General features: G+C 37.8%; 4 protein-coding genes across 4 annotated transcripts; 2 read left to right on the forward strand and 2 right to left on the reverse strand.

Annotated features, from left to right (window-relative positions):
- The first annotated feature begins 13861 nt into the window (after positions 1-13861).
- Positions 13862-18215, forward strand: LOC137723591 (uncharacterized). The gene is made up of 8 exons (XM_068462787.1): positions 13862-14109; positions 14759-15256; positions 15991-16156; positions 16338-16635; positions 16761-16833; positions 16903-16993; positions 17122-17201; positions 17377-18215. The coding sequence occupies exons 1-8, from the start codon at positions 14032-14034 to the stop codon at positions 17629-17631; spliced, it is 1539 nt and encodes a 512-aa protein (XP_068318888.1). The 5' UTR covers positions 13862-14031; the 3' UTR covers positions 17632-18215.
- Positions 17912-23046, reverse strand: LOC137722522 (probable catabolite repression protein creC). Its single transcript, XM_068461544.1, has 11 exons — positions 22587-23046; positions 21805-22119; positions 21606-21714; positions 21262-21355; positions 20413-20500; positions 20226-20309; positions 19580-19676; positions 19385-19472; positions 19109-19214; positions 18915-19007; positions 17912-18641 (listed from the first exon to the last, which is right to left on the reverse strand). Exons 1-11 carry the CDS (start codon positions 22752-22754, stop codon positions 18246-18248), a joined length of 1638 nt encoding a protein of 545 aa, XP_068317645.1. The 5' UTR covers positions 22755-23046; the 3' UTR covers positions 17912-18245.
- A 12198-nt stretch (positions 23047-35244) lies between these two features.
- Positions 35245-36110, forward strand: LOC137721760 (fasciclin-like arabinogalactan protein 11). The gene has a single exon (XM_068460781.1). It carries the CDS (start codon positions 35290-35292, stop codon positions 36013-36015), a length of 726 nt encoding a protein of 241 aa, XP_068316882.1. The 5' UTR covers positions 35245-35289; the 3' UTR covers positions 36016-36110.
- Positions 36111-37987: 1877 nt separating this feature from the next.
- LOC137723366 (dnaJ protein P58IPK homolog) lies at positions 37988-42329 on the reverse strand. Its single transcript, XM_068462548.1, has 9 exons — positions 41973-42329; positions 40991-41156; positions 40165-40366; positions 39829-39989; positions 39650-39743; positions 39253-39465; positions 39022-39102; positions 38680-38898; positions 37988-38570 (listed from the first exon to the last, which is right to left on the reverse strand). The coding sequence occupies exons 1-9, from the start codon at positions 42103-42105 to the stop codon at positions 38349-38351; spliced, it is 1491 nt and encodes a 496-aa protein (XP_068318649.1). The 5' UTR covers positions 42106-42329; the 3' UTR covers positions 37988-38348.
- Between the last annotated feature and the right edge of the window lie 29760 nt (positions 42330-72089).

The following is a 72089-nucleotide window of genomic DNA, read 5'->3' on the forward strand; positions in this document are numbered from 1 at the left end:
ACAACATATGCATATAACTGAAAATTTTGTCAAATTTCTGAATTGAAAACTTGAAACAGAAATTGGAACATACGTAGTATTCTAGCACGTCAAAAATAAAGTTCTTTCCACAATCCATAGGCCCCAATATGAAGCACAAACCCTAATTTAACTTTTATTAATTCATCTTACAAACAACTCATATATTCCATAAATCATTGATATAGAAACTTGGAATTAAACACCCTACCTTACTACCTTCCAAAACCGCATAAATGCTTGGGGTGCCAAAATATGCATGTTGAAACTTCAGTCGTTGAAAAAAATGGAACTTTTCCGGCCAAAACAGAAAATATGGTACAAACATCCTATATTTCAGATGGAAGAATTTGTTGTGTTTGGTTATGGAAGAACAACACACATAGCTTACAGGTGTGAGCCCAAACCCGAAAACTCTAACCTCACTCTTCTCACCTCTCTCTTGACACCCATGTGTTCGAAATCAGAGCTCTGAACTTAACCCAAAATCCATATCTCACTCTTCCCACCTCTCTCTTAACTTCCCTCTCTTTGAAATCAAAGCTCAGACATTTGAGTTCAACCCAAAAACCTACAGCTCACAGCCCTCTCTCTTGACATCCCCAACTTCGAAATCAGAAAATGAGTCCACATATATGAGTTTTTACAATTAATATGTGGGTATTTTTATCATTTTCTTTTGTGCATGGTGTGCATGGAGTGTGTGGTCAATTTGTTCCATTTGACCCCAAGAACAATAAAATGGCCCACTATTGTGTTCATTTCCAAATATTTTTTGCCCTTTTTTAGACCAGAAATGGACTCGAAGTTGGCACCATAAAGCCAGTCATTGGGCCTGAACTACATAGATTTCATATGCTTAGGAGGCTTGGACTCAAGAACAGTCTATAGAAACATGTTTCCCTGGCCCATCACAAAACATATGATTATTGGGAACAAATATTAGTAGGAGAGATTAGGTAGTTAATCCTGCAATCTAAAAACAACATTATGCTGCACACTCCTTTATAAAAGCAGAAAGTGTATATAGCACAAGAAGGAAATGATTTTGATTTTAGAGTGTCACTATCAGTTCCATAAAATTAAACAAAGAACAAGTGATTAATGAAAGGGATTTCTGAAGACTATCTAGTGATACCAAAACAAATAACACAAACATATGAAAATGATACGTTTATATTTAATGTTTACTTCACCTGCATATCACACTTTTTAGGGTAGTGTTATTCACCCACCCATTGTTACCTCCTACACAGCCTTATTAATTTTTGTCCATTGATCTTTTTTAATTCATCCAATCTGATAGTTGGAAATTGAGAAATGTTTGTGAGAGGTAAAAAATGGTGTGTGAATAGCATCACCCTAATAAGAGTGATATTCAGGTGAAGTAAAGATTAAATATAAACATATAATTTAGAGAAACCAAAACAAATAACACAAACATATGAAAATTATATGTTTATATTTAATCTTTACTTCACCTGCATATCACTCTTTTTAGGGTAGTTCTATTCACCCACCCATTGTTACCTCCCACACAGTCTTGTTAATTTTTGTCTATGAATATTTTTCAATTCATTCGATTTGACAGATGAAAATTGAGAGATGTGTGTGTGAGGTAAAAAGGGGTATGTGAATAGCAGTACCCTCTTTTTAATCGTTAAAATTTGAGACTTTTTTTTATGTACCTAGTATTATTCACAATAAACATTAACCACAAAAGCATTCTTAATTGCTGAAAATTAAGAGCGTGTACAGAGTTATAGTAGTTTCATTAGTGAAATCTCTTAGCATTCGCTGGCTAGGAAATTATCATATATGCTAGGGATTTGGAGTGAATCGGTTGTCACCATAAATTTAGTGAGAACTTAACAACTTAAATAAAAAGCCTTGCTTTCAAGGTAATGATGTTAAACTTAGATGGGGTGTGTTAGAAAGTAGGAAGAAATTTCCACGTCCATATTTGTGAGTTCCTTCGATGCACGTAGTCTTCACAATATAAGGTATTAAAAGTTGACAATACTCACCCAACCGTGGATGACCATCCTAGAATCATCCCAACTTCTTACACATACCTAGTTGATATACCTAGTTACTCATAATTCGGCACTCGCAAAGTGGCAGGTAAGCAGGTCAATTCCACTAAATAAAATATGGGACCAAAGCCAACCGAAACCAAGGGCATGTTGCCCTCAGCAAGCACAAAAACAAACATGGCAATTACTATCGAAACATTTTGACAAGGTTTTCCATATATTGCATTTCTGTAAGTGCCTATATAGCGACTCCTGGATTCTGATGACTTGGTAGCTGAACTGGGTGGCGTGATGACATGAGTAGGTTTTGAAGTCCCCTTCAAGCCAGATGGAAACATTTCTAGCAGAAGCAACAAATTATAATATTTTTTTAAAAACAGAGAGGTGGAGACTAAGCTTTCATTACATTCTGGTGGGAGTATACACACAGACATACACATATATGTGCATGAGGATGAGTCACATCTTTTAACACATATTTCTTAGCATCAACTTCATAATATGTATTTCAACGATTCAAATGTTTCCTTAAATATCGTTCTTATAAAAAAATTGAAACTATATAACAGATGGATTGAATGGTAGTCATTTTTAATGTTTCTTTGTAGAGCTGTATTCGTCCATTTTTTCACTACAATTGAATATCGTAATGATTTTGATTTGTCTAATTTTTTTTTTCTTTTTTATGAAGATAATATGTGAATGATGTATTGTAATATAAACTGTTCATATCCTTGAGATAAAATTTTAGAATAAGAACCACAAGAAAATGCATCAACATATGTGTAAAAAAAATGTGTCCTAATCATCTGACCATTATATATATATATATAACGAGTTTCATACCGGCCAATGTGCCACATTAAAAAATTGGAGGATAAACCTGAACCATTACTTGCAAGAACGATTTTTTGTACGTTGACTTGTACAAGAATAAAATAACAAAGAGTATATCTAATCCCTGGGCAACTGAGCTTTCAATCTATTTGTGTGCGTTTGATACTAAATAGTACTCTAATCCCAATTATTACAATGTATATAATTAGGGGGTTGAATATACCGGCATAAAGATGAAGGGCCAGCTTCTTTGTTGCTTCTTCTTTGCTTTATGTGCACTACCATTCTACCATATAATTAAGTGGAATAATATGTGGCAGCATAATGACCTTTTTCGCCAAATGATTAATATTTTTTAATTTGGTTTGATTAGTTTACTTTAAATTTGATCACGTGCTACGCACATGTTTTTTATTTGAATGAAAATTGCGTTGTCATTTTGTTGAAGTAACAAAACATTGGATATGAGAATTGAGATGACAGCTTTTTAGAAATAGACTATTGTAACTCTTCTTTACTGTTTGTTAAAAAAAAAAAAAAAAGAACATGTGGGGTAAGTAAGTAACCTATTCTTTCAAATTATTTACAACTTCGTCCCAACTCTACTCTCTCCCTTTCTCTATCGTTTTGCACCATTTTTTTTTTTTTTTTTTTTTGTATTTTGGTGTTGAGATTTAGGTTGTGGGTGGGGCTAGGTTTTAGAACTGGGAAATGGGTCGACAAATAGAGTTGCCCAAAAGCATGCTTGCAGACTTGAGTGTTCATAAGACCTGCAGTGTGCGATCGTTGTATGCAGGTTTGGAGACGGGATTAGTGATCCCATGGTTTTTGGGATGTTTAGCTAAGACTGGCTAGCCCCTACTTGGGCTAAAGCGAGTGAGAGTTAGTCTCATTAAATCTAGGCCCTACAGGGAACAAAAATGGGACTGGACTAACCCTGAGTCCAGCCTAGTAAACTTTAGTTGGGAAAACAAACAACCTCTAATTATGTTAAGTACCTACAATAACTATGAATTTGGTTGATTTTTAGTGGGCATGATTTCAAGTTTTTTTTTATTCTCCCGTGAAATCCTTATTTCCAATTTTTTTCAAAATGTTAAATAGTAGGTGCATTATTTGTGGGAGTTCCTTTTTTTTGGTGGTCAAACGATAAATTTTGTTATATTAGATGTTAGATTAGGGAGCCGACGAGGTTTGAACTCACGTCGTGGTATAAGGACAACACTCCTTTATACCACTGTGGAGGCCACCTACTATTTGTGGGAGTTAAAAATTGGAGATTCTTTCAAGAGTTGACTAATACAATTATAATTTATGATATCCACATTAATTGTTTATGTTCTTATGTAAAATATAGGTAAATTAATTTTGAATCAGATATGTCTATGTTTTTGTACTAATTAATTTTACCTCTATATAAATATATTTAGGATTAGCACATTATTCATTTCTATAGGTAAATTATATAGGATTAGCACATTTTTGCATAATCAGTTCAACCCATCCTTGATCATTTTTGCAGAATTAGTTCAACACATATTCGACCATTTTTACAAAATCAATTCAGCCCATCTTCGATGACACACCCCGACCGAGGTCAGGGCATGCTGGCCGTCACGTGGAAGTGACGTAACCATGTGCACAGTGCGGAAGCTAATAAAATAATAATGGAAAACAGTACAAATAAATAAAAACTGGTTTTACATAAAGTAATAACAACAAGTGCAGCGTAAGTGTGACGCTAAGTTCAGAGCATAAAGCCTAAAGCAGTCCAAAAGAAAACGACGCAACAAAAGTACACCCGAAGGTGGTCCTACGCTGGTGATCGTCTATCAGATATGCCGGGAAAATCCTCAGGGAAACCACCAAACGTGCTAGCCAACTAGAACCTGGAAGGGCGCAAAACAAAAGCGTGAGTGGGCAAAAACAAAGCTTTTCGAAAACCATTTAACAAATAAGTTCTAACCCCTCGCCGTAAAACCTGTATACTTCCCAGAAAATAGACATATATATATATATATATATATATATATATATATATATATATATATATATATATATATATATATATATATATACCAATCATGCTCAAGAATATGCCGTGCCAAAACCTCAGAATAAAATGCAAGTGCTCAGGTATAATCATATCACTATCATATAATCTGGCAGCCGGAGTCACCTAACATGACATGTACGGCTGAATCTAGAGCTCAAATCTCAATCTCAGTAACTAGACCTGCACACGAGTCGGAACCACCTAAAGTGGTCTGTACGACAGGCCTGGGTGTAATATATATATACGCTCAAGTGCTACGATCACGTGAAGGCTGAGCGAATAGTCGCGGGTCACCTACGAGTCGAAACCACCTAAAGTGGTCTGTACGACAGGACTGTGCACCTAACTTGGATCCAAGCTGAGCGTGTGGTGCGGGAGGTGAACATCACATGAAGGACTGTGCCCAACTCTGGGCGGGAGCACTAACACCGGGGGTGCAGGTTATGAGCTCTCTATGCATCTCAAATCGCTACTGAATGTAAACATGAATTACACTTACCTGGCACTTACTTGTGCGTTCGCAACACCAATACATACATACATACATATATATATATATATATATGCAACTAACAATGCATAACAAACGGCAATATAATATATGGCATAAAACTAATAAACGTTTAAATCGATTTCTGGGAAAATATAAGTATATAGGTATATACGGAAAACCAAAAGCCCACTCACTGGTATGTGGAAGGGTCGTAACCCCCCTGCCTCGAGTGACCACGCTCGTCCTCGGGATAGGATTCACCTATATGCGAAACAACTACAAAAACGTTAATTTTTAAAGCACATAACCAACCTTTAGAAATAACTTCTCATACAATGCTCAAATGGGGTGTATGAATACACCAACGTGATCTACTCAACCTCAGGAATATCCCCATATTTTTAAAATAATTTTTCACCGTCGCACGCGCCCCCACCCGCCGGCCACGCGCAGGCACGTGCATGGCACGCTGACGGCGTCAGTTGACGCCGTCAGGAATATTCCGTTATCCCTAACGGTAACCATCAACGGCGTTAGGAATATTCCTTCAGTTTTGACGAAATATTCCGTTGTCTTCTCCGGCGAGGCTCTGGCGCCGTCGCCGGCGCCGGAAAATCGTAAAAACTTCAAACCTTTGTAACTTCTTCGTTTTTCAACCAAAATTCATAAAACTGGTACCAAAATGAAGCTTACAACGAGAGGAACATAATCATACTACTTTCAAGTGCTAAAATCCACAAAATCTCACCTGGAAAATCACCCCAACTCCGGCCAACCTCAAAACTCGTGATCCCGACGTCCAAAACCTTCAAACGAACCACCCCGAACCTCCTAGGGACCTCACCAAGCTTCCTACAAGCTTGAAATTCCCAAAAACATGAGAAATTACGTGTGCATGAACAGTACCAAAATCGGGCATCCCGAGTTCGACGTGAAAACGAAGGTATTCTTACCTGAAATGGGTATGGTTGGACTCCTACGAGCCTCACGAGCATGGATATATGCTTGGTTTCTTCGATCTGTGGAGGTTTAGTGTGTTTGTGTGTGTGTCCGTACAATGGAGGAGGAATGGGGAAGGGAACTGGGCACGGGGTAGGGGGTACAGGGCAGGGAAAGTGTGTAGGTGTAGGTTAGTGTGTGTGTGGCCCAAAACATGCCAACAAAAACCCAAAACAACCACAACACGTAAAGGAAACGCACTAGGGGCAAAATCGTCTTTTCACGTGTACGTTTTAAAATTCCCGGGACGGGCTGTCACATTCGATCATTTTTGCAGAACCATTTCAATCAATCCTCGATTATTTTTGCAAAATCAGTTCAACCTGTCCTCAACCATTTCTTCACAATCAATTTAACCCGTCTTCGACCATTTTTGCAGAATCAGTTCAACCCATCGTTGACCTTTTTTGCAAAATCAATTTCAAATACATGTAAAATCACTTTTGTATACTTTTTTAGAAGAATTGGCTTGTGTGACATCCCATCCCGAACTTTTTGTACCATAGGTGCGAAAAGACTAAATTGCCCTTGGATGTTAGTTGGCGTTGCGGGGGTGTTTTTTAGTTGTTTTCTTTTGTTTTTGGTTGGTTGCCATCTGAACCACACACTCACACCCTCTTTTTCTCTCTCGTTGACCCTCTCTCTCTTTCCTCTCGGATTTCTTCTATTCCTTTGCAATTGTACGGACGAACTTCAAAACCAACCATTCATGCATGGATCGACGTCTAGAAGGTAAGATTCGAACTCCTTGCAAGTTTCTGAGTTCATATATACCATTTGTGAGACTTGAAACCTTCGAAAACCTCGATAACCCTAACCCTAGATTTCATGCACTGTCCATGCACTAATTATTGTGAGCTTTTTAGGAGTTTTTAAGGTCGTAGGGAGCTTTAGAACCTTCTCATGAAGCTCGGAAAGCAAGTTTGAAGGATTTTGGACGTCAGGATAGCAAGTTCTAAAGTTGGCCGGATTTTGTGAGATTTCTCCAGCGAGATTCCGGCATTTTTGGTGCTTCAAAGTGGCATAAACTTCTTTCCCTTGTCCTAAGCTTCATTTTGACATAAAATTCATGAATTTTGGTTGAGAAACGAGTTAGATATGAAGAATGGAAGTTTTTCCCAGTTTTCGGCGACGACAATGGAGTCCCGCGATTAGCCGGAGAAGAAAGGGGAATATTCCGTTAATCTTAACGGAATATTCATAACGGCAGTTAACGGCGTCATGTTAGTTTTAACGGAATATGCTTGTTTTTGGACGAAATATTCCCTAACGCCGTTAGGGTTCCCGTACGTGTGCCAGGCACGTGCCTGCGTGTGGCCGGCGCGTGGGTGGTCAAAAAATTATTTTAAAAAAATTGGGATGTTTGTGGTGTTGAGTAGATCACGTTAGTATATTCAAACACCCCATTTGAGCAATGTTTGAGAAGTTATTACCTAGTTTTGTTTATGTGCTTTAAATTAACGTTTATATAGTTGTTTCGTATATAGGTGAGACTTATCCTCAGGTTGAGCGTAGTCAATCGAGGTTTGAGGGCTACGACCCTTCCACATACCAGTAAGTGGGCTTTTGGTTTTCCGTATATAACTATATACTTGTGGTTTTTCCCAGAAAATGAAATAGAGTGTTTATATGTTTTAAATGCCATGCATAGCGTTTGCCTATTTATTTATGGATTAGTAGTTGCATATATGTATGTTTAGTAATGCGGACGCACAAGTAAGTGCTAGGTAAGTTTATGGTTTATGTTTGTGAATTAGTGGTTATGTGAGATGCATAGAGAGCTCATAACTTGCACCCTCGGTGTTAGTGCTCCCGCCCATAGTAGGGCACAGTCCTTCACGTGATGTTCACCTCCCGCACCACATGCTCATCTTGGATCCAAGTTAGGTGCACAGTTCTGTCGTATAAACCACTATAGGTGGTTCCGACTCGTAGGTGACCCACGATTATTCGCCCAGTCTTCACGTGATCGTAGCACTTGAGCGTATTTATTTACACCCAGTCCAGTCGTACAGACCACTTTAAGTGGTTCCGATTCGTGTGCAAGTATAGTTAGTGAGTTAGGGATTTTAGCTCTAGATTCAGCCGTACAAGTCACATTAGGTGATTCCGGATGGCATGTTACTTGCATTGATTGACATTACCTGGGTTACTTACATTTTATGTGGAGGCATTCGACATGGCATATTTCTGAACATGTTTTTGATATATGTGTATATTCTATTTTCTTGGAAACTATGCAGGTTTTATGGCGAGAGGTTAGAACTTTTGATAATGAAATGATTTTGAAAAGCTTTGTTTTTGCCCACTCACACTTTCTGTTTTGTGCCCCTTCAGGTTTTAGTTAGAAGCATCTTTGGTGGTTCTCGAGGACTTGACGGTGGTTCTGACAGAACATCACAAATGTAGGATCACCTTTGGGTGTTGTGTAATTAGTAGTCTTCTTCTGGACTGCACTTAGGCTTTCTGTGCTCTGAATATTGTTTATCACACTTAGTCTCGCATTAGTGTGTTACCTTAACTAGATTTTTAGTAGTTTGGTTTTTATTTGTTCGTACTTTTATTATTATCTTTTGCTTCCGCACTATGCACATGGCTATGTCACCCTCACTTGACTGCCAGCACGCCTTGATTTCGGTCGAGGTGTGTCAGTTTGTATATTTTTAGTAGTATCAGTGTATAACAACATAATACATACATGATTTGGAGAGGGAACAATATCAAGGGGAGGGTTCATTGCTTCCCATTGTGAACCTATCAAACCTATGGTATATTGGGGTAATTTTTCTTGAAGGTACTATAAACTTGACAACAATATACACTGTACTTTAAAAAACTCCATAGTTTATAAACATCTCAATGAGAGACAAAACATAAAAAACATAAAACCCAACCCAAAAACATGGAATCAATTAAATGTTTGTGTCAAAGCGTGCATGGATGTGTGTATGCGTATCCATAGAGAGAGACACAAGTGTATTTGCATATTTTATAACAGGTTCTCCAATTGTAATCATAATCATAATATAAAAAATGCATCCAACCATATTCTAACTTTTCTTTTAGGATTTTCTGGATCAAAGTCTTTGTAATCCTGCACTATACTGTACCTGCATCCAATAATTATGTCTATACCTAATTGTGTTTATTCAAAAACAGATTGTCATTAAACAAATCAACAATTGATCATATTACCAAATCGTTCATACTACACCGTTTTTCTGTATACATGATCAGCATTTTTGTTTTTTGTTTTTTGTTTTTTTTTTTTTTTTTTTGTATATATATGGGTATATCATTGCTTTGGCAATCAAACAATTACTCATAGAAGCTTCATAAAAAACAAGATCAAACGATTGACAGTCCGACAAATACTGTTTAGCCAGTAATCCGAAATCAATGGTAGGTTCAACTGGTTTTAGTTTTGGAAAGTGCAGCAGTGAAGAAATTGAGATGGATGATGGGCCATTGAGCAAGGAATCAGGCTTAAGAAACCTGCATTTGCAATTAGGGATCGAGAAAGTCATAGACCTTTTCCTGTAAATTAATCGCCGATCGTCCCTAGTTGAAAATCCAAGTTACTTGTGCGAGCCTAAATATTAACGAGTTTTGAGAAGTAAAGTTGGGATTACTGATTTCTCTAGTTGATTTTGCTATTTATAAAAGAAGTTGTCCATAAGTCGTCTACCAGCAAAGGATGCACCGTGCTAGGCAAACAAATGGAGTAGACGTCTAGCGAGGACTAGTACTTGGACTGGTGCCCTACCGCAGTAAGGAAAACACCCAAGGAACTCTGAAAAGTCATCTCAAACCTACTCAAGCCGCATGGGTAAAGAGTTGTGGAAGAGGGACAAGGATTGTCTGCCCTCCCACTTTCGGTGCCTTTCCGTGCTTTCCTGTTTATGTGGTCACGGTTAAACCACGTCAACATTTTATATTACTATTCATTTTTGTCTTATTATCTGTATAAAAAAAAACAATCTAAAATGTTGATGTGGTTTAACCGTGATCGTACAAAACAGGAGGGTACAGGAGGGCACCGAAAGTGGGAGGGCAGACAATCCTTGTCCGTAGAAGAAACGCTCGAAGGACACCATGACGTATACAATGGCACAAAGGGCCTCCTGGCTATGGGTACTTTGTGGCCATTTAGGCGAAGAAGGTGGTATGCTCACAACATCAAAGGTAAAACCGTCATATAAAGCTTGTAGTCCATGTGCGTATTATCATTGGTCAGTGGTTCAATTATATCTCCACAATAAATTATGTCATTAATGAATTAATTTCGTATGATAATTGAAGAAAGTTAAGATTTCACCAAAAAAAAATTAACGGGCGTAAACTAGTTTTTATAGATAATGAGTCAAGATGTAAGTGTTATGCTTGTTTTTCAAGATTCTAAATATAAAAATGCTAACGCCATTCTTATCACAACCTTCTCCACGGTACGTTGACTGCTGGCAGCTTCCTGGATTGTCTTCTTTTCTCATGCAAAAGAGACAACGCAAACTACACTACAAGTTTTAAATGAATTGAATCAAGGCAAGTCTCAATTTTACATACCACCAAACGGAAGTGTGTACATAAAGCAACACAAATTATATAAAATGTGACATTCAACTCATTCGAAATTCATTATTTCCTTTTATCAAAACTGATTTTGTATCATAATGACGACTTTTGCTAAGTTAAACTATTAATCATATCTTACGACAACCAACACAAACCGTGAATAGTTTTGCGAATTTGGCAAATAAATTTTAGGTTATTTTGTATTCGATTTTTATAATTTTCCTCGTGTAAGAGTTTATAGGTTTTGTTTTTTTATAAGCTTGAAATAAGATCTGTAGAGGATCAAAGGGAAAAAAATGACGTTTTTGCTAATACAAATTATACAAAAGAGGAAAAACAAACACAAAATCAATCTCTCATGCATAAATAATAAATATCTTGCAACTTGAGCTAATTTTTATTTTTTTTTAACAAATGATGTTATTTACATTAAAGGAATTAGAGAGTGGCTTACTAATAAAAAAGACTGTAATATTAAGTAACTGTTACTTAAGCTATTAGACGACTGATTATATCTTTTCTAGTCATCGTTAAGATGTACTCATTATTGGCACCTCTTGTACTTGGTTATTCTTGAACATGATTATTGTCGTAAATTCAATGGGTGCTCGATGAAATATTGCAATGAAATAAAGCCTAACCTACCGAGTTTACGATGTGCTTAGGAATTTTGAGTGAAAACACCTGAGAGTTCAGAACTTGCGGTGCTAGATGGCCTACTCTGATATCGACCTTTTCCCCCTATGACATTGATGGCTCGGCGGCTGCGCACTGTTTTCAGTAACCACACCGTTGTTTTATCTTGAAAGTTGTATTAAATTATTTATTATAAAAAAAAAAATGAAAAGATAAGATCTTTTATCAAAGCATATGTAAAACATGATACAAGTAACTGAACAATATGGTATTCAATGTTACCTCACAAACAATCTAAACCAATATATATCTTATTGATGATGAACTAATCTAATTTAAAAAGTTCTAAGTTTAAATTTCATAGACAATAATTACGAACAATAATTATTTAGAAAACAATTTGTCTTAGATCATAACGGTGTTGTAGGAGTCGTCCATTAGCATATCTATCGTTGGTCATATTATAGAAGATGCAAAAACTTTGTTGTTGGGGTCATTGAAGTTAATTATACTTATGTTCGTCATCAAGGCGATGTGTTGCCCACCACCTTACTCACTTTATAGTGTATATTGTCAATGTCGGTACTTTGACTTCAAGTATTTTCTCATTTAATTTCGGAGGCTTTATTTGAGAATGTAATTGTTAATTTGTTGGTTAAATATTGGAGGAGCATCGGGGGGCATTTTATCAAGAGTTTCGTTCCTTCCAAGCTTATAGGGCCGTTCAACTCGCCTAATCATACATTCCCTATATACTTTTCTTTTTTCTTTTTTTCATATCCACTACCATTTTTTTTTTTTTTTTTTTATGAAAGTTGACCAATCCAAAGCGTTTCTAAATTTAGATATAAATTTTTAGTTGTTAACTGTAACTCATTGTTGTTCCACAAAAAAAAACAGTAACTCATTGAATCGTTGAAAAAGAATTGCAATATCAATTGTTTTTAGAGTGATACTGTGAGTGGGTTAAATAGCTTTTGTTTGTTTTTTATTTTTTTTTGAGGGGTTGAACTCGTACCTACGTGCATACATTATTGCTTTTCGTAAAGCATCATAATAACATAATACATTATCATTTTACACAATGATCTGATAATATTCTTCTTCATTTATAAGTAAAAGGTCTTAAGTTTAATTATTTTAAAAGGAAAATTCGAACCAATTATTATGATTGACACAATTTAAAGCCCCCCACTAAAATAAAGGAAGGAAAGAGTGCATAATAATTTCTTAATTTTTACTTGAAGATCATCTTTACAAACATTTATTAAAATCAAACATCGTTTAGTCATTTATAATATAAAACAAAATAACAATATAAATATTAAGTAACATATTTAGGATAAACTTTCATTTATATGGATACTATTCGCAATGATGAGATATATATCTATTTGGAAAAATTAGGTTCCCATTCCTATTTTTCCTACTTCATTAATTAAAACCTTTTTCATTTTCAATTTTTTTTATCAAAGTCCTTAGATTTTAATAAATGCCATTAATTATTTCAATAATAAAATATTTTTTATTTCTAAATATATTCATTTAGTGTTAGAAACGTTACATTTGTTATATTTATATTCATGGCTAAATTTTTTATCATATATTTTTATTTTTTAGTTTGTATCCATTTTTAATTTGCAATCCTTTTTTTTAATTTGTACAAATTTTCTTTTCAATTTTAATTTGTACCCAAATATTAATTCCTTTTTGTGCCCATATTTTTTAAACTTTTATTTGTATTTGTATCTATATTTTTTAATTTATTTGTACCCATTTTTAATTTTGCTAAATGTACCCATGCTAATTATATGTATTTATTTTATCTTTTAAAATATTTCAACAGTTAACTTTTAAAATATGTTAGTAATTATGTGGGTACATTAAATATTACTCTAAATTTGATTTTTAAGTATTTATTATATTTAAAAATATTATTTGAATTTGTTTAAATTTCATAATTTGTGGGACCTTAAATGCATAAATGCATGAATTAAATATCTTAAATGAGGCTAAGAACCTCGATCAAAATATTTAAACAAATAAGATTTTAGTCTAACAATTAAGTTAATTAGGGATATGAATCAAAATGACCCATTCCATTTCCATAACGGGAATGCAAAGGAATGTCCAAATTTGTCACCGCAAACTTGCAAAGCCATAACATGCCAAAACGCTAAAACCCTTTTAATGCTTGACGACGCCGAACGAGCCTTCCTATCCCCCTCCCTTGCAGGAACTGCGGGCCCTTGAATTGCTTGAGACTCAGTCTGAGGAGAGAGACTCTCAGCTGCCTCTCTCTCTGCTTTTTTCAGCTCCTCTACCCCTTCCCTCCACTGGGTTTTAGTGTTTTTTGCAGAACCTGTAGCAGTAGCTTTTGAGCTATGGCGACTGAAGATGAAAGCATCGTTAAAAATGGTGGCAACATTTTCACCAACGAAGCTGAGCCTTCAGCCCACATGGTACCCCATTTTTTTTTTTGAAAATTCTTTGGTGGATTGTTCTTATATATTTGTTTCCTGCTTTCCGTTTTCCCCACTTGTTGCTTCAATCCGTTTAAGACTTTATCAGATATGTGTTTGTGAATTGTGAAATTTCTAAGTTCGTATTAGTTTTCTTCCTTAATTTCTTGTTCTTTTTTACTTAAACTGGGTTAATGCATGATTAAACTGCCGATTATTGTACTTTCAATCTTAAGTTGGTATCTGTATAACTATGAAATTCAAGTTGTAAGCATCCAAATCCTTTTAGAACTAGTCAGGGTTTACACTGTTATTGTTTTCGTGTTATATTTCTGTGTGTTTTTCTTAATTTTTTGGGTAAAAAGAACTTGCCTTTCTGTTTGTTTTCAAAATTCCGTGTTTTCATGATGTTCTTAACGAGGAACAATTCATATGATTTTGCTCTATTGTAATTTCTGACATCTATGCCAGAGAAGATATATTGACTCGTGCGAGTTCTTCGCTATTCATTTCTCATCTTGTTGTGCATCATAGACATGTTTGTCTGAGATTGTTGTATAACTAGTAGTTGATCCGGTAAAGACAGTGTGTTTGTAGAATGCATATTTTTCTGATCCTGAATAATCTTTCTTTTGTTATTCTCTCACAGGGTGGAGATTCCACTGAGATAATTGAAGAAGCTCCTCCTGACCATCCATGGAGACGACAGAACCTTGTGTTACAGATACCTCCAAGAACTCTTGAGGATGCCAAAGAAGATTTTGTAAGCATAAACATGCCCCCAACGCCGAGTCCCACTCCCAAAAGAGTAAACTTCTCCCCATTACCCAGCCCTATTGTAGCCAAAATCAGTGGTTCCCCAGGTCCCTCATCATCAAAAACTAAATCAACCACAAAAAGAAGCCTCCTTCCAAAACTAAGTTTCAAACATCGGAACACTACTTCGGAGATTCAGAAGGCCGCCGCTCTAGCACTAGGAGGCTTACCTGCAGGGACACGTGAGAAGCCTACAATTCCAAGGGCCTGGTCCTTAACAAAGCTTTTAACTCCCAGAACGAAAAATACATCATCCTTGCCTGTAACTCCAATTGCTCACTCAAATCCAGAGTCTATGCATGGCAGGAACACAACTGATCTGGTGAGTACTGTTTTGTTGAGAAGAATTCAAGTTGACCATAATTTACGGAAATTTTATAATAACAAAGAATCTTAAATAGAATTTGAAGTCTCATGCTTTTCATATGTATAAATTTATTGAATCTGTGTAAGTTTTCCTATATTTTGGCAATTCTGCTTGCTTGCTAATCTTCGACAGTTTTCTGTTAGAAGAAAACTAAGGTATGTTTATAGTCGGTTTCCTCAACATCGTATGTTCTAGTGGTGGTGCACCGCCCTTGTGATGGGTTCCCTGACTTTCCCCCTTAATTTCTTGTACTGCTTCCACTGAAAATATCAATGGGACCAAAAGACAACCTTTTCGCTTTCTCTTGATGACTTAGAGAATAAATGAAGTGGGTGTTAATCACAATCGATTAGCAGCTTAAGTTGTCCATCGGTGCACCACACAGAATTTTTTTTAGCGGAGGCTAAACATTGGTTGCTATTCTTTCCTCTATCAAGTTGAGTTCCTACAGTGGGTTGCAATGCCCTTTCATTTTATGATGTTCCAAAAGTTTGTTTCTTTTAAAATTACTTCCATAAGGTGCTTTTCTTAGAACTTTCATCAGATCAGCGCTTTAAGCCTTGAGCTCTGCATCCTGAGATGGCATCTGAGTGCGTCTACTTGTTGCACACATTTTATAAGGAACAAGTATTTCTAGCATGGTTATTTTGTCTCAATGAGCCCTCACAGATATGTTTACATGATTCTCTACTTTGCAGAAAGCAGAGGCCCAACGACCTATTCACCGTTCACTTTCAGTCCCTGCAATTAATAAAGATGGAAGTATATGTGTAGGCAGTGTCATTCGTGTAATTCCAACCACGCCACAAGTGGCTGAAGGGACTGTCACGACAACATCAAGCACATCGCCTGTAAATGACACTGGTAAGTCCTGCTTCTAATTGTCTCTGTCCATATCGACCAAAAACCATTCCTATTCCTTTACAAATTCACCTGAGTGCCATGATATACCAATTGTCCGTGTTTTCAGATTGTAGCTACCTTTGATCCTGCTTTTGTAACTTGTGATAACCAACGTATGCCTTATCTTAGTCTTGCGGTTCAGGTGGAAGCAATGATGGTGGTGAAGATATTGCTGAAGAAGAAGCTGTTTGTCGAATTTGCTTAGTTGAGCTGGGTGAAGACGCTGACACCCTCAAGATGGAATGCAGATGTAAAGGCGACCTTGCTCTTGCCCACCAAGAATGTGCTGTAAAATGGTTCAGCATTAAAGGTAATAAAAAATGTGATGTGTGCAGAGAAGAGGTTCAGAACCTACCGGTCACCCTTCTACGAATTCAAAATTCTCAGGCCGTTAATTTTCGACCAAGTAGAGCACAGCAGGCTGAGGCTATTCAATATAGGCAAGTGACAATTTTCAACTGTTGTAATGCTCGGGAGCGGAAATTTCTGCACTTGCTGTGTCTTTATGGTGTTCGATACCACCTCCTATGATGGTATAACTAATAATGCATGCAAATTTTGTCAGGGTTTGGCAGGATGTTCCCATCCTTGTCATAGTCAGCATGCTTGCTTACTTCTGTTTTCTTGAGCAGCTTCTGGTACGTCATTCAACTTCGTTATGCTTTTCTTTCTTAGCCTTTCAAATTCTAATTAAATCACATGGACAGGTGGGGAAAATGGGATCGGGTGCAATTGCTCTTTCTCTTCCTTTTTCCTGCATTTTGGGTCTTCTGGCATCCATGACATCGAGCACGATGGGTAAGCTAACTTTGAAATACTTTGTCATGCAATAGTTTGCGTTGCATGGATTCAGTGATTTTCCTTCCAGTATAAAAAATAGAATTCAATGATCCTTCTGTTTTACTGACTGAGAAATTTGTGCTCAGTGAGAAGAAGATATGTCTGGATTTATGCAACTATTCAGTTCGTACTGGTGGTTCTCGCGTCACATCTACTTTATTCATTGGTAAGAGTTACTCCTGTAATCAAGTAGCGGGTAGGGTTTTTCAAAATTTTGGCTACAAATGCTTAGAACAAAAAAACGCTGATCAAAATAGTGAGGGACGTGCGAATGCACTTCTTGAATATGGTTGTTCCCCTTGTTGGTAACAATGTCTTAAATTTTCTTGTTCGGTCCACAGATTCACATGCAGGCAGTTCTGGCTCTTCTCCTCGCCACCTTTGCAGGATTTGGAGTTACAATGTGTGGAAATTCTATTATTGTCAAGGCTTTGGGATGGAGGGAAAGATGGCGTTCTCAGGAGTCAAATCGACAGCGTGGTTCTCAGGAGGTGGCGCAGCCGAATCAATCACCCCAGAATACACGACATACACAGACGGATCCCCAACAGCGGGAAAATGAACTCGAACGAGCAGAAGTTACTCATGGCAGCTGACTTCTCTACCTTAGCATGCACGAATGCCACCGCGGCGTACTAAAGGAAAGTCTGGCTGTAAACTGATACGAAATATAGCACATGTTAAGCGTTGTACATAAACTGTTTGTACATATAGTTTGGCCTTGAGAGCCACATTGTTCGGCTCATCCTTCGTTATGATTTTGCGAAAAAATTATCAGAACGTCTTGCTCTGTTCTTCGTAGACTTTAAGAATGCATTACGTGCTGAAAAGTAGACTTTCGCTCCGTTGCACTGTTGAGATGAAACATATTTCAAGGGAGCAAACATCGTATCATTCGTGTAGGTTAGCAAATATATTCTAGCAAAAAGCCGTTTCGTAATTACAAATGGGGGTTTTCTCCCTCCCAACCTCTTACTGCCTTCAATGACATTTTTGTCTATACAATAGAAACAGTTGGTCGCATCGCAACGCCAATCAGATTATGCTCACGAAAGTGCTTTTTTGTCTGCAAAACCAACTGGACAACAAGAGAAAAATTGCTACACAGGCAAATAGGTAGAAACTGTAACTCGATGGGAAAAATTATCGAAAAAAGAAAAAAGAAAAAAAAAAAGAGAAACTTGTGTTGCCTTGTCTGACGACAGTCTGGTCATTGCTTGTAACCCGAACTGCCAACCTTGACTGAGGACAAAGGCTTTTCCTTCGAGCTGGTACTTAATTCGGAGGAGTTGTTTGATTGGGTTTCTGAAACCCCAGGTCTCACCCAAACTTTTATATGCCCGTCTCGGCAGACAGTAAGAACGGATTCTTGGGTAAACATCACGCCAGAGAGGGGTTCAGTGTGTACCCGGTGAGCAACCAGCGGTGATAATTTTGGAACATCTCGCAAGCTTGGAGCAGGCTGCAGAGTACCTACTGGAAGTGCATTGTCCCAATGAGATGACTGGCTTCCAGCACTATATGTGGGGGAGCCGCCAGGAGGACATCGCCGCAATGGCACCACAATCTCATCCATTTCCAGGTCCCACAGAAGCAACTGTGTGTCCTGTACTCAAACGAAAAGGGTAAGCTGAAAAACTAACAAGATTAATCAAAGATCATCAATTCTCACAAATTCATTTTCAGCTCAGACTATCTTTCTTTTCAAATAAACTTAAGCCTCGTATCTTGAGTTTTAGGACGATGAGAAAGGCAGTGACCAATAAAAGTTTACAGAAAAGGATTACAACTAAGCAAACTACGGCATTTTTTTTACATGAGATATTTGATTATGTAAATACACAAATTTTGACACATCCAACAATTATTTTTCTGATACCTGACCGACAGAGCCAAACCGGTACATGACAGTCTCCCCCATACCATCTGAATTTGGTGACGACCAATACGAATCAAACGCCACTCCACTAACCTGCCAACATCATCCAGTAAGAACTTAGTAAATAAGTCACAATCGGGTAATATAACAAGCGCAATGCTATTTAAAAAAAAAAAAAAAAAAAAAACACTAACCCAAGAGTTGTGCCCCTCTCCCCATGCTACAACTTTCCGATCTTCCATGCTCCAAACTTGAACTAGATCATCTTCACCTCCTGTCAGTATGTATTTTCCATCCATACTGTTCCAATTTCAATCAATCATACTATCCTCTCAAAAGTATAATAATATCTTTATGCAAAAAAGGCCAAATAAAAAAGAAGTTCAAAATTCACTGGTCATTTACAAGATCGGAACAATATTATAAAAACTAGCAGCAAGCTTCAATAGAAAACCAGTAAAGATGCACACCTCCAAGTGCAACATAAAAGGGCCCCATAGTAACTTTTGCCACCACATATAAGTTGCTGTTTTGAGTAGTCAAAAACACGTAGATAACCTGCATTCAGTAATTAAATTTAGCTCATATTTAACCTAATGCATAAAAGGATCCTTGAACCAGGGAAAAAAAAGAGCAATTGCACGGTGCAAACAATGACATTATACCATCTCTTCCAACAGTCGCTAAATAGGACCCATCGGTCGAGAAAGCAATACTATTTGCTGAACCTTGGCAGATATGCCATCTGGCAGTTGGGTTACTCTGCACACACATAACAGGAAGTCAGCAGGAAAATGGTAGTTGGAAAAGGAAATAGAAATTCCGCTTTTCAGATATACATTTCCCCCTTATAACTATCTGACGTTTATCAGTCATATGTTGATGCAATGCAGCCTTCGGTAAATAACCACAATGATATTCCAGTATAATGGACATGAACCTGTAAGATCTCAAACAGAACTTAATTAACCGATAGATTTTGTTTGGACAACTTAACATTTGAGAACATTGTAGGTTAAAATAGCCTAGCAAATGAAGACCGAGTTTCACAAGTCTCCAACAGTGCCTGTAGTAGACTAGGAATCTACACTGTCAATTAATAACCAAACTACAGCACCCAAAAAAATTTATATCTAAGAATATGATACAAACTTTGTTATCAAAAGGTCAACATGGTGTCTATTAACTGTCAGAAGTCTTAAATTCACCATATTGACATAGCAGCTGCATGTTGAGCCTTATCTAAATTATAGAAAAACTTTCACAGCCACTTTTAGAAGAAATAGGAACATGGGGAACACAACTCAATACCTTATTATAACGTGCATGCGAAACTGAAAATTGAGCTGGATCTTTGATAACAGGGAATGAGGAATCGCCTGCCCCATCTTTGCTCTAGAAAGTAATAAAGATAAATAAAAATCAAATCAAATTACCTAATATACATGGAAAAAAAAAAGTAAAGTTAGCGAAAAGTATTTTTCCGATAGAGGCTTGCCTTTTCATATACATACAGATTCCCATCGGCATAAGCGACAACAAAAGCACCGTCACCACCAGGAACCCATGCAATACTAGTACAACGGCTGTTGAAAACAGGTATTAATCAAGCTACTCCACAAAAGTGTCCCAAAAAAAAAAAAAATCAAAGAAATCAAGGAGTCACAATGCTCTCAAATGATACTCATTGAGGAAATGACACACAAGCAAAAAATCAGTACAAATGCATAATAGTCCAAGTTACAGGGACTAAATTCACCAGTTCAGTTAGACCCAAATCATAGGATACGGGGATGTTAGCTAATATTTTATAAACGAAAGATCCAAAATTTACAATAAGGCATCAAAACGGCCTCAGCCAAGCATCTACTAAAACATTCTTGAAACCAAAAGATCCAGACTCCACATTGGACTACTGAAAATGGCCAGTGTGAGAGAACAAGAATCAGTCCTTGCAAGAGTGATGAAACAAGACAGTACGCACCAACTTGCAGCCATGTGTAGAGAGAAAATTATACTGGTCAATGTGAAGCCTAAACCAGAAATAGACTAAGATCCACAGCCACTTAGAGTGTTCTATTTTCCTTTTTCGATCGTTAAGCTACCTTCTAAACTCTACAGAAGCCAACTTAAAAATTCAAATATACCAACCCATACTGCATCAATGAACAAATTGTAGAGTAGTTCTTCAGCTTATTCTAAGCCACTCAACATTACAGAAACAACCATTACTTTCGAACCTCCTATAAAGAAAGCATTTAATGATTTAATCTACTTCTAGTTTCAAGCTGTCTTTGAAAAATATAAGCTAAAAATGAGTAAAAATATGAGAGAATCCTATTCTTACCTGTTACTAACAGAGCCATCTTTGTTATAATGCTGAGCACCTACAAGCTTCTTTCCAACATCCTGCAATTGCTGTCTCAGTGACACTGAGTAGACTACAAAAATAAACATACAACCATTCAAAATATTTTAACTTCATACAAAATAAAATTAAAAGAGGGGTGTGCTACCCACACACCCCATTTTACTTCTCACACACCCCTTGATAATTTCTATCAGTTGATCTTCTTCAATTCAACCGATTTGACGGCTGAAAATTAAAAAGGTGTGTGAGAAGTAAAATGGGGTGTGTGGATATCACACCCCTTAAAGATTGTGATTTCAAATGCAAGCAAACATTTGTACCATCACCGCAACTCAACCCAATAATCAAATCATGACCATCCTTCACATCTTGATCAAATGCGTGGCAGACAGGGTTTGAATTACTGAAATGTATAGACTTTATTGGATCCTACATGCACAAGAAACCAATCATAAACCAATCCCAGCTCCTAATCTACAAAAGCAACTCCTAAACCTACAAAAGAAAATCCTAAAATACCTTGTCTTGAGAATTCAAATCACTGATGAAGATCGCATCCCCCACATTGAAGATCAAATAATTCCCTTTCCCATCAAAATTCGAAGTAGAAGTCGAAGTACTCGAACTGGAAGCCACCAAAGACCCAACTCTACTACTCGCACTGACACTCTTACCTCCTCCATTCCCTGCAACAAAGCTAAGCGCCCGGGTCCCATTACCACCACCCAACAACCTTGCTGCAGCTGAACGTACGCCACCTCCAGTGCTGAAGCTTGAAGATGGCGCGGTCGGGGTTGATGGAGCAGGTTTATCCTTAAGATTTGCCAATGTTGCCTGATAATCCACAACCCAGAAAGCTTTTAACTTACATATCACGAATCGGAAATGAAGAAAATACTTGCAGAGTAACTGAACTGAACTATAAACTATTTACAGGTATAAGTTAGTTGAATTCATCCAAAACTGCACTAAAAAAATTAAACTTTACGAAAATGTCAAAGTAGGATTAATTAGTTCGAATACTGGGTCTTGAAGCACCTCATATTTCCAGCATTAACATTTCTTTCAACAATTAACCTAAAAAATTACACACTCCAAACAAATCCCAGAAAATTAAATTCCAATCTTCAATTTTCTAGCACATGAGTATTAAATATTGATAAAACCCCTAAACAATCGCCGTTACCAAAAACAGAAAAGGCCACAGCTTTACAAAAAAAAACCCCAAAAATTGCTACTCGAAAAAGAAAAATTCCCAATAAGGGCAACGAAAGAAATTAATGGCGGAAAATTCAGTGCACCTGAGTGACGGTTTTGCCATGGGCGTAGTGAAGGAGCCCCGAAGGATGCGTCTTCTCGTACTGAAGCTTGTACTTTCCCTCAGGGGTTTTGAAATAGGTCTTGAGACCCGGCGACTGAGCGTTGTTAGACGACGCCGTTTGCATCATACCGTTGGCCGTACTGATCATGGTGTCGTCGTTGTCGATTAGAATATGCCTGGGAGCATACGATCATGACCCCTCCTAGGGTTTGGAATGCTTCAACTTTTTGGTTCTTCTGGGTTCGAAATCGATAGGAGAGACATGGGTTTTGCTCCGTTTTTGCGTTATCGTGCTCTCGCGGGGGCTTCAATGGCTTCCAGATCAAATGGCTTGGACCGTCTGGTTTGCGGCTTTTTTTTTTCCTCTTTGCGGCTTATGTGACAAGTGTTTGTTGGTAAGTTTTCAAGGATGGAGATTTAACATTGTGCTACCAGTCAATGGAGTGGACGGCTAGGATCCGAGTATTTTTTTGTTTTTTTTTTGGGAGGGTAAGTAACTTCGGATAGTGAGAGTTTTGACGAAGCAGCAAATAAAGGGAGGAGATTGGATTTGATGATTCAAACTGCGGGAAGAGGTTGGTTTTGTTTACATTTGGGGGCTTTCCTTGTTGAAAAAACAAAATTGTGACTTCAAACAATGTATTAAATTTGAAAGTGTTGTAAAATCGACGGTGTGTACAGTGAAATAAATAAAATAAGATACAAAATTTACAAGGTTCCTCTACAGCTGGTATGACTGAAGTATGTCCTCGGAGCAGCAGTGATGCCTTCATTATAATTTAGAATAATAGGAGTACAAAATAACTCTCTGCTATCTCCTCTCCTCTTCCTCTCTTTTCTCTCTTCCTCTTTTGTGAACTTATATTTTTTTATGTTGTGTGGAGTTTGTATTTATATAGAAAATAGGAGTCATATGAGGCAAGCTTCGGCAAACAGTGGAAGGGCCCATTATTTAATTCTTTGAGTTGACATCCCGTGTTCTACAACGCTCCCCCTTGAATGGCCATAAGTCTTTGATTGACTCGTTAAAATCTTGATCTGTTTTTGAATGCTCCCCCTGATTAGTAGTACCATATATGTTGCGCTTGTTGACTTTCCACATGCTTGTTCTTGAGTTCGGATGAAGGGTCTTCTGCTAGACTTTATCCAAAGGTCTAAATTTACTTCATTTATTTGGAGCTAAATTTGATTCAATGGTGTTGGACACTTGATCTTGAATCGGACTTGTGATTTCTTTAAGGGCCTTGGGACTTGTTCTCGAATGAAATGGGACCACGAGCAGCTCCACGTAACAAGTGATCTTCGGCTCCGTCGGGGATGAATCGACACATGTTTTGTTGTGCTTGTCTTCACATGCTTCAATGTATCATTTTCACTTGCCTTATCTGTTCCCATCGCAGAAGTGGTATTTTCCCTAGTTTTCCCATATGCAAGTGTGACATCTTCTCTTGCAGTATTTGTCCCCTAATGCAGGAGTGCAATGCAACCCTTGCATTTGAATGGTCCTTCAGAACATCACTTCTCATCAACTCATCATGCTTGGCAGCTTCAGTGTAAATAACCAACATCATATCAACAGTTGAAAATGAGTACTCGAGAGCAATGCAAGGTAAGCAACCATGCAAAGATTCTGGGCAATCAGTTCTAGATCGGGAGATTGATTCCATATGGCAACTGATTGCTCTCTTTCTCCTTATCCTGCAGGTGAGAACAAGGACAAAGGAAATGACAGGGAGATTGCATGATATGAGATACTTTTGCTTTCGCCCCTGATGATATGAGATACTCTTGTTATGGTGTGACTTGTTTGAAGAGGTATTCTCGGAGAGGAATAAAACTGAGTATTTCGAGATGCTTTGTTGAAGATACATTCTCGAAGATGAGGAAAAGTTAGGAATTCTTACAAGTCTGCCTTGTTATGTAGAACAGAGGTCGACATATATAGAGATTTCCTAATAGCAAGTAGTGGTGTTGTACCTTTACTCTTGTCAGCAACTGTGGTGTAATTAGAATAGTAAGATTTACGCATTTTCAACTTTGTCAGAAATCTTTGACAAAGTTGCACGTGATATCTGAAAAGCTGAGATTGCGTCTGAAAAATGTTGATGAACTTTGATCCAGGAAATCCGATTTTTGAAATTCGGAGAACGGTGCTTTTTCGAACTTCGAACAAGTGGCTCTGTTGCCTCTTCTTTTTATAGAGGCATCAATTGTGCTCAAAATGTATGCTCGAAAAATTGCTACATGTAGAATTTTTCCCTTCTTGCACTTTTGAGATTTTATCTGACCTTATTTTTCCTTCATCATTTCTAAAAATGGCTTGCCCATCTAACCTTTTTTTAGATTTGAGTCTCGGGAGGGATACCGACGAGTCGCGTCAGGATAATATATGACACCCATCCTTCTCATCTTCTAATGGCCCTCTTACAGCTGGAGACTCTGTGATGAGGAATAACATAACCATTACAGTGGTAGCTAGGAATCTTCTCACTTCAAAGGATAATAGAATCCTTTCAAAACGGTCTGATTAGTCGGCCGTTCAAGACTCTTTGGCTCTCACCGTTCAGTGTGCTGGCTCTGTTTCTAATATGGACCAACGCCTACTTACTCAAACTTACCAATTTGAATCATTGATGGCTGATGTGCAAGTCTTAAACAAGAGATCAGAGGGCTCAAGCATGAGAACAGAGTGTTACACGTGCTTGCAAATAATTACTTGACCAGCTGCAAGAATCCGAAAGTCGGATTTAAAGTGATCACCAGAGGTTTGTTGCTAGATTCTGAAAGTAAAGTAACTGATGCCTTCCCCTCCTGGTCTTTCACCAAGTACTGGGGGGTCGCATGATCAATCTTCAGTGCCTTCTTCTTCTGGGGTACTGCCGAGTACTGAGGCTTCACATGAGAAACCTTTATGAAGGCTCCATCTTGTTTGTTTGTTTTAACTCATGTGTATGCACATACTTGTAATTTCTCAGAGATATCAATGGATAAGCTTTATTTCATTCAATGTATTGTGCCAAATACAATAAAGCATATACTTCACTAAGATATGGTACTTCTGGACCAAATATCAATTTATCTTTACCCTCACAAAGATAAATGATCATTCTTAGTGCATACATCATTTGAGTATTCAACTCATAATCTTCAATCCATATGATTCTTTAATAACATAAACATCATAGATAATATTCGTGTTGGCATATTGTTCGATTTGCAGTTCAAGACAATATTCCTTTCAACACTTTATAATCTTTCTAGACTCTTCAAGAGTCCCAATCTAATGTCATCGACTCTTGCAAGAGATTTTAGTATGTTACAACAATATCATAGTGATAGTACTTGTAACATCCCACATCATCCAGGGGAGTGGATCATGTAAGCCTTATATGTATATTCTCATCTCTACCTAGCACGAGGCCTTTTAGGAGCTCACTGGCTTCGGGTTCCATCGGAACTCCGAAGTTAAGCGAGTTCGCGCGAGAGCAATCCTAGGATGGGTGATCCACTGGGAAGTTCTCGTGTGAGTTCCCAAAAATAAAATCGTGAGGGCATGGTCGGGGCCCAAAACGGACAATATCGTGTTACAATGGAGTCGAGCTCGGGATGTGATGGGGGCTCGGGCAGGGATGTGACAGTACTCACTAAGGCAATTTATACTATCCATTGGTATTGAGTACATATTTTATGCTTTAGCCCTACAAGGCTTTCTTCATGCAATTTGAATTCTTTAGGGATTTTCTACACTTTATGACACGTTTTCCTTTGAATTTTATACAGAACAACTTGCTTCCATTTATACTTGAGGGATTTACTTGTTGAGATATGATGTGGGCGACTCATAACCCTTCGTATATAATTCTCCATTCATATGAACTTGTTTACAAGAGTATAATTTCAGGTATCACTAAGTAACCTTGTGTCATATCATGCGACTGTATTTCACTATATTACAAATGCCCATATGTAACCTCCTTGGTTCAAAATCTTTTGGCTATAATACAACATCTTTTGGCCATTTGTATTATATACATGTATATAGGTTCATTTTTTTACGTTCTTACAAAATTGTAATGGAATTGCCTTTCTCCATTTTTTGGTCAATAATCTTTCCTTTCGTCGACCGAAAAGAACGAGACTCAATATCAACACAGCTCATTGATGAATTTAGTAGCTACTTGTAAAAACCAAAATTACCATTGGTTATTATCAATCTGTGGTCCCATATTCTCAAGTGCATGCACATGCATAAAAACTTTTCATTTCTTTTGGATATCCATTGCCTCTTCAAAGGCATTACACTATCTCTTCCAGGATAGTCATAATTTCAGAGAATGCAAATCATAACCTCTTCTTGAGCGTTATAGAGCTTGGATTGTAATTTCCACTCCTGGAAGTTGAGTCATTGGAACCTATATTTCTACCATGCTTCATGCATGAGACACCAACATTCCCAAATCCGTGGATTGTCCTTTTTGGGACGTGTATCCATGCGGTGATTGTCATGAAACAGTTATGCTTCAGGAATGCAATAGTTCAGTAGTGTCATATTCTTCTTCTTTCGAATAACTGAACCTTTTGAGTTTAAGGGTATGTCACACTTCAGGTATGCAATAGATAAATCATTTGCTGCCTCATTATATTGTTCAACAGGGACATCAATTCTTGTAGGCACATTTGAAGCAAGTATATGTGATTTCATTCCTTTCGTTGCATCATTAAAAGCATCTGGCATTTGATTGACACATCATTCAATTATTCTTACTTCATTTTCATATTGATTGCTTCATGAATCAAAATAAGACAAATTCTCTTCGTTCTTCTGGAACGATCTTTTCTCATCATTCTTTTGGAATGATATTTTCTCATTGTTCTTCTGGAATGGTGTTATTTTCTCCCTCTAACGATGAGAAAATTGTCTTATCAAAATGATAGTCCATAAACCACGCAGTAAACATATCCCCAGTCAAGGGTTCGAAATATTGAATGATAGATAATGAATCAAATCTAACATAAATTCCTAGTTTGTGATGATGCCCCATTTTAGTATATTGTGGCAGTGCAATAGGCACATAGATAACACAACCAAAGACTCATAAATGTGTAATGTTTGGCTTGTGCCCAAACACGAGTTGTACTGAAAAGTATTGATGGTTAGCAACAGGTCTCAACCTAATTAATATTGCATCATGTAAAATGACATGTCCCTATGTAGAAACTTGACAATTTCATTTTCATAAGCAGAGCGCGGGTAATCAATTTCATCCGCTTAATAAATACTTCTACTAAACCATTTTGAGTATGGATATAAGGAACTTCTGGTGTAGACTGAGACTCTTTTGGCCTTTATTACAGTTAAGTTGAGGCACTACGGCACTTCAAACTTATGGTACTCATCAAGGAACTTCATGTCCTGATCTTAAAGATCAAAGGACTTTATGCCCGATCCTTTCGCATGATGAAACTTCAGGTCCAAAATGATGAGGATCAAGAAACTGCAGGTTCTGATCTGATCAAGGAATTTCAAGTCCTATATATACTCATCGTAACAAAAGATAAGTACAATAAATAAATTAAAGCAATAGGCGATAATTCCAGCCATAGTAAATAAATTGCATTTAAGTAAATAAAGCTTGTGATAAGGGCTTTAATTCAGCACCATTTACATAAATAAAAACTTAAAGTAGTAGGCGGTAAAACCATCCATAATAAATAAATTGCTTTAAAGTAAATAGAACTTGTGACAAAGGCTTTAATTCAGCACCATTTACATAAATCAAAAATTAAAGCAGTAAGCGGTAAAACCATCCATAATAAATAAATTGCTTTAAAGTAAATAGAATTGGTGAAAGGGTTTTAAAGTAACACCATTCACATAAATAACAATAACATGAAATATATATATATATATATATATATATATATATATATATATATATTTCTTTCCACATGGTGCTGTGCACCATCAGAAGCCTTTATATCTGTTTTTATTTTTCTTCTTTAGTCGGCACCCTTTTCCAATTTTTTTTTATTATTTTTACCAAATGGTGCCATGCACCATTCAAATTCCTTTATATTATTATTATCATATTTTTCTTAGGGTGCAACCAAAACCACACATTTTCATTTTTATTTTTTTATTTTTTTATTTTTTTTACATGGTGCCTCACTATTCCATAATCCCCCTATTTTATTTTTTTTTCCTTCCTTCTCTGTCTCTGCCAGTCTTGATCCCAGGGCTAGTAGGGTTGTTGTGGAGGTCGCCCAAATTCAATTTAATCAAAAGGCTACCAAAGACTGGCTTTGTTCTTGCATGACCCAGAGAACATGGCATCGCGAAGCAAGAACCTCCATACAAAGACATAGATGACATCGAGGTTGATGGAGGCATAAGAGAGGGAGGCCTGTGTGGAGTCAGTCCTGCCATCACCATCTCAGACAACTGAGGATTCATAGAAGTCCTCGAGATCCATTGAAAACAACGCGATCTGGGTTTCTAAGTTTGATGAGATTCTTCTGGATCTCTAGAAACCAGTTGTCAAGTATGAGTTTTCTCATCTCTTGACGACTGCAGGTCGTTGTAAATTTCAATTCTCACGGGAATTTGGTGGGGCACTTCTGGCGCGGTTGGAGAGACAGAAAATTGACATACCTTTTATTCTGTGAGATTTTAGCTGATGGAGGTGAGAGGTAGATAGTGCTTCATCAGATTTATGGCGTTGTGCTTTCCACTGACATGAGAGTTTCTCGTGCTGATAACGTGTTGTAAAATCGACGGTGTGTGCAGTGGAATAAATAAAACAAGACACAAAATTTACGAGGTTCCTCTACAGTCAGTGTGACTGGAGTACGTCATCGGAGCAGTAGTGGTGCTTTCATTATAATTTAGAATAATAGGAATACAAAATAACTCTCTCTATTATCTCTTCTCCACTTCCTCTCTTTTCTCTCTTCCTCTTCTGTGAACTTATATTTTTTGATGTTGTGTGGAGTTTGTATTTATATAGAAAATAGGAGTTGTATGAGGCAAGCTTTGGCAAACAATGAAAGGGCCCATTATTTAATTCTTTGAGTGGACATCCACTGTTCTACAACAGAAAGAGACTTATACAATTTTCATTTGTACTTGAGATTCCAATTTCAAATCACATTTCTTTGATATATCTTGTAGAAGAGTAATGCTAGGGAAATCAAAATTTTTAAACCAAATGATGTGTCACCAATAAAAAAAAAAACACACACTAATCAACACTTAATTAATAATTCAATCATCTACAACCACATCATTTAGTTTGCAAATTTGGTTTAAAAAATTTGATCTACTTAGCATTACTCCTTGTAGAAAAATAATCAATTCAACTCATAGTCATATCATAATACTAAAATTATAGTCCTAGTCATATCATAATACTAAAATTATAGTCCTGAGCGTCTTAGTATATGAGTTTCTTATTTTATTTAAAAAAAATTTGTAATCATTTCTAGTTTTATCTTTAATTTGATCAATACAATGAAAAAGCCAACTTGTTAGCTTCTTAATCTTGAAAGAAATCACAACTTCAAATTGACGACTTCTTAATAAAGAATTCGATGAGTAGAGGGGATTATTGACAAAAAAAATACAACGACGTGAGAAACAATTTCTTTTGTCACTTATATTTCTCTTCACATATAAGTGATAGGTCTTAGGTAGCAAATTCGAACCACATTATTTCTAACCCATTACTAGGCTTAGTCCACTCTTCTACCCCTTTAATATAGATTCTATCGCCTTTTAAAAAAAAACAATTCTTTTTTAATAAGTAAGAATATTAAACAAGAAATGCAAGTGTGATGCAAGTGTGACGGTTTCTTAAGAGAGTTTAATATTGTCACTCTATTTTGAAATTTACTTTAAGTTTACGTCACTTGTTGCAAATTTTCCAAAACTACGAATGAATTTTTCGAATGATTCTAGTATTATTTTATATTTAATGATTAAAGTTTCGGAAAAGAATGAGCCTTAGAATTAGGGGTGTGCTATCCACACACTTTTTTTTTACTTCTCACACATCTTTCGTTAATTTTTGTCATTTGATCGTCTTCAATTTATCCGATCCGATGATCGAAAATTAAAAGAGTGCGTGAGAAGTAAAACATGTGTGGATATCACACCCCCAGAATTATTGTTAGAAGAAAGGGAAATATTAGGACCATTGAAGAAGCGGATGCAGGTGCAGTTGCATAATGCATAGATGCCATGATTGTCACATCCTGGCCCGGGTCCCCACCACATCCCAGGCTCGACTTCACCGTAGCACAATATTGTCCACTCTTCTAGGTGATGTGGGATGTTACAATCCACCCTCCTTAGGGGCCCGACGTCTTCGTCGGCACACTTCTGGCCAGGGATTGGCTCTGATACCAAATTGTCACATCTCGGCCCAGGCTCCCACCATATCTCAAGCTCGACTCCACTGTAGCACGATATTGTCTGCTTTGGGCCCCGACCACGCCCTCACGGTTTTGCTTCTGAGAACTCACACTAGAACTTCCCAGTGGGTCACCCATCCTGGGATTGCTCTCGCGCAAACTCGCTTAACTTCGGAGTTCCTAAAAGCCTTGTGCCTCAAAGCTAGTGAGCTCCCAAAAGGCCTCGTGCTAGGTCGAGATGGGAATATACATATAAGGCTTACATGATCCACTCCCCTAGGCGATGTGGGATGTTACAATGGCCTTTTTGGGTCTTGGAAGTAAATAAAGATCAAAGTTGAGGTTCACAAGTCACCAAATGGAGAAATTTTAGTGAACAAGTCCCCAATTCGGATATCTAAGTGGAAATTGAAATTAAGGCGTATGACAGACACCTAGAAGGTAACGAAGTCATATTATAAAAATGATGGGCAAAATTGTGAATAAATTAAAACCGGAGCCTAAAACTAATTTAAACTAAGGGCGAGAGTGCGAAAAGCAGGATGTACCCTTATTACAATGTATGTGAATTAAAAATTAAAAATTCCTACATTATTGGAGTGTATGTCAGAACCGCCCAAGATTCCTCACTTGCAACAGAAATCTAGCTACTAAATCCTTGAGGGTGCAAAACAAAATGTGTGAGTGGACAAAAATAAGAGTATAATGAAACCTTTGTTTTTTTCTCAGCATAATAATCCCTCGCTGTAAAAACCCATATAGTTTCCAAAAATCCTTGTTGTAAAAACCCATAAAGTTTCAAAAAATATACTACTTATAAGTATTAAATTCAATTAGCATATAAAACAATTATTTCCTAGTATATGTTATACCACAATAGCTCAGCAGTATAAATATGCTTTGCTCATATCATACTATGTAATAGTATGAAAATCGAAATATTCAAATGTACGGTAAACCACAACATCTCAACAATATAAAATAATATGCTTGTCACAATTATGCAGACACATAAGTCCATGCAAAAAGTAGTTACATGGAACAAGTTGGGTGTAATAATTTGCGCTCAAGTACTACATGCACGTGAAGTTACATTTAAGTGCATCACGTACGAGTTCTAGTTGCCTAATAAAAATTAGTACAGGTTGACACCTACAATGAACCCATAGTGAGTGTAACAGTGCGATGTGAACATATACGTGAAACTAGTCTACCCGGACAAGTACTATAGAAACCAATATAAATGATGAGTAGATAAAAATATGTATGATCATGCCATCATAATTTCATAAATCTCAACATCTTCAAATAATACTTATTAGGGTGTTTATCACAAATGGCCCCTGAAATTGACCTTCACCATCAAGATGATCCTAGAAATTGAAAATCAATCAATGTAGTCCCTGAAAATAGGTGTCTTAAATCAATATGGTAATTTCGTCACAATTATGTTAAAACTTCTGTTAAGTGCTGATGTGGCACATAAATGGGCCATACAAGATTTACGAGTTTGTATCATAAATAGTCCCTGAAATTGACTCACACCATCAAGATGGTCACTAAAATTGAAAATCAATGAATGTAGTCCTTGAAAATAGGTGCTACCAGAATTCTGTAAAAAAAATTTGTTATGTGTGGATGTGGGTTTAATAATTAATTAAAAAAAAATTTCTAAAAACCTTTTTGCACAATGATTTTTTTTTTATTATAGTAGAATGTACTCTGAAGAGAGATCCATCCCATAAATTCTCCAAGGCACAAGGCTTAACCAAGGCCTAAGAGGGGTATGTGAATAGTTTTCAACCAACAATAGACACACCTCGGTTATAACCTCATTATCTCAAGGTAGACCTCGCCATTCTTTGAGTCATAAGACCACTAGGGAAGCACCGAACAAGCTCTCCAAGATTAAGGTTGTGAGGATGTTGATTGCCTAAATGTTAACGGTGATGTCCTAGAAGTCGTTGCAAATCAGCCAAGCCATCACCAAAGGTGATATCGATCCAGGTTCAATTCGGTGAAGGGAGTCGAAGTGTGTAAAGATGAGTGTATTTTTTTAGAGAATAGACATCAAATGAGATAGAGGAATGTGGACTGGGATTGGAGGTGATTACAGAACTTGGTTTTTGGGTTCACAACTTTTTATTAACTATTAAATTATAAACATATTTGTAATTTTAAAATTAGACTTATGTAATCCATTTATGTGTCATATCAGCACATAATAGAATTTTTAACAAAATTATGACAGAATGACTATATTGATTTGGAACACTTACTTACAAGACTAAATTGATCAATTTTCAATTTTTAGGGACCATTTTGATGTCGCAGGTCAATTTTAGGGACCATTTTGATATCACAGGTCAATTTCAAGGATCATTTGTGAGAAAAAAGATTATGGGACCCATTTATGTGCCACATCAGCACTTAATGAAATTTTTAATAGAATTGTGATAGAAGGACCATATTGATTTGCAGCACATATTTTCATGGACTACATTGATTGATTTTCTATTTCAAGGTGGTGAGAGTCAATTTCAAGGACCATTTATGATAAAAACCCTACTTATAATCACAAGAAAAACATGGCATGGCATGATGTAAAAGCATTCGTCAAAGTGAATCAATGAAACTATATATGTAATATAAGATCAAAAACAAAGCCCATCCACTCACTGATATGTAGTCGGGTTGTAGCCCATCCAATCACTATACTAATCATTAAACTACCCAAAATATGTAAATACTAAGGAAAAGACTCAAAAATCTCTTTGTTTGCTCAAAACGAGGGTCGAAAGTGTTAAAAACATGGCTCACATGCCACCACGTGCGAGCCACGCATTATCATGCTCCTGTTAGGAATATTCTGTCAAAGTTAGCGGTGTTACCTAATACCTGTTACGAATATTCCATCAAACTTAGCAGAATATTTTGTCTTCTTCTCCTGCGAGCTGGTCGCGGTGCCGCCGTCGTCCTTTGTGTTCCTGGATTTTGGGTATTTCAACCGAGAAATTTCCAAAAGTAAATAAGTGTTCAAAACTCAGCCATTTAATTTGAACGTCAAACACAAGAATTTCTCCTAGAATTAGTCGTCTAACAATGTACTTCACATGGATCTTGCGATCTATTTGGGCCAATTTCGAAAAGAAACAAGAAGTAACAAAAGAAACAAGAAGTAACAAGAGACACAGAGAGAGCAATTTTTCATTACCAAAAAAAACATGATGGAAAAAGGATTGATAGGCTTTTTGGATTATGACTTTTGGGCATTGCCTAGATAGGGTTGGCCCAATTTCTTCTAAAACTTGAAGAAAGTTGGATTTCTAGCCCACTAGTTGATACAATAATACATTAACATCACATTTGGAATTAACGGACCCATTGGTGGTTATTGGATCTATTCTTTTGAAATGAGAAAGATGTAAAATTAGATTAAATGGTTGAAATTGCCTGCTCAACTGTTTTTCATTTGTTTGCTTAAAAATTTTACAAATGCTAAACATGAAAAGTAGTTAGTAGTTGGAGTTCGAAATTCTAGATTTTCACCTTTTTAGATTGTTAATTAAAGCTTCACATGTTATTTGACTCAAGATTAATGCACTCATAATAATTCATAATCAAATTCTAGATTTGAAGAGCTATTATTGATACTTTAAAATAATGATCCTACACTATTTAAAAAAAAGAAAATAGAAAATAACCGTTAACTATTTTTTAGAACGTAATAATAATTTCCGAGATTTACTATTATTGTCAACATTGATTTGTTTGTGGTAGTGACAGTTCCCCTTCCTTTTTGAATGCCATATCAATTTCAAGGGTCACCAAGAATCAAAGAATGGCAGAAATTGGTCCCATCCTAACTGTTTATAATAAAAATACTTGAACTACAAGCTTTCTTGTTTAAAGTTGCACCAAACAGAAGCAAAAGAACCCCATCATTCTCACTCACTTATATCCCCACTCCCTTCAATCACATATCCAGCTATTTTTCCTCCCCTACCAAGCAAAATCTCTCTCTCTCTCTCTCTCTCCCCATATTTCACTATTCCTCTTATTTGCCAAGTAAACGGTGCACATTTTGTTAAGATGGCATTGTCTAGCCACCTTAAAACCACTCCCTTTCACCTAATTCTCCACTCTCATTTACTCACACTTTCAAAATATATACCCTCTCCCCTCCCCAGCTTATACATCAAAACCAAGTCACAAACATTTTAAAAAAAAAAAAAAAATTCACCAAAAAAAGAGGAGGAAGAAAGAAAAAGATGGCACCCCACTCTTTCTTCGTTTTGCTAGTCTTCTTCCTCTATTCATTTTCATCCAATATTTCAGCTCAGTCTCCGGCAGCAGCCCCCGCCCCATCTGCCACCAACGTGACTGCTGTCCTTGAGAAGGCCGGCCAATTCACCACTTTGATCAAGCTCCTCAAGTCCACCAAAATGGACGACCAAATCAACACCCAACTCAGCACCTCAAACCAAGGGATCACCGTCTTTGCACCAACTGACAACGCCTTCTCCAGCCTCAAAGCCGGCACGCTAAACTCGATTTCCGAGCAGCAGAAGCTGCAGCTGGTGCAGTTCCATATCCTGCCATCTTTCTACTCAGCTGCACAATTCCAAACCGTGTCCAACCCTCTGCACACGCAAGCTGGGAACAGCCCGTTGAATGTGACAACGTCAGGGAACCTAGTGAACATAACAACAGGAGTGGTGAATGCAACCGTGGCTAATACCATTTTTACTGACAGTCAGCTGGCTGTGTATGAGGTCGACCAGGTGCTCCTTCCTTTGAGCATTTTTGGCCCTGCAGCACCCGCTCCTGCGCCATCTAAGTCCGCAACAAAAGTTAAAGGTGCTGATTCACCTTCAGGGTCCTCGGATCGCGGCAGCACTGCTGATTCTTCTACTGCAATGGGGCTGGAACAGCATGGGATTGCAGAAGCAGCATCGGTGGGGATCATAGCAATTCTTGCAGCACTTTCGTTGTGATTTTCGAGTTGAATTGCTGTGATCGTCTCAACTTTTTGTTTTGTTTTGTTTTCTGCCTTTGATGCTAAGAATTTTGTAACCTTGTTATGTTTTGGAATTAATTAGACATTGTTCTTTGGAATAACCCCTTCGTTTCAACACTGATACAACTTATGCAGTAAAACTGTTATAACTTGAAAGTGCATTCCCAGCTTCACCACAAGAAAAATCCAAGCTGGTGAATTTGATGCATAAGCATAACTTAAGAGTCAAATATCAATCGATTTTTGTGCAATATGAAACTTCAAAACCACTTTGCTTTCAAGCACATAGTTAAAACCTTTAAGCACGTAGTGAAATAAAAAACATAGGGAGCAATTTTTCGGTGTGACCATCAGACAATTGAAATTAGATGTGTGGGCACACGAGAAAGAACAAGATTAAGAATAAGGATATACAAGGTAAATTAGGAGTAGATGAAATTGAAGATAAAGTGAGAGAAAATTGGTTAAGATGGTTTAGACATGTGAAATAAAGACCTATAACTCCGATTAGAAGATGCGATTACAAGACAAAGGCTCAGGGTCAAAGGGATAAAGAAAGACTCAGGAAGACTTGAAAAGAGACTCTGAGAAAAGACTGAGACTACTTGGATCTAATGGAAGACATGGTACAAAGCCGAGCGCAATGACATTTTATGATTCATATACCTGACCCCACTTAGTAGAATAAGACTTTGTTGTTGTTGTTGTTGACCATCAGACAATCATGTTGGAGAGGCCGAGGAAAAGGATTGGATCGAGAGCAAACCAATGCCTATGCCTCTGCTTTATCGATAAGATTTCGATCATTTGCGGTCTCCAGCCAAGGAGACACGGTGGTCAGAGCAAACAGACAGAATACACAACTTCATATCGGTTGCACAGAAGCAAATGCAATTCCTATCGCGCACACAATACAATAGCTAATGTAATTTGTATTTGAGCTTTAAATTTGGTTGGTTTTATGAATCCTAAAACATTATTGTGCTCGGTTTTACGTCAAGTTTTTCGTTAGCTCCAAGTACTTTATGTCTTTTCTTAAAGTATCTTTTCAAGTCTTCCTATACCTTTTATGCTCTGGGCATGTCTTTCATAATTGTATCTTTTAACCAGAATACCTATAGGTATTCTCATCTATCTTCAATTGTGACCACTCCTACTTTCCCTCAAATACCTCTTTCTTAATCTTGTCCTTTCTCATGTGATCACACATCCAACGAAGTATTCTCATCTCCGTTACACTCATTTTTGTAGGTGTTGATGCTTGACCGCCTAACACTTTGTGCCATAAAGCATTGCTAGCTTTATTGCCGTCTTATAAATTTTTTTCCCTTGAGCTTCAGTGGCATATACATTGGTCGCACATTACACCCGATGCCCTCTTCTATTTCATCAATCCAACTTGTATTCTATGGTTGAGATCTTTATCAAATTCTTCATTCATTTGCAAGATAGATTCAAGATAAGGAAAGCGCTCACTCTTTGGTACTTTCTGATCTCCAATCCTCACCTCTATCTCATTGGGATCGCCATTCTCAAAGAACTTGCACTCAATTATTCTGTCTTTGACCTACTTAGGGGAAAACCTTTAGATTTTTCGAATTTACTCCCTCCTACGTTTCATCTATCAACATTACATCATCTATGAAAAGCATACATCAAGAAATATCATCTTGAACATGAGAAAGCTTTCAGTTTGTCCTTGTTCTGACTATAGTCTTTGCTCTATCATACATACACTTTATTGCTAGATATACGCTACTCATACTCCTTTCTTTTCTAGAATCGTCCAAAGAACTTCTCTTGAGGCCGGAACATACATTTTTCCAAATCCATAGTGCAAATCCTTTTGCATATCTCTGGGCCATTACATCAATCTACGTAAAGGAATGATAAAGTAAAATGATTTGCTATAAACCAAAAGTAAAAATAAAGTAAAACGAATTGTTGTAGTTTGAACTAAATATACCTGATAATACAGTTTAATCAACGAACATATTTCTTGTGATTAAAAAATTTCACTAAAAAGATTCACCCTCACCTTCTAACAAGAACCATGCAAAGTCTGATGAGAAACCATTATCGAAAGCGTACATGGCAACATATACAGAAATGGTCTCATCAAATTTCGTTAATACAAAGTTCTAAACTCTTGACATTTCCGCGTAGCAACTCTCAATGGGCGAAAAATCCATGTAAAACCTATCAAACTTCTTTGGGGTGGCCGCAGTACATATCTCACCGAGAAGCTGTCAGCAATTAGTAAAACTGCTCTGGGGGCTCCTTTCGAATGGCACAGTCGTTTAGGGATAATCAAAACTGGAAGTCAAATCCACCAGGAAAGCCTCCTCCAAATCCACCACCGCCACCGCCACCGCCACCGCCAGGAAAACCCCCTTCGAAAGTGAATGTAAATTGCTGTCCACCACCACCACCACCAAAAGGGTTGAAACCGCCGCCACCACCACCCATTCCCATTTCTTCAATATCTTCACCTCTATCGTACCTCGTACGTTTGTCTTCGTCACCGAGAACCTGGAAAAGGATTTATACTAGAGTCAGATGGATACAAGTAGTCCAACATTTTGATGTTACAGTCAACAGAAAGGGAAGATTAAAAGGAACTTCAGTAGGATATACAGACCTCGTATGCAGCAGCAATTTCTCTGAACTTGTCCTCTGCTTCTTGTCTGTTCTCAACATTTTTATCCGGATGCCACTGTAAAGCAAGCTTCTTGTAGGCACGTTTAATCTCAGATATGGACGCGGTTTTTGAAACTCCCAAAATCTTGTACCAGTCTTTGCGCTTGCTCATCTTTAAGGCTTTCTCGGCTCTCATCAATGCTTCCCGAATATTCATATCCTGCATAATCAGCAAGCATTAATCCAAGAAACTACTTATTAAAGTACTAAAACGGTAGCTGCAAGTGTGAGAAGGGCATAATACATAGATCGCATATTATAGGCATAAAACATAATCGCTAACCTGAGGCGATTGTTGAGCTGCTGATTTGAGATCTTCCACAGCTCCATCCCAATCCTCTGTCAGAAGTTTAGCTTCACCCCTCTATAAACACAAAATAGCAAACAAACTTGAGCATGGCCATATTCTATACATCACAAAATAGTACACAAACTGGTAAATATTAAACACTACCATAATACGAAATTCTACGAATACCAAGGAAAACAAGGGATAATTGAAGCACTAGCTAACCTGAACTAAAGCTTCTAGAAGCTCCTCATCAATTGTAAGTGCTTCATTGCAACTGCTTAAAGCATCCTTTCCCCTCCCAAGCTTGACCAAAACTTTACACAAGCCAAGATGAAGATGTACATTATGTGCAAGATGATTAGGGTCCAACGCTAGGGCTGCCTTAAAGTCCTCTACTGCAACACGCAGCTTGCCCTTATTTACATTATCTTCGGCCTGGCGTAAAGAAAAATTGTCTGAGAAAGAATATCACATGATGCACCACATGGAGAATTGGTAATGGTTCGCATAGAAAATAGATTCGCTATCATTGCCAAACTTCTCACCATCCCCCGCCCCTCAGGGTAGAAGAAAAAAGTTAACAAAAACAAAAGTTCAGACGAAATTTCTTAAGACTTACACTTCTAGTCTTCTTGAGTAAGTTCTTCAGTCCAAAATACGCTTTCTTCAGTTCACTATGCTCTGGATCTAGGCGGAGACCCTTTTGGTAATGCCTAAAGAAATTATATATATTTGTTTATACAACTGTAACCAAATTATAAAGAAAATACTCAAAATATAAAAAGGTGCCGATCAAACCTTTGAGCAACATCATGATCAGCTAAATAGTAGTAGGCACGGCCCCGGAGTAATAATGCCTCCAGATTATCCTCATCGTCTTTGAGAATGTAACCAGCCTCAGAAATGACACTAGAATAGTCTTTAGTTGCTAACAACAATCTCACCTTCAGCAATTTGGCCTGTAACAAACAAGAAGATCAGAATTATGAGGTCTCAGAATACTGAATTTATAAGATTCTCAATCCCAACTCTCTTGGATCAGCAACACGCTGTTTGGGTATAAGATAATAAATACACGGAACTGAAATTAAACAAATAACGACAACCAATAAGAAATGAAATAGATGTGATTACCTTTGAGCATGCTGGAGAGAAAACCAGTACAACTTTTTCAACATATTCCAAAGATTTTGCATAGTCGCCTGATTCAAAGAGAGTCATAGCCGTATCTAGAGCGTTCTGAGCCTGAATCAATTGAGAAAGCTCCTTTTCTGCAACTGACTCTCGTGGTTTTAGCTCCAAAAACTTTTTGTAGCTCTTCTTTGATTCTTCATATCTACATCAGCCAAAAAGCGCCTGAATCATATAAGTTTCCAATCATTAATTGGAAAGACAAGGGAGATGGGGGTTTCTAGAGACCTTTGGAAAACTAATGAAATTAATACAAGCTATATAAGTTATGATAAGTTCTCTTCTCTCACAACGTCTGTCTCAATATACACCTAATGAAAATATAAGGGGTAATAATTGAATTGGCCACTGATTAAAAGCCAAGAACAACAGTTTTGGCCTAATCAGCAATATCACAGCGGCTGACTAGTGGTACGCTGGTAGCCCAATTAGATAGTGCATGAATGACTATGGATATTAGCCCATGGTTCAGTTGCTTTTGGCTTTTGAGCACACACAGACATAGCTTATGTGCTGCACTCTAGAAGCTTTGAGATAATGGACTTTTGGGACCACTAATTATGCAAAGAAGATCAGAATGATAGCTGATAGGGGAACCAAAAATCTTCACCCATCAATGTATTCAACATTCCTAAATTTGATACAGTCAATAATTGCTCAGTAACATTCTAATTTTCTCCAAAACTTCAAATAGAAAATGGCATATGCTGAAACAGCCTTCAACGAAACCAAAATTATTCTGCCAGAATGGTAATTATTTAAAAAGTACCTGCATATCTGACGAAGAATGGATGCCCGATGATAAAATGCTTCTGAAAGTGCAGGGTCTGCCTCTATAGCAGCATTAAGATCATTAAGTGCCTCGCTATAATGCTTCACCTTTATACTCTGTGAAACCCTCTCAAACAACTCAGCCGTATTACCAGGTTTTCCATCTGCACATGCAAGGTTCACGTTGTGTAAGCCATTACCAACACACCTCGCCAAGGTAGAGGTAGAACTCAACAACTCAAAACAAAGCAGGCTTTGCATCTCTGTGGTTACAGCATATTCGATACCATGCCAACACCATACAATTCGACAATGTATACATATGAAGAACAATTTTGATTCTAGACACGCAATCTCCCAGTTTTATACTAAAAATATAGACCATATAGATAATCAAGATTCGTCAATTTTCCTGTTATACAAGACTCGGATGCGTGCAAAATTCATGATTAGAATCGTAACGCTATTACCTTTTTCTGCCCCAATTTGATTACAATCTTCAAAATGCCAAAAAGAATTCATCTCAAACCTAAACATTCCTAATGTTAAACATTGAGCTGTAACGCTCGTTCAAGTTTCAAACTTTGCATACTTAATTAATGCAAATAGTACACGGTTCGGTCCCGTCCCACGTATTAAGTTGATTCTTTGATTGACACAGTCCTAGGAATACTGCAATCTAATAAAGCCCAGAATACAACATTGTCAAAAACAAAACCACCTTGTACTTTTCCTAGTACAATGGAAAGTGATAACCTACAGAGCCGTTTGAAGAATCCAAACACAATAATACAGCAAATAGTTTGATTTCCCCTGAAGCCCAGAACACCAATAACCTTAAAAAACAGCCATAAAGCAAGAATCTTTCAAATTTGGCGCAAAAATGAAGACAACCCAACTGACAAAAAGTATGAAATTTAACAAAAATCAATAGATCAAAGCAAGAAGAAATAGATCAAAGAGTGAGAGAACCAACATACCCAGAGCTGAAACCAGAGGTTGCAGAAGGAGGAGCTGGCAGACGAACACGAAATGCAGTAAGAACCCAGTATATATCAGCCCTCTCCAAGCCACCATATCCATGGCGGATAAGCAACTCCAAACCATCACCATCACCCTCTCCCTCTCTCCCCCCTCAATTCTCGAACAGAGTTTTTGAGCGCAAATGTTTGCTAAATGTATTTTTGTGAAAAAATGTTAATACAAAAACATATAAATTGCAGTCCTTTGCGTTTTATTGTAAGGTAGAGGAAGACGGGGTGTTTTCGTTCCACGTCACTAGGACCTATCAGATAGCTACACGTGGATTTTGACCTTCGAATAACCGAGAGTTTTGTTGCAAATCATGCAAACCCTAATCCTTCCTCCGGTGGAGAAACTTTGAATTTGGACTGAAATCCTCGCGAAGCATTCCATGTCGAAACCTATTGGGCCTTAATCAGGCCTCTTTAATTTTCTCATTTGGTAAAAGGGCGGTTTGATATCTATTTTGAATTCATTTTTCTTTTTGAAAACTGAAAATCAAAAACTGAAAACTACTTGTGGGTTTTTGAAATTTGGCCTTCAGATTTTTATTTTTAGTTTTCAGTTTTTATTTTTTATTTTTCAAAATGAAAGTACTCACCAAACAAGATTTATTTCGAGGTGAGCCCTTTATTTCGTATCACGCTGTCAAAGGCATTGTCTATTGAACCACTCTTGCATCCATTAGGATTTTCGATGTAGTCCAAAACCTGTTGCTTGGACAGGTTGTAATGGAAGTCAGTACGACTACTGTGAAGCTTTTCTACTACAGCCACAACAGCAAATGCCCAAGAAATATATATATATATATATATATATATATATATATATATATATATATATATGTGTGTGTGTGTGTGTGCGCGCGCGCGCGCTCGTGCGTTGTTGTGAATATCGCGTTTAAGAATGAGGAAAAACAAAAAAAAAACAAATTTGCAAAATCGAAAAAACAAAATAACCAAGATAAATCAACACTAAGAATGATTACTGACAGACCCTGATCGAAATCGAGGCATGCTGGCCGTCACCCGAAGGTGATGTAACCAAAAGTGCAAGTGATGTAAAAAAAATGTGGAAAAATTAAAACCGAAAATAGAACTTATTTAAACTAATAAAGTGAGTGCACAGTAGTGGGTAGAACCCATAAACTACAAATGTTCAGAGTATAGATAACATATGGGTAAAGCAGTTGAACTAGAGAAGTACTCATTACACAACTAAGGATAAGTTCCTACACTAAAATGGAGGTACATCAGAATCGCTGTCAAATCCTCGAATGCCATAGAGTGGGCACAAAAATCAAGATTTGTAAAATCCATTTATTTTCTAAACATACTAACCCCTCGTTGTAAAACATGTATAGTTTCCAGAAAATTATATTACGTATAAGTATGAAATCAAATGCATGCTAACAGTAAAACTAGAAGTATGCCACAGCTCAATGTCCATTGACAATATAAATATAATAATGTGCTCAATAACCTATACTAGCACGCAAGTTTGAGTCACCTAATGTGACCTGTACGACTGCACCTATGGCTCATCAATTTATGGTAGCACATGAGTCGGAGTCACCTAATGTACGATAGGGCTAGGTGTAATAATATATGCTCTAGTGCTACGATCACGTGAAGACTAGCGTTATGTGCGGGTCACCTACGAGTCGGAGTCACCTAATGCGACTTGTACGACAGGGCTAACACCTACTTGGATCCAAGGTGAGCGTGCGGTGCGGGAGGTGAACATCATGTGAAGGATTGGCCCTGGCTCGGGACGGGAGGACTAACACCAAGACTAGCGTTATGTGCAGGTCACCTACGAGTCGGAGTCACCTAATGCGACTTGTACGACAGGGCTAACACCTACTTGGATCCAAGGTGAGCGTGCGGTGCGGGAGGTGAACATCATGTGAAGGATTGGCCCTGGCTCGGGACGGGAGGACTAACACCAAGGTGCAGCAATGATGAGCATTACATGAATATATGCATGCCATGGTGATTCAATGATTGCAATCAACACAATGAACTTACCTGAACTTACCTGCACGTCCCATAGAATTTCTTTAGCATTTCACAACAGTACATTATTTATGAGCAGGTAAGATGCATATGAATATGCCATGACGATATAAACCTCAACCACATAACATCATTTTAAAATTAAGTAAATCGTGGCATATTATGCATAAATCTGAAGGGAAATCTATGAGATTCATGTGGGATTTCTAGTGACTAGCATGCATATACAATTCAAAATTTATATACGAAAGCAACGGAAGCATGTCATACATTTTATCAAAGCTATAGTCATGCAAATCCCCTTCAAGATGCATAGGTTTATATAAGATGCATCAAAACAAAATTTAGAAGAAGAACAAACTAGAGGTTTAGTTTTATACCTCTTGATCTAGATCTTAGACCAAGGATGGACCACCTTCAAGATCTTTGCTCCTCAAACTCCTTGAGCCTAGCCTCCCTCCTTGCTTCCTCCACTTTGTAAAGTAAGTGCTCCTAGGTTCTCTTCAAGTTTCCAAAGATATGAAAACCTCTAAAGATCCTCACCCACTTTGTAATGAGAAAGATGAAGGAATAACCAAAAGGGTGTATAGATGATTAGTTAAATCACCCCCTTGGTGGCCGGCCCTTTGTGTTCAAGAGAGAGAGCTTTTCTTTTCTCTTTTGTTGTTTTTAGAACACATAAAACCCTTATGAACTTTGTGTTATAAAGTTCCTTTTATAGACAAAAGAAACAAGTCAACATTTTAACCTATCTCTCCCTTGGTGGCCGGCCATATGTGTTTGGTTTGGGCTTTAGGCTTTTAATTATTTCAAGTCATCCAATGCTTGAATAAAAGCCCAATGGGTTTTGGCCCAATGGGCCTAATTAAACCCGAACGTTTCTTTAAGCCCAAAACGATCTTTATCGCTTTTATGATTTCTTTAGACTTTCTAAATTAATCAAAACACTTAATTAATCCAATTAATTATTTCCTTCATCCATTAGTTACTCATTACAAGAGTGTATTGGTGAACAATCTTTTAGGTTCTAATTAGCAAGGCAGTGAGGTGATTGGCACCAATCCAATTGATTATCCAATCACTTAGTGAATTAAAACTTACTTTTAATTCACCTTCCTTTTGATGACTACATTTAATCATCTAGAAGAACTCACAAGCCATGAGTGACATCTAACCATATATCATGGCTACCCAAGCTAATGTAGAAGTTATTCGGAGAACCTATTCAGTTGGAATTACAATGTAATTCGATCCTTCTCTAAAACAATACTCTCAATCACATTACTAGGGTATGGATTTATAATGTCAAACCCCTAATGTGATTATTCCTTCTTATATGATTCATTTGAGACGTATAGGAACGCTTTCCTTTATTACGCTCGATACTTCGGCCGAAGATTCCCGAATCATATCTTAGAGTATTCATCATCTCTTATCGAGGATTAGAGATTCCTTGTTGCGCATTCACTTGCCTTCATGGCTAAGTGGCTTAACCCCAACGATGCCTTGGACACTCGCGAACGGAATGACTTTAACATAATCAAAGATTAAGTACTTAACCACAAGACAACGACGATGCCTCAGGTCAAATGATTACTTACATTATTCCAACCATTAGAGTTACTTGCTTGACATGTGAGTAGACCTCCATGCAAGTACTCTCGTTCGATTGTGTTCAGTGAACTCATTCCCTTAATGAGCACCTACATACTTGTCTTAGTGTCACTAAACGAATGGGATGAGACTTTCCATCCTTTCAATTGAAGCGGACATAGTATGTACCGGTCTATGGATTGTCAGTATCCCTCCGACAATCCTATGACCAGGAACCTTTTTGGACATGATGGTTATGAGAAGAAGGTCTCTGTAATCTAACATCATTAGGTTACTTCTTCCATCTATCCATTGTCCATGGATTCACTATTTAGGACATATTTCGTTTATTGAGATAGTCCTAATTAGTATCTTTGCCTTCCGATGTATAAGAATCGTCTATACATCAATTCATTGTCCTGAAAGGTTTCTTCCAAAGATTGACTTTCAGGGCATATTTCCAACAAAATCAATTTAAAAGTATTTGTGGAAACTATAAAGTATATATATATATGGAAACAAAAATGCTCACTCATTGATATGTCGATGGATCGTAGCCCTCTAGTCTCACTTGTCCACGTACGTCCTCAGGGTAAGTCTCCCCTATATATGAAACAACTAATAATAATTACTTAACAACACATATACGTAAAAGCTAGGAAAAACTCCCCATAATTTGCTCAAACGGAATGTTTGAATATACGAAAATGTTCTACTCGAAGTCACAGACCCACACGTATCAACCACTTGCTGGCCGGAGGTCGGACGTGTCGCCCAACCCATGGCCACACGCGCTTGGCAGAATCTAACAGAAGATAGGAATATTCCGTCAGAGTTGACGGAATATTTTATTAAACAGTTAACGGAACCTGACGCTGTTAGAATATTCCGTTAAGTCTGACTGAATATTCATCGTCTTCTCCGATGAGCTTCACCATTCGTCGCCGCTGGCGTCACCGTCTGGTTTGTTGGAAACTGGGGATTTTTCGCCGAATTCTGGAAAATTTTCAAACCTTTATATCTTGCATATTTCTCAACCATTTTTCATGAAATTCATATGGATTTGAAGCTTGTGACAAGGAGAACATGATTTTACCTTTTAGAAGTCTAAAAGGTGGACGGAAGAGGATTGAAAAAGCCTCGAAAGGTTCAGCCAAAAACTCAACTCCTTAAACTCATTTATTTTCTCGTTGAACCTTCTTTAAACTTGTACTAGGAGTTTCAGGGAGTTAAGTAGAAGTTTCTATAATCTTCAAAACTTAGTAACTCGATCAGGATCACGTCGAAACTAAGTCGTTCGAGTCGGAGCTTCCAAGTCAACAAGTCAAAACTTGTCCATTTGAGAATTAGTTGGTATGGCTGGATTTGTGGTGACGAGAGGAACACGATGGTAGTGTTTTTAGGTTCGATCTGTGAAGATTTGGTGTTGTTCTTCTTTGTTGCAGATGAGGAGAGAGTATGGGTTAGAGAGGGGAAGAATGTGAGAGAGAGAGACTAACAACTATTTTGATTGGTGGAAAAGTGAGGGAAATTGTCTGGTTAGGTGAGAGAATTGAGGAGTGAAAATTGATTGGTGGTGAGGTGTAAGGCACGGATCTGGTTTTAAAGAAGGAAAAGGATAGGGTTTGTACAAAAGTAATCAAACGAAATCTATCCAAAATAGTATTTCTAACACTGATGAATTAACACACACACGTGTATAATTCTACCTGTCATTTATGTACTTTAACGTAATGTAACTATTCGTTACAAACGAATACTATTTAATTACTTAAACTCGCGCTCACATGATTGTACCAACGAATACTATTTAATTACAATAGCGAGAAAAATAATTTAAAGCTGTATAAACACGTCTACATCACTTTGCCAACCTGGGCATAAATGTCAATTTACACGCTCGAGGAGAAGTTACATAAAAAATTAGGAACGGGTCGCCAGAACATACTCATCTTAAGAAAATTTCGTCCCCTAAATTTCAACATTGAGTACAAGTCAATCAAAGAAAAAATGTGGATATAAGTCTCGCATGTGCTCCTCTGTCTCCCAATTAGCTTCCTTAATTGAGTGGTTCTTCCACAAGACTTTCACCATTCACGGTCTTGTTCCTGAGTACTTTATCTTTCCAGTTAAGAAAAGTCACTAAAACATCGTTAGAAGTCAAGTCCGGGTTAATCTTTAACGGCTAAGGAGGAATCACATATGACGAATCAGATACGTATCTCTGTAGCATCGACACATGGAATACATTATGTACCCTCGATAACTTTGGAGGTAGATCAAGTTGGTAAGCAACTTCACCAACTCGCTCAATAATCTGATATGGTCCGATGTAACGAAGGCTCGGCTTCCCTTTTTTTCCAAATTGTACAACACATTTCCACAGTGACAGCTGTAAGAATACCTAATCACCAACCTTATATACCCTATCGATTGAATGTCTGTTAGCTATACTCTTTTGCCGATCCTGGGCTACTTTTAGATTAGCCCTTATCACCTGAATATTTTGTGTCGTCTCATCTACAATCTCAAGGCCTACCAAAACTCTTTCATTTACCTTGGACCAACATAGTGGGGTACGACATGGTTTCCCATACAATGCTTCAAATGGTGACATACCAATGCTGGAATAGAAGTTATTGTTGTAGACGAATTCTATCAACGGCAAGTGCTTGTGCATGGCATCTCCGAATTGCAGAACTGGTGATCTCAACATATCTTCGGGTGTCTGGATAGTTCTCTATAATTGCCCATCAGTCTAAGGGTGATAGGCGGTGCTGTAGAGTAATCTCAATCCCAAAGCTTTTTGAAAAGCTACCCAGAACTTTGAATTAAATCTGGGGTCTCGGTTAGAAATGATACTAACTGGAACACTATGATACTTGACGATTTCAGAGATGAAAAGTTTCACCAACTAGCTCAACGAGTAGTTCTCACGAACAGGTAGAAAGTGTGCTGATTATGCCGTTATAGTTATTTCGCGTACGAGGCAACTTGTACACGAAATCCATGGTAATATCTTCCCATTTCCACTGGGGTATTGATAGTGGCTGTAGCAACCCAAATGACTTATTTCTTTACGCTTTGACATGTTGACAGATAGAAAGGTCGGATAGTATGGTACATCTTGGTATTCTCGGGATGCATCGCATAAGTTGGGATATGCGATTCATCGAGAATTTCTTTATTCAGTTCTTCCATATTCGGCACATACATCTGATCACCTTGCATCAGCATACCATTAGGCCTTTGAATCCTAAGATCTCTTATTTTGCTGTTCAACACTGCCTGTTTTAATGCCTGGGATTCTGAGTCTTTCATCTAGGCCTCGAGAACACAATCCAACAATATGGTCTGACTTGAAAACTGGTAAGTAGGGCTCCATGTTAATCCATTTCTAAAGCTGCTTCAGTAAATCTTAGGTTAGTGAGAAGAGGAACACGACATGCATAAAGAGCATTAAGTCGGTTGTGAGATTTCCTGCTGAGGGCATCAGCTAAAGTATTCACACGCCGGGGTGATACTCGATAGTACAGTCATAGTCACTGAGCAACTCTATCCATCTTCGTTGCTGGAGATTACGCTCTTTCTGAGTGAAGATATACTAGAGGCTCTTATGGTCAGTGAAGATTTTACAATTTTCCCTATAAAGATAATGCCTCCAAAATTTCAGAGCGAAAACGATTGCTGCCAACTCGAGATCATAAGTAGGATAGTTCATCTCATAGGGCTTTAACTGTCATGAAGCATACACAATCACCATTCCATGCTACATCAATACATAACCCAGACCATTTAGAGAGGCATCACTATAGATCTCGAAATTCCCATGATAGGAGCATATTTATGCGACTTAGTTTGCTTGTTTTCGTGCATTTATGTTATTAGTTCTTAGTTATTTTAGTTCTTTAAGCTTCTTTTGTGTGTTTTCAGTTCATAAGACGTATTTGGCGAAAGGATGCATTTTGGAGCCTTTTGGAGCACTTTTGGGCACAAATTGGATAGCTTATGCTTGGAGCAAAAGGAATGGACGAAATTGAAGAGTTGATGTCGCATGGATTCCTATTACGACAAGGATTCCTACTACGACGAGGATTCCAATTACGAGAAGGTTTCCAAATTGAAGGAGGTTTCCCACTCACATGAGGATTCCTAGTTGGACGAGGATTCCTAATCACACAAGGATTCCTACTTGAAGTAGGAAAGTTAAGCCAAAGTTTTCTATTTTGGTTGACCTTTCCTAAATCAAGAACGCTCTAAGTTTTAGCAACTAAGATGGCTCCCGAGCACCCTTGGACAACAAACAAAGGTTCTTTGCAACTTTCCCTTCCTTGCCGTGCAAGGAAGGTTGTTTCCCTTTCTTTGTGTAAACTTCCCTATTTTTCCATATGTGTTAGGACCTTTCCCTAAGCTTGTGCCGCACCCTTCCCTTGTGTTTCCTGATTTCAAATTCTTATTTCCTAGTTTAATTCACTTTCCTAGTTCTAAAACTTTCCCTAAAGTCCTAATTTTTGATTTCTTGCAAGGAATTGACTTTCCTTCCTTCTTTTGCACCAATTTCGTTTCTTACCTTAAATTCCCTTTCCTTGCTGTGCAAGGGGTTTAATTTCTGATTCCTTGCAAGGCAAGGACATTCCTTATTTGTTTAAATTCGTGCATTCCCTTTTTCTGATTTTATTTGGACTTTATTCACTTACCTTTTCTATTTAGACTAGGAAATCTGAATCATAACTTAATTAGGTATGTTATCCTAAAACACATATAATCAGCCGCTCCACCTTCTTCCACCCTCTTTGCCGAGTTCTCCACTACCTTCCAACCATCAAACACTCATCCACACCCAACCTACACCCCTTGCCGTGCCTCTAACCACCCCAAAATCCATTCTACATCATCAAAACAGCCCAGAAACCACCACCATCCAATCTGCCGCAAGCAAGGGAAATGAGACAGATTCACTCAATTGTTTGGCTCTTCATTCTGAGTTGTTGAACAATTTTAAGTGTATTCTCTCTTATATTTCAATGTCTAATTCATGTAATCTTTGTTTTGCTTTGAGAATGATTGGCTAAATTCGCTTTGGCTAAGGGTGTATTCGAAACCATGATTATATATGTGAAATAAGTTGATTACTTTATCGTTGCATAAGTCGTGAATACAATTTGCTTAACTGTTTGATTTAGAACTTATTCTTGTATGTTGATTGAGAGTGCACGCTTAATTTGCATGCTTGAATTTGGTGCTAGGATATAAGTTTGTTTCACCTAATCGTTATGAATTTATATTCACAAGTAGTGCAGGTCGCTAGTCACGATCATGGTAAGTAGATTCCTGGCAAGAGTATCATGCTTTTCATAGTTACAAATGCCTTGTCGATGCTTATGATTTCCAAAGAACGTAATGATTCTAACTTGTGTCTTTATCATGCTGTTCATATAGAGAACTTGTTAGGAATAATTTGTTTGCGATGCATATTCATCCAATTCAATGATTCTAGGGAAATCTGAAGGTTAATTTAAGCGGACCTAATTAACTTGGAGTGTCGAGGTTCATAACTTATTGAATTGATAACTGGAAATTGATTTACGTTGCATATATTTCATGTGTGGAGAAGAATCCCTTAGCTATTCCATCATCCATTGGTTTATCACAATTTGTCTTACAATCTGTTTTCTTTACAATCTGTCCATTTAATTTAATTTCGTCCAAACACAATCCCCCCATATTTTGTTAAGTCTTAGTCATTATAATCTGTCTTATTTTGTGTTTTTAAGTATTTTGAGTCACAAGCACTTTCAAATTCGTCCAAATCAAGTTTTAGTTGCTGTTTGAGTCAATTTGGTTGTTTTAGGCAGTTTTGAGTGTTTCAAATCTGTTTTGAGTCATAGTAGTCTAGTTAGAGTCTTTAAGTTTAGTTTTTGTGTGTTTTAAGTCAATTTATATTAGATTAGCACCCCTAGTTAATCCCCGGTTAGAACCATCCCTACTTACATCATTACTACAATTGTCACAAATAGGGTTTAATTTGTGTGTCACATTCGTAACGCATCATCCCACTATCATCGTGAAGTGCCAGGACATGTGCATGAGTGAGATAGTACTTTAACTGTTGGAAACTTCATTCACAATCATCACTCCACTAAAAAATTACTCATTTCCTGGTCAACCTTGTCAGAGGTAGGGCTATAGTTGAGAAGTCTTTCACAAAGCATCGATAGTAGCCTGCAAGACCAAGAAAACTTTGAACTTCCGTGACAGTCTTAGATTGCTCCCAATTTTCTACTGCTACTACTTTCTGGAGATCCACGAGAACACCCTAAGCTAATATCATGTGTCCTAAGAATGACAATTAATCCAACCAGAACTGGCACTTATTGAACTTGGCGTACAACTGATTCTCCCTTAACTTCTTTAGAACCAGACGTAGATGTCTAACATGCTCAGCCTCGCTCTTAGAGTATATCAGAATGTCATCAATAAAGAAGATTACAAACCTGTCGAGGTACGGAGGAAATACCCAATTCATCATGTCCATAAAAGCTGTTGGGCCATTAGTTAACCTGAATGGCATCACAAGAAACTCATAATGACCATATTGAGTTCTGAAGGCTGTTTTCGGAAAGTCATCTCTTTTGATCTTCAGCTGGTAGTAACCGGACCTTAGATTAATTTTCGAAAAGACACTAGCACCGCAGAGCTGATCAAAGAGATCATCGATTCATCGATATGAGGCAACGGATAACGGTTTTTAATCGTCACCCTATTTAACTGTCTGTAATCAATGCATAGCCTTAAAGTTCTATCTTTCTTCTTTACGAACAAGACTGGAGCTTCCCAAGGAGATGTACTTGGCTGAATAAAACCCTTATCCATAAGTTCTTGCAATTGGGTTTTCAATTCTCTTAACTCAATAGGAGCCATACAATAGGGAGTTAGAGAAACAGGATAGGTACCTGGAATTAGGTCGATAGTGAACTCCACTTCACGTTCCGGTGATAAGCCAGGTAAATCATCGGGAAAAACGTTAGGAAAATGTCTGACTACCCGAACATCTTCCACACGAGCAGAATTATCTTCAGTCACCACTACATGAGCCAAGTAGCCTTGCAAACCTTCTTCAACAACCGTTTTGCCCTCACAGCAGAGATAACTCCATGTTTCAGACTGCCACATTCACCAACAATCGTGATAATTGGCATGCCCAGTCGGTGAAAAGTAACAATCTTCTGGTAATAATCCAACTTGCCACAATTGTAATGTAACCAATCCATGCCCAAGATAATGTCAAAATCAACGATATCCAAAGGAAAAAGATTAGCTGGCATCACGACATTCTCGATAAGAACGGGACATCCTTGATACCCCCAACCCACATAACAAACTTCACCCCTAGGCATCGAGAACTCTAACTCATGACCGAGAGGAGTGGGGTGTGGTTGAGTTTTTTTGAGCATATGGGAAATAATTGAATGTGTAGCACCATAGTCAATTAATATTCTAGCAAAATGGCCAAGAACATTTAATTTACCCATAATTAAGTCAGGGTTACTCTGCGTATCCTGCAAGGTGATGTGATTGACTCAACCTTGTGTCTGTTGTTGGCCTCCTCGACCCCTGTTTCTTTGGTCTGATTTCCTAGTCCCTGGTTACCTCGACCTTGATTTGTTAGATCAGGCTGCCTGGTTGATGAGCCACTGCTAGAAGCTACCTTAAGGTTCTGGGATTGGCCCTCGATATACCACTGCGATCTGCTGCCCTGATACGGCATATACTACGTATAGCGCCCCTGGTACTGTGTATAACTGCTCTGGTAATAAGGATCAGGTGGGTACTGATATGCTCATCCTGGATACTAAGCTACGTTACCCTCATAATGAAAAGCACCCTCATAACTTATTGGCGTGTAGGCACGAGGTCCTTAAATCTGCTGTAGAGGAACTGCATGTAGTAGAGTAGGAGGCTGAGGTTTTTAATTCTACGAGCAGTGATTAGCTCTATGCCTCATCTGTCCACATGTGAAATATCCATTACTTCCTCTCCTACACTTACCGAAATGGTGGTTATTACATCTGCAACAGAGCAGAGTACCAAAATTACTAGGGTTCCTCTAATTCTGAAAGCGAGATCCACCTGTGGACTTGCTGCCTCTTCACGGTGTATTGAAATTTAAACAACCGCTCAATGATCAAAACTATTTCCACTTCGCTTGAAATTCTGGGTATTTTCAGGGCCAAGGTAGACTGCCCCCTATTATTGTTCCTTTGAATATTATTATTATCTTCATCATGATCATGATCATGATCATCATCATCATCATCATCATTTGGAGCATTCTTGGAATCTTCAACCTGAGGTAGAGCCTCGAAGAATTCTTAATAGGTAGCACATGGAGTAGTAGTCGTCATAGAACGTAACCGCTTGCCAGTCCCCTTCTTAAAGTATCGGAGCATCTCCCTAGGATTCCTTGCGATCTCAAGACAATAGTAGTTGTCATAGAATGCAACCGCTTGCCTTTCCTCTTCTTAAAGTATTGGAGCATCTCCCTAGGATTCCTTGCGATCTCAAGACAATATTGGGACAAGTCCGTGAATTTTTTATGGTATTCTGTGACCGACATCTTACCTTGCTTTAGGTTTGTGAATTCTTCTTTCTTCCGATCTTTATACTCTAGATGAGTGAATATAGCCTCAAACAGCCATTTAAAAACATCCCAATCCGTGGCCTCTTGAGCAAACAATGGAATTAACTCATGAGTCCACTATGATGCAGCTCCCAAGTGAAGGAACCAGGTCGCTGTCTTGACCCATGTCTCTGGCGAAAGGTTCCCGTGTCGCTGTATAACTCGGAAAGTTCTTTCAACATGATCGAGCCAAATATCTGTTTTCTCAGGTCCCTCATTGCCAAAGAGGTTATTGATCTGAAGATGGGACATTGCCTCTAAAGAAGCCCGTTGAGGAGGATGAAGTGAAGACTGAATATCACTGGCAATGGCATCGCCATTTTGCCTAAAATCTGGGAAATTAGCCTCAGATGGGAGACGTGGCTCTCTATGAGGTGGCATGATTTTAACATAAGAGATAAAAAATTATTAGGACTTATAGCACAAATGAGGTATGCAGGACTGCCTAAAACCTATGCTCTTAACCAAAACTGACACACCCCGACTGGAGTCGAGGCATGCTAGCCGTCACCCGAAGGTGACATAACCAAAAGTTCAAGTGATGTAAGAAAATGTGTAAAAATTAAAACAAAAAACAGAACTTATTTAAACTAATGAAGTGAGTGCGCAGTAGTGGGTAGAACCCATAAACTACAAATGTTCAAAGCATAGATAACATATGAGTAAAGCAATCGAACCACAGAAGTACTTATTACACAACTGGGATAAGTTCCTACTCTAAAATGGAGGTATGTCAGAATTGTTGTCAAATCCTCACACGCCATAGAGTGATTCAGCTATCTAGGACCTAAAGGGGCGAAAAACAGAAGGGTGAGTGGGCACAAAAATCAAGATTTGTAAAATCCATCTATTTTCTGAACATACTAACCCCTCGTTGTAAAACATGTATAGTTTCCAGAAAATCATACTATATATAAGTATGAAATTAAATGCATGCTAACAGTAAAACTAGAAGTATGACACAGCTCAATGTCTCATTAACAATATAAATATAATAATGTGCTCAATAACTTATACTAGCACGCAAGTCAGAGTCACCTAATGTGACCTGTACGATTGCACCTATCGCTCATCAATCTATGCTAGCACACGAGTTGGAGTCACCTGATATGACCTGTACGACTGGGCTAGGTGTAATAATATACGCTCTAGTGCTATGATCACGTGAAGACTAGCGTTATGCGCGGGTCATCTACGAGTCAGAGTCACCTAATGCGTCTTGTAAGATAGGGCTAACACCTACTTGGATCCGAGGCGAGTGTGCGGTGCGGGAGGTAAACATCACGTGAAGGACTGGCCCTAGCCCGGGGCAGGAGGACTAACACCGAAGTGCAGCAATGATGAGCAGTACATGAATATATGCATACCATAATGATTCAATGATTGTAATCAACACAATGAACTTAGCTGAACTTACCTGCACGTCCAGTATAATTTCTTTAGCATTACACAACAATATAATATTTATGAGCAGGTAAATTGCATATGAATATGCCATGACGATATAAATCTCAACCACATAACATCTTAAGTAAATCATGGCATAATATGCATAAATCAATTTAAAAGTATTTGTGGAAACTATAAAGTTTATATATATATATATATATATATATGAAAACAAAAATGTCCACTCACTAGTATGTCGATGGATCGTAACCCCCTAGTCTCACTTGTCCACATACGTCTTCAGGGTAAGTTTCCCTTATATGCGAAACAATTAATAATAATTACTTAACTAACACATATACGAAAAAGCTAGGAAAAACTCCCCATAATTTGCTTAAACGAAAGGTTTTAATATACGAAAATGTTCTACTCGAAGCCACGGACCTACATGTATCAACCACTCCCCGGCTGAAGGTTGGACGCGTCGCCCAACTCATGGTCACACGAGCGGTCACAGCAGGCACGTGCCTGGTAGAATTTGACAAAATATAGGAATATTCCGTCAGAGTTGACAGAATATTCTGTTATACAGTTAACGGAATCTGACATTGTTAGAATATTCTATCAACTCTGACGGAATATTCGTCGTCTTCTCCAGTGAGCCTCGCCGTCCGCCGGCACCGCTTTTGGGTCGTTGAAAACTGGGGATTTGTCACATCCCGACCCGAGCTCGACTCTACCGTAACATGATATTCCGCTTTGGGCCCCGACCACGCCCTCATGGTTTAATTTTTGGGAACTCACACGAGAACTTCCCAGGGGGTTACCTATCCTAGAATTGCTTTCGCCTAAACTCGCTTAACTTCAGAGTTCCGATGGAATCCAGAGCCAATGAGTTCCCAAAAGGCCTCGTGCTATATGGAGGTGGGCATGTACATATAAGGCATATAGGATCCTCTCCCCTGGGTGATGTGGGATCTAACAATCCATCCCCTTTAGGGGCCTGACGTCCTCGTCGGCACACTTTCGGTCAAGGATTGGCTCTAATACCAAATTGTCACATCCCGACCCAGGCTCTACTACATCCCGACCTCGACTCTGCCATAGTACAATATTGTCTGCTTTGGGCCTCGACTATACCTCATGGTTTTGTTTCTGGGAACTCATACGAGAACTTCCCAGTGGGTTACCCATCCTTAGATTGCTCTCGCCCGAACTCGCTTAACTTCTGAATTCTGATGAACTTCAAAGCCAGTTAGCTCCCAAAAGGCCTTGTGCTATATGGAGGTGGGCATGTACATATAAGGCATAGAGGATCCTCTCCCCTGGGCGAAGTGGGATCTAAAAGGATTTTTCGTCGATTTCTGGAAAATTTTCAAACCTTTATATCTTGCCCATTTCTCAACCATTTTTCATGAAATTTATATAGATTTAAAGCTTGTGACAAGGAGAACATGATTTTACCTCTTAGAAGTCGAAAAGGTGAACGGAAAAAGATTGAAAAACTTCGTAACTTGATCGGGATCATGTTGAATCTAAGTCGTCCGAGTCGGAGCTTCCGAGTCAATGAGTCTAAACTCGTCCATTTGAGAATCGGTTGGTATGGCTGGGTTCACGATGAAGAGAGGAACACAATGGTAGTGTTTTTAAGTTCGATCTGTGAAGATTTGGTGTTGTTCTTCTTTGTTGCAAAGAAGGAGAGAGTACGGGTTAGAGAGAGAGGAAAAAGGTGAAAGAGAAAGAGACTAACAACTTTTCTAATTGGTGGAAAAGTGAGGGAAATTGTCTGGTTGGGTGAGATAATTGAGGAGTGAAAATTGATTGGTGGTGAGGTGTAAGGCACGGATCCGGTTTTAAAGAAGGAAAATGATAGGGTTTGTACAAAAGTAATCAGACGAAATCTATCCAAAATAGTGATTCTAACATTGATAGATTAACACGCATGCGTGTACGATTCTACCCATCATTTACGTACTTTAATGTATCGTAACTTTTCGTTACAAATCCAATTCGGGTCTAACACATGCTCACATGATCGTACAAACGAATACTATTTAATTACGACAACGAGAAAAATAATTTAAAGCTGCATAAACATGTCCACGTCACTTTGCCAACCTAAGCATAAATATCAATTTACACGCTCGGGGAGAAGTTACATAGAAAATTAAGGACGGGTTATCACAATTACACGAGATAACCTTGCCAAGCCTCTAGGATTAAGAGTTGATGAAAAACTGGAAAGAACAAGAACAAGAAATATACTTTTATCTCTTTTCTTTTCTCTCGTACACACTTTGCCCTTCTCTTACCACTACTATAATTAACAGTTTGCACGAAGAAGCACAGTTCGTCGCACAAAGGTCGTGGAAGAAGGGTTTGTGCAACAACAGCATAAGCTATGTTGCGCAAAAGGTCTTTGCACGATGACAATAACCTATGTAGCGCAAAATCTTTTGCGTGATGTAGCTTTCTCTCATTGTTGCGCAAAGATAGGTGCGCGACGTTGGTTATTGTCGTAGCTTACACCGTCGTACTGCAAAGTTATTATTATTATTTTATTTTTTTTACAATATATTTTTTATTTAATTTTTATAAATATTTTAATTAAATTATAAACAATTATTAATAAACCAAAAAAAAGTATTTAATTATAAATATATGAAAATGTACGTATAAGTTGTCCAAAAAGAAAAAAAAATACAACAAATAATCGTCCGAGTTTGATGCATCAGGCTACTAGGTGTCGACTGGACGAAGCGGTTGGGAGGTCGAAGGTGGAGCAAGATTAGGTGCTGGCATCGGGATTTGGAGGCTGGACAACTCAACGGTCCGTAAGATCATGCTCATCTTCTCGTCTTGGGCATAATCTGGGCATCCCGGGCCGTAATATGGTCTTTCTAAGCTACAATCTTACCTTTTAGGGTTGCAACTTCCTCCATTAGGGCGACGACCTGTCCCATGGTCGGTCTGGAAGAGGAGGCACTCGACTCACAAACCCGCACCTTCCCCATCCCCTGAATGGCCTTGCCATGACGATGACCGAGCGTCTGATCTAGGGTCTTAGTCAAGATCTGAAGACTCACGTCCTCGAGTATAGTGACATCCTTGATCGGGATTTCCAGGGGAAGTTGGGATGCCGCTTAGCAGCCTGTAATAATAAGAAAAAAAATTAATATTTAATAAAAAATGTAATTAATATTTAAGCGGTTTATAGATATAAGAATAATAATAATTAGGGTAAAGTACAAAAAACTACCTCAACTATTGGTGTCACGACACTTTCATACCTCATCTTTTAAAATTGACAATGTCATACCTCATCTTACGAATTTGTGCCAATGTTATACCTTCCGTTAGCTTGGTGTGAATTTCTCAGTTAAATGCTGACGTGGCTTGATTCAAGGCCCACTTTTTATTAAAAAAATTAATAAAATATTATTAAAAACAAAAAAAAAATCATTTAATATTTTTTAAATATTAAAATAATAAAGAAAAGTAAAAAAAAAAAAAAAAACAAAAAACAAAACAAAACCTTTCGTCCCTTTCCCCCCTCCATCCCTTCCTCCCTCCCCCATCTACCTACTGCAACCTAGAAAAAAGAAGAAGAAAAAAAAGAGAAACAAAACTTCATCCCTTCCCCCTCCCCACGTGTCCTTCTCTCTTTTCCCCCCATCTACCTGCTGCAACCTAGAAAAAAGAAGAAGAAAAAAAAAACAAAAAAACAAAACTTCATCTTTTCCCCTTCCCCCTGCGTCCTTCTCTCTTCTCCCCTATCCCCACCCACCCCATTTTCTCCCCTACCCAAGCCCCTACTTGCAACCCAAAAAAAAAAAAAAAAAAAAAAAAAAAATCCCAGTTCGTCTTCCCCTCACATCCATCCTCTGCACCTAACCTCGCACCCACCCCCTGCGGAATCGGCCTGGCGAACGGGATCTGGGTTTTTTTTTTTTATTATTATTATTTTTCTTCCTCCCCCTCCTCATTCTTCTTTCTGGGTTGCAAGGGGTTGGATTTGTTTTTGAGGGGGGGGACGAACTAGGTTGGGTTTTTTTTTTTTTTCTTCTTCTTCCCCCCGGGGGGGGGGGGGAGGGGGAGGGTTAATGGGTTTTCAATTTTTTTTTTTTTTTTTTTTTGTTGTTGAAGATTAAGCAGGGAAGAAGATGAAAAAGGGGGGAGAGAGAGAAGGGGGAGGAGGTGGAAGGGACGAAATGTTTTGTTTTTTTAACTTTTCTTTATTATTTTATTATTTACAAATATTAAATATTTTTTTTTAAGTTTTTTTAATATTTTTTAAATTTTTTAATAGAAAGTGGGGTCTGGATCAATCCACGTCAGCATTTAACTGACAAATTAACGGCTGGCTAACGGAAGGTATAACATTGGCACAAATTCGTAACAATTACATATACTTACATGGAGCTACTCAACGGTCTCATCACCAGGTTGAACATAAAAACATGTCGAGCTTTGGGAACTTAGAACCCTTTTGAAGCCCAAAAATATATATATATATATATATATATATATATATATTAAGAAAATGTTATTAAAAAAAAAAAATTAAGCCTTATATATATTCCCATCTCTACCTAGCATGAGGCCTTTTGGTTGCTCACTGGCTTCAGGTTCTATCAGAACTTCGAAGTTAAGTGAGTTCGTGTGTGAGCAATCCCAGGATGGGTGACCCATTGGGAAGTTCTCGTGTGAGTTTCCAGAAACAAAATCGTGAGGGTGTGGTCGGGGCCCAAAGCGGACAATATCGTGCTACGGTGGTGGAGCGGGCCCGGGATGTGGTGGACCCCGGACCATAATGTGACAATTTGGTAACAGAGCCTAACCCTGGCCGTGGTGTGCCGACGAGGACGTCGAGCCCCTAAGGCGGGTGGATTGTAACATCCCACATCGCTTAGGGAAGCAGATCCTGTAAGCCTTATATGTATATTCCCATCTCTACCTAGCACGAGGCCTTTCGAGAGCTCATTGGCTTCGGGTTCTATCGCACTTCCAATGTTTGTACCAGGTTGCTAAGTTCTTCTCTAAGTAGGCAGTGGCCTCGGTGGATATGTCCTTAAGATTATAATTGTACTACGAATATGAAAATAATAAAATAATAGTAAGAAATTTAATAATATTAAGATAATATACTAACCAACAACTCATGTAGTTAAGTTTATAGTATTTGTAAACAAAATTAAAAAAGGATAAGGGCTAAAAATGAAAATAATAACCAACAACTCATGTCGCACCGCTGCCTTCGTCTCCTAAAAAATTTCAGCCCAAGACTCCCACTGCATAAGACAATGCCACTGAATAGCAAAACCAACGCTAGTAGTGATGTTGCTATGCTATTGTGATGTAGCCGCTCCACTATGTCACGGGTTATTCACAATCTTGATCAATTCGTTGGACACATGTACGTTGTGCGCCGGCTTCAGCATTCGATTAGGCCCATTGCTGTTTTTTTTAGCTATCCAAAAAAAAAAAAAAAAAAGATTGGTCAAAAACCCTACTCTAAAATTTCTACCAAAAATTCGGTGGAACCTCCACTAATAGTATATCATTTCCCAAAACTTAGAAATAGTAAAATAACAGTAATTCACATCCACAGTACATTTTCACAATCCAACAATTTTTCACAATCATAAAAATAATAGTTTTAAAATGAAAAAAATACGATGTAGTGCGAATTAGAAAAAACTGCCTGGCTGGGAGCCTCCACCCTCATTTGTGGATGCTGAGGAAGTGTAATCTGAAGACTACAAATGACGGTGGCGCTAGTGAGGTCACCATGCATTGAACGGCTAAACCGACACCCCGAGAGCAGCATGAGTAACCGATGTAGGCTCCCCAATCTATGGGGAACTCACAGCTGCAACGGTAAGTGCTGAAGATGCGGGAGACGCATTGGTCACACCTTAACAAGGAGTGATCAACTGCGACATCAATACATTTTTTAATCATAAACAAACATTTTTAAATAATCCTAGAGACCCATATATATCATTATGAACAATGAATAAGACCCCAGTAGAGAACAATACATTTCAGGTATTGTAGTTACTAGTACAAAGTAAACAAACATTTATAAACAAGTTGATGAATTAATAGATAATCAAATTTACTTGAGGAGGTGAAGAGGGTAACCTACTTTCTATTAACTTTAGTGAAGAGGAATTTAGTAAACGTCATTGAGTCCGCTGGTGGGGGATATTAACGGAGTGCTGAGGTGCGAGTGAACTGAAATTGGTTTGAGTGAGCAATTTTTCGTTTCGATTTGCAATGGACCAAGAACGAAACGGTGGAGGGGGAAAGAAAGCAGAGTGAGAGAGAAGGCGAGAAAGGGAGGGGGACTCTGATATTAAAAAGACCTTGAAATTTGGAATTAAAAAAAAAGGCCATTTCTTCCAGTTGGATGCCAAAATTTAACAAATTACACAACGCATGTATACAACGTCGCGCTATAGGTGTTTGCGTGACGAGCCTTGTATGGGATTGCACAATGGGCTTATGCGCAAGAAGCCATTATGCATCGCTCTATTGGTTTTTGCTTAATGATCCCTTCGTGGCATTGCGCGATTGGTTTTTGCGCAATGTGGCGTTGCGCAAGTTATATTAAAAAAAATTGATTATAAAATTTATTGTACATACAAAATAAATAAAATATAAAGCTACTTAATGAATATGTATACCATTCAATTTAACAAGTTTACATTAATCCTCATCTAAACTACAATAATAACTATCGATATCCTTACTACCATCATTTTCGGATTCCTATTCATCCTCATCTTCATTTGCCTCTTCCAGTGCATTGTATCGTGGTAGATCACCTAGGTCAATTGTAATTGACTGTATTGGTATTTTGATTTCAGGAACTCCAGCTAATTGAAACGGTTCTTGGACAACATTAGTATCCTGGAGTGTTTATTCACCATTTATATTGAAGATGATAGCTGTTGGTCAGCAACGTTGCCGTTGTTGTCATCATGATCTAGTTACGGAATATCATATAGCCCTCTTTGATCAATCTTTTGAACAACTTTCCAACCACTGCTAGCTTTAGGGTTCTTTAGATAGAATATTTGTTTCGCTATAGTTGCCAAAATGTATGGGTCTTCATCGTACCAACGTCTGGTAGTGTTTACTAATAGTAAACTATGGTCTTGCTTAACACTCGTTCGGTTACGTAGGTTTGTATCAAACCAAAGATAGTTAAACAGGATCACTTGACACCTGTCTTTGTAAAGCAATTGTACTACACTAGTTAGTTTACCATTAAAATTAAGATCTTCACTGTTGTCCACACCCAGGACAAGGGCACCACTATTTTGAGTAGACGACTTGTCATCACGTATTGCCCCTAAGAACTTGATCCCATTGACATGACAACCCGAGTACAATTCAACGTGAAGTGGTCATCTCGCCAAGTTATATAATCTTTCATTATAAGAGGGTGAATTCAATTCCTTCAATTTGTTCATCTAATATAACATATACAAAAAGTTAACTTGTTAGTGTAACCAAATTTAAAGACGGGCATGAATAATTTGAAAAATATGCCAAATTTAAAGACGGGCATGAACAATTTGAAAAATATGCTTAATACAAAACACATACAACTTACATATTCGCAAAACCAACAAGGAAACAATTCACAGTGCTTCTTGGCATATAAATGTGAAGGATGTTCCTGCTTCATCAACTATTCATGCTCTTCAAGGTATGGCACAGTCTCGTCACAATTGTTAAGTATGAACCAATGCGTTACCTCCATGTTCTTTTTGGTAAACGATTCACCTTTTACAGGATCCCCGAAGGGTCTCGTGATTTGGTAAAAAACAGAGAGTTTCTCTATTCTTACACTATCGTCATTATTGCGTTAAGGATGACTGAAAGCCTTCTCAGCATCTTCAAGATACATTGCACAAAATGTAAGCGGCTCATATGCGACCCATGCCTCCAAAAGTGATATTTCAGGCTTTGCTTTGTTTTGGACACACTTTTTCAACTGAGCAAGAAATCTGCACAAATAAAAGGCATGATACAAACTATTTAAAGCGTTCATAGATCATGAATCTATTATATATATAGACGCCTAATGAAGTACCCTTCTATGGATACATCTATTGGCAGTTGATTGGTTCACCAAGCAATGCCTCATCTGGCAAGTGAATCATCACATGAATCATACTTGTAAAGAAAGCTGAAGGAAATATATGTTCAAACTTGCATAGGATGTTCACAATGTCGTTGCGCAACTGTTTAACATTCAACTTCCGCAAACACCTTGCAACCAATTGCGAAAAAAATCTCGACAACACGATTAGTTTCACTACATCAAGAGGCAATAGGTGTCAAATTCCAACTGAAAGAAGGCTTTGAAGTATCACATGATAGTCATGACTCTTCAGTCCAAAAAATTTACATCTCCTCACGTTCACGCAATGTTAAATATTGGAAGCATGCCTATCTGGAAACTTTATAGACTAAATAAAGTTGAAAAACTTTTTCTTCTTATCCGACTTAATTGTAAAAAACAGATGGCCTTTCTTCAATGTACTACCAACTCTCTTCATCCACAAGGATGACTTAATGCCCATTCATTCCAAATCAAGGTGAGCTTTGATCGTGTCCTTCGTTTTTCCTTCAATGTCTAGAATTGTCTTGACCAAAGTATCAAACACATTTTTCGCAATATGCATAACATCTAGGTTGTGTCTCATTTTTAACTTTGACCAATACGGGAGCTCAAATAACATACTATTGTGCGTCCAGTTCAGATGTGTATTTGGTTTAATCGTACAGCCCTTTTGCTAAAATGACCAAAATCCAAACAGTTTAATTGATCCAAAATCTTATGTCAGACCATTCTATTGGTCTTGGGCAAGTCTCTATTGTGTTGTGGAAGGCTTTATTATTTTGACACCACTCGTTGTCCTAAAGGAGCCATCTACAATGACCAAGATAAAAAAACTTTTCCTGCATACTAAGATGATGTTACGTTCTCCTTGCATGTTGGCCATGCCAAGTAACCCCTCGTCATCCACTTGGAAACCATTGCATACGCGAATTTTTTTTTTACAGTTCACATCACTGCTGCTCGCATGGTGAACATCTACCCAGTATACTTATCATATGTACGAACACCATTTTCTTATAAATCCTTTAGCTCATCAACCAGCGATCGCAAATAAACATCAATGGACTTTCCTGGATCTTCGGTAATTAATAGAGCCAACATCATGTTTTTTTTTTTTTTTTTTTTTTTTTTTTTTTTTACATGCAGTTCTGGGGCGGCAAATTGTAAGGAAACATGATGACATGCCAAGTGATGTGGGTTTGGTTTATAACCTCGAATGGATTAAATATGTCAATGGCAAGTCCCAATCTGATGCTGTGCGGGTCAGCTGCAAAATCAGGATACATCTGATCGAACTCTTTCCATGCCTCTCCGTCTGCAGGATTCCTTATAACATCGTCATTTACCCATCCTTCCTTATGCCATCTTATGTCGCTTGTGATATGCATTGACATGTACAATTGCTGCAACCTAGGCTTTAATAACGCATTACTTTTTTATGGAATCTTGGCATTTCTATTCTATGATGTCATTTTAAACCTTAGCTCATTGCATACAGGGCATTTATCCAACTATTTGTTCTTCTTATAGAACAATATAAATTTTTTTACACGTGTGGATTTTTTTCATACCCTAATCCGAGACCATTCAACACTTTTTGGGCTTTTTTTTGATCTTGAGGTAAACAATTGTTCTTTGGAAGCATCCTCTTGATAACTTTAAAAAAGTAATCAAAACACTTGTTTGACATACGAAACTTGATCTTGCCATGTATCAACTCCACAATTATCGTGAGCATCGAAAAGTTCTCGCAACTCGGGTATAATTCTTGCTTGCCATTTTTCAATAGTTTTCATAGTTTTTGAATGCCTCACTATTCATGGTTGGAGGGACGTCATCTCCCCCTTCCTAATTGGTGTTGGTTAAGGTATATAGATAAATGTCATTTAGAATATCCATAACTTGTTCGTTAGGATGCACATTATATTCAACAATTTCCACTCATGTCACGTATGAAGACAAAACATGGTCTAATCGTTCCCCATGATGATTCCAAGTAGCATAAGTCTCTATCATCCAATTTCTTACTAAATGAAATTGAACATTTTTGAATCTCTCCCACATTGAGTTGTTACACCTGTTACATGGACACCAGATATGAGTTGAACTCATGTTGTGTCTACTTGCGAATTCAATGAACTCATCTATTCCATCCAAGTACTCAGCAGCACATCTATTCTGATTCTATATCCATTATCTGTCCATTTTGTCTACAATCACAATAAAAATACAAGAATTACTTATAAGACTTTGACCACATCAAAAGTAGGATAAAAACACTTAAATACTTGCAAGAGTACAAGGTAGTCGTAGTATAACAACTCTAGCAAAGTCGTTTTCCACAAGGATTGAATGAATAATTTATGTAAAATCAAATCTTAGTTAATTATTTAAAACAAAGTTTGAGAAAATGTTGATTTTGTGATTTAAATTAATAAAAATAAATTTAATGGAAATAATTAAATAAATCGGCAAAATAAAATAAAGTTAAAAAAAAAAACGATTATTGAAAATTGAATTGTAAAAGCACTAGGATTCTGCCTTCACCTTAATACAATTCTTCCAATTACTTATGAATTACACATGCATATTTTGAAGGTTAGGTCTTTTTTCCTAAGTATGCCTACTTGGACCCCAACATAGAGCGTATATCAAATATGCAACCCATTTGTGTTATTCAGATCAAATCTAAACATGCAAGACTCATTAAACTTTGTGAAACCTTTTGAAAAACCGTGCAACCCTTAAGACATGGTATTTATCCTAAGTGAACTTGCGCATATTAACCACAAGAGACCTTCGTCAATTTCAGGGACCGACCTCCGACCAAAATTGCATCAAATTACTTTTCTAAATATCCTAATGGTGATCAAGCATTAAGACAAATACATAGTTTAAACTGGTGATTGATAATTCAAAACCTGCATGCATAATAGCATAAGCAAATTGAAAAGAAACTACATATTCTTGCTATGACTTGTGGTCTCACGCTAGCAAAAAGAAATTAGTTACGAACGATCATAAAACGACATATTATTCAAAACAAGGATAGAAAATACCCTGTAAATAATCTTGAATCATCAAAAGCTCTCTAAGCCGAATTCTCTAAAGTAATGCATTCTTCTCTTCTCTCCCTCTTTAACACTAATGGCTAAAAAAACCTTATTTATACTAGTAAACAATTAAGATCCTTACTAGAAAAGGTCTTCTAAAAACTAGGAAACATAATAGAATAAGATAACTAAGAAACAATTCATATTCTAACTTTGGGAAATCTATCCAGCCACAAAGAACATCACGTTTCAAGATCTTCAGGACTCCAAAAAAGGCCCAAAATGACTAGAAATAAATCTTGAGATGTCCTGATCATAATTGCAGAAGGCCTCGAACCCAAAAGTCATCATCTTGGATGCTGAAAAGCCCAAATAAGCTTAAAACGTCACTTTGACCGCACTGCGCACTGCTTCTTTATTTCATCGCCAGAAAATAACCGTTTGGTAGAAAAAGCCAAAATTTTGACATGAACAATTGGACACACAAACATCCTCCAATTTGAATCACTTCAAAATTCATCCGTTTCATCACATTTTGCTCTAGAGGAAGTCGAATGTCCTATATTGAAAATATAAAGCAAAGTATCAAAATTCTACCAAAATAATTACCAAAACATACTAAGAATAGGGTAAAATATATAATATGAAATTGACTCATCAATTACAACAACTTCAACTATTGTCTTGTCACCTTATGCTTCCAATAAAGGCCCTATCCCATTTAGGAATGTACAGTTATGTCTCGTAATTTACGGTTCCATTGGAATAAATTTTGACGTGGGCAAATTTCGGCAACATCTCCTTACAGTTCTTCAAGTCCACGTCGTAGATATATAATATCTACCATGCACTCGAAGAACGTCATGGAATGTTACCAAAAATCCCATTATCGAAACCTAATCCATGAACCGTAAACTATGACACATAACTATGCATTCCCAAACTGTCCAAAAAATGGGACAATTTAAGAATTAATTGGATTGCAGTCATGCTTTCGCATCCATGAACAAAATCTAACTAATTCTCAAATGGGAGGGTAAGCTTTTCTTGAAAAAAAAGTGTATGAAGTTAAGTAGTATTAACTTTGTACAACACAAAACAATTTTGTATGCGATGTACAAAAATATTTGCATACAAATAAATTAAATCACAATAATTACTAAAACTAAATAAAATAGATAAAATTAATAAAGATTGATTTAGCGAAAAAAATACTACAAATTCGTTCTTCAATGATATTCGCATACAAAAATCTTGCACAAAACAAATTTAATTGTTTTAATTTGAATTCTCAATTCAAAGTTACATATACAAAATCAAACCACTTACAGGATTGGGATAGATCGATTTAAGAGCAAGGGAAGGATTGGAGAAGGTTTTCAAAAGAGATGAGGGAGGGAGATAGCTGCTACAATTTGGTTTGCAATTTCTGCCTCCCAGATGCTTTGTTATCTAGAAATACTCATTGACTTTGTGCGACGAAGGTCAAGTCGCGCAAAGTGATACAATGTCGCTTATATTGTTTGGCACGAAACATTACTGCATTTTTTTTCTAGAAAATTGGGCAACGGATCAACCGCATCTCACAAAGGGTCTTTGTGCAATGAAGAACTATAACGTTGCACAAAAATCCTTTGCGCAACACATTTGGTCCATCGCTTAATTTTCTGGCGCCAAACCAGTATTTTACCGACTTTTTTTAGAAAATTGCGAGACGCATCAACCGTGTTGCACAAATACCCTTTACACAATAGAGAACTCTAATGTTGCGTAAAACTTTGCACAACGCATTTGGTCTATTGCCTAATTTTCTAGCGCCAAACTAGGATTTTACTGCCTTTTTTCCAAACATTATATGATGAATGTGTACCTTCATCGCGCTACAACATTTTGCTTTACAAAAAGCTTCGTCCCCTAATGGCCCATCATGCAAAATGTAACAACCCGTCCTGATATTTATTTATGGATTTTTGGAACGAGGGTATTTTGGTAATTTTACCCTTGTGGGCTAGATATTTTCTTTTGGGTTTGCTTTTGGGCCTTATTTTATGTGCCTTGTAGGGCCACTTGCTTTTGGGTTGTCCCTCGGCCCACTATCATTTCCTCCCTTTTGGACCCGTGCTCTCTCTCCCTCCGCACAATCTCAGACCTTTCTCTCTCTTCCTCACTTTCTCTTCGAAGCTTTCTCTATGTTCTCCCCTCTCTTGCAACACCCACACACCCGCCCACACTCATATATCAACGGCAACACCTACCAACCATCAAACCCTAAAGCTTTGGCGAGGGGGAAGGGGTTAGTGAAGGTTTAAACACGAAAATCAACTCAGGGAGGTGTTTTCCTAGTTTTTCCAGCGAGTCTAACAAATTTTGAGCCAATTTTTGGCTAGCTCCAGCCATGACGATGGACCACGAAGATACGATCTCATTCCTTATCTCTCCACCTTTATTTTGGCTTTTAAATCTTTGGAAATGGTTGAGAATCAGTGTTGATCAGAGCTTGGGAAGCTCCGGTCTTCTTCCTTGTCGAAACTAGCCTGAAAACAAAGTCGACCCGACCCAGTAACCCAAAACTCATTGTACCAGCCTAAGCACTTAGGTCGGGCTTTCAAGCCCAAACCCAATATAACCCAACACTAAATCCTTAAACCCAAAACTCAAACCTAGGCCTTTGGGCTATCGAACCTTTGGTCCAGTTGCTTATGCCCAACCTTACGATCCAAAACCCTCGGCCCAAGCCCAAGGACCAAGCCTAGACCTAACCCATATCCAGACCAGACCCGATTGAATCCTAGAACCCAGGCCACGCGTGAATGGTGCGTGGGTCTGCACGTGAGCGTGCATGAAGGGCCGCCTGTGCTGGCGTATGGAGCAGTGGCGATCATGACGGCACCGATGACTTTTCCGATGAACTTTCCAGTAACCCATCTCGGCACGTGGCCATCGGGGCCGCCACCTTGCGGTGGCGCGTGCGGCGATGCGTGGGGGTACCTGAGGTCCCCCCTTATGGTTTTCAACATCCTAAATCCATTTATGACATCCATTTTTTGAAATTCAATCGCTATGGTAGAGTTTTATTAATTGGACCTTTTATGTGCTTAGGTGCGTTTATTAGCGGTGTTTTTGTCATTCCTATTTCGCACGGCTCATCGACGACCGAGTATCTGTGAGTGGACCCCTTCCAAGATGCATAATTTCTATTAGAAATGCATACATGAAAAACATGATTTAATGGTTACGTTTTATGAAACGTTTTATGAGTAAATTAGACTTTACTTTTTATGAGATATCATGCTTTACTAAGAATATTTCGGAATGCCATACTTTATCGATTTCATGTTCTTTGTAGTGTATATGATGGATGACTATATACTATGAAGATGTTTTGAGATGTGATGTTTGAGCTACTGAGCTCCGTTGAGATATATGTACTTATGTTGGAAAGATTATATACAACGTTTTTAGGCTTATCTAGTGGTCACTGTTATGCCTACAGGCGTATGTTCTGCCTATGGGCATATGTCTTACCTACGAGTGAATGATCTGCCTACAGGTGCGTGATAGAGAGCGTTTGGGCGATTTTGATACCACTACCAAGCACATTATATATGATATATGTTTTATGAAAGGTTTTATGTCATGCTAGGGTTTTCAGAAAACCTATTACATATTATACTATTGAGTTTTCATAAACTTTGGGGGTTAGTACATTTATGAATAACTACTTTAGTATTACTTATATATCAACTTGGTCCACTCATGTTTTGTTTTGCGCCCCCTTAGGACTTGGATTAGAGGCGTACAATCCTGGCGTCAAGGCATTTCCACATCGGCATCTTTGAGTCCTCTTGGTGTAGGACCTATCTCTTTGTTCATTCAATTTTATATTATTCCTTTTTTGTGTCTTAGATTAGTTGTATGCTCTGAACATGTTCCATAAGTGCATATTCATTACAATTAAATTTACAATTTTTAGTCTTGTTGGTTAATTGTTTCTAGTTCTCATGCATCCTAATATGGCTTCGTCACCTTCGGGTGTCGGCCAGCACATGCTTACCCTAGTGTTTAGAGAATATCAGGGTCAGGCATGTCAATTTGGTATCAGAGCGTGGTTTGTTCAGAGCATACTTAGGATCTTCTATTACTGTAGTGATGTGTCGGTCATGACATCATTTAAATGTCACGACTTCTAGATTTGTTGTCAATTGGCACAACGGTGCAACCTTTATTTTGTGTGAATAGTCACATCCTTTTGAAGAAGAAGAAATTTCGTGTTAGGATTGTGCCTCATCGGTGATGACATGGATTGTTGGACGATTTTCAACATCGGACCGATACTCTACAACATACATTCCCTAGGAATTGTGGGCAGAGTCGTATCTACATAGAAGTGTGGTGAAATGAAAAAAAAAAAAAAAAAAAATCCAAGTGGTTTAAGTTTGAAAACCTAAAAAATGTGATGTTACTCTGCGACATGTGTTCCATAGGAATGACGGGCAAAGTCATGTCTATGTGGAAATTATTCGAAACATTCGATATAGAACAATTCTCGGCAATTGTTCTATTGATAACCTTCTTGCTTACTCCAACCACGAAGTCAGGTTCACTAAATATTAATTGTCAGTTGGACGTCAAATTCTTCGAACGTTGTTTTTGCCTAGAGTAGATACTTTTCTTGGGAGTTTCTTTGGTAGCAGAAGTTATTCTTACCAAAACCAAGGTTATGACAGTTGGAAATTGAGAATCTTCTTGAGTGTCGTGAATTACGAAATATGATTGGTCTTGTCGATTTCTATTGATAGTTGCCAACGATTCTTCGACCATAACCCAAACCCTCATCTTCGATTAGGGAATAAATCAGTTTTGTTTGACATGTTGTCTCACCCTACCGTTGTTCATATACTTCTCGATGACACTAATAAATTTTGAATCTGTCAGTGATGTTTTACTGAAGGTGTCGTTGTGCATTGAGGCACCATATTGGGTAACGTTTTTACTTTTCGACGGTTGGGACCACCTGATGCGAACCGTCCTATTTTTGACCTAGAGTCTACAGTTATTATCCTAACTTGAAAATCTAAGGACAGCCTCACCATGGTGAAACGCGTAAGATCTTTATCAACCTCGCAAAACTTCTTAGTTAGATTCTTAGTCGAAATGAGCTAGGTCTCAGGCGACGATGATTGATAGAGTATATAAAT

Source organism: Pyrus communis, chromosome 17 (genome assembly GCF_963583255.1).
Source record: "Pyrus communis chromosome 17, drPyrComm1.1, whole genome shotgun sequence".
NCBI classification, from domain to species: domain Eukaryota; kingdom Viridiplantae; phylum Streptophyta; class Magnoliopsida; order Rosales; family Rosaceae; genus Pyrus; species Pyrus communis.

Bases quoted from the DNA above. Each gene is read 5' to 3' on its own strand.
- LOC137723591 (XM_068462787.1), top strand. From the start codon at position 14,032: ATGGCGACTGAAGATGAAAGCATCGTTAAAAATGGTGGCAACATTTTC. The intron at 16,157-16,337 runs GTAAGTCCTGCT...CTTGCGGTTCAG, and splicing joins ATCGCCTGTAAATGACACTG to GTGGAAGCAATGATGGTGGT. The intron at 16,994-17,121 runs GTAAGCTAACTT...ATTTGTGCTCAG, and splicing joins CATGACATCGAGCACGATGG to TGAGAAGAAGATATGTCTGG.
- LOC137722522 (XM_068461544.1), bottom strand. From the start codon at position 22,754: ATGATCAGTACGGCCAACGGTATGATGCAAACGGCGTCGTCTAACAAC. The intron at 19,215-19,384 runs GTGTGCATCTTT...AAATTGGAACAG, and splicing joins CTTTTATGTTGCACTTGGAG to TATGGATGGAAAATACATAC. The intron at 19,008-19,108 runs GTTAGTGTTTTT...TGATGTTGGCAG, and splicing joins GAGAGGGGCACAACTCTTGG to GTTAGTGGAGTGGCGTTTGA.
- LOC137721760 (XM_068460781.1), top strand. From the start codon at position 35,290: ATGGCACCCCACTCTTTCTTCGTTTTGCTAGTCTTCTTCCTCTATTCA.
- LOC137723366 (XM_068462548.1), bottom strand. From the start codon at position 42,105: ATGGTGATGGTTTGGAGTTGCTTATCCGCCATGGATATGGTGGCTTGG. The intron at 39,103-39,252 runs GTTAGCTAGTGC...TTGTGTTTATAG, and splicing joins TTCTAGAAGCTTTAGTTCAG to AGGGGTGAAGCTAAACTTCT. The intron at 38,899-39,021 runs GTTAGCGATTAT...CTGATTATGCAG, and splicing joins CAGCTCAACAATCGCCTCAG to GATATGAATATTCGGGAAGC.